The 71,709-nt window shown below is 39.4% G+C and overlaps 4 protein-coding genes, 1 long non-coding RNA gene and 1 other non-coding gene across 7 annotated transcripts in view; 2 read left to right on the forward strand and 4 right to left on the reverse strand.

Moving 5' to 3' along the window:
* Positions 1–348: 348 nt before the first annotated feature.
* LOC146332013 (proto-oncogene tyrosine-protein kinase Src-like) lies at positions 349–34,228 on the reverse strand. 2 transcript variants are annotated; one of them, XM_084738105.1, is made up of 13 exons: positions 33,787–34,228; positions 22,046–22,327; positions 19,712–19,811; positions 17,811–17,828; positions 14,320–14,418; positions 13,925–14,028; positions 8,949–9,098; positions 8,631–8,786; positions 6,169–6,348; positions 5,891–5,967; positions 5,646–5,799; positions 5,356–5,487; positions 349–4,436 (listed from the first exon to the last, which is right to left on the reverse strand). In XM_084738105.1, exons 2-13 carry the CDS (start codon positions 22,317–22,319, stop codon positions 4,228–4,230), a joined length of 1,653 nt encoding a protein of 550 aa, XP_084594231.1. In that variant the 5' UTR covers positions 22,320–22,327; positions 33,787–34,228; the 3' UTR covers positions 349–4,227. The 2 variants fall into 2 exon arrangements, with proteins under 2 accessions (XP_084594231.1, XP_084594239.1); XM_084738113.1 differs by lacking the exon at positions 17,811–17,828 and having other exon boundaries at positions 33,787–34,226.
* On the forward strand, positions 30,627–52,347 carry LOC146332014 (uncharacterized). The gene is made up of 3 exons (XR_014771963.1): positions 30,627–30,814; positions 48,482–48,577; positions 52,214–52,347. It is a non-coding gene; the product is annotated as an uncharacterized LOC146332014 (long non-coding RNA).
* manbal (mannosidase beta like) lies at positions 36,339–40,787 on the reverse strand. The gene is made up of 3 exons (XM_084745449.1): positions 40,625–40,787; positions 39,574–39,761; positions 36,339–36,816 (listed from the first exon to the last, which is right to left on the reverse strand). The coding sequence occupies exons 2-3, from the start codon at positions 39,721–39,723 to the stop codon at positions 36,706–36,708; spliced, it is 261 nt and encodes an 86-aa protein (XP_084601575.1). The 5' UTR covers positions 39,724–39,761; positions 40,625–40,787; the 3' UTR covers positions 36,339–36,705.
* On the reverse strand, positions 41,998–60,635 carry nfatc2b (nuclear factor of activated T cells 2b). Its single transcript, XM_084738093.1, has 10 exons — positions 60,315–60,635; positions 57,007–57,982; positions 55,940–56,111; positions 53,990–54,192; positions 52,725–52,897; positions 52,197–52,337; positions 48,456–48,511; positions 48,026–48,158; positions 45,951–46,577; positions 41,998–42,562 (listed from the first exon to the last, which is right to left on the reverse strand). The coding sequence occupies exons 1-10, from the start codon at positions 60,433–60,435 to the stop codon at positions 42,516–42,518; spliced, it is 2,649 nt and encodes an 882-aa protein (XP_084594219.1). The 5' UTR covers positions 60,436–60,635; the 3' UTR covers positions 41,998–42,515.
* A 2,247-nt stretch (positions 60,636–62,882) lies between these two features.
* On the forward strand, positions 62,883–62,955 carry trnat-ugu (transfer RNA threonine (anticodon UGU)). The gene has a single exon. It is a non-coding gene; the product is annotated as a tRNA-Thr (tRNA).
* A 3,932-nt stretch (positions 62,956–66,887) lies between these two features.
* cyp24a1 (cytochrome P450, family 24, subfamily A, polypeptide 1) overlaps positions 66,888–71,709 on the reverse strand; it is a 9,665-nt gene continuing 4,843 nt past the window's right edge. The window contains exons 8-12 of the mRNA XM_084738131.1: positions 70,960–71,126; positions 69,525–69,603; positions 68,971–69,168; positions 68,737–68,848; positions 66,888–67,358 (exon numbers count right to left, since the gene is read on the reverse strand). Of these exons, the coding sequence (XP_084594257.1) occupies positions 68,738–68,848; positions 68,971–69,168; positions 69,525–69,603; positions 70,960–71,126 (555 nt within the window). The 3' untranslated portion in view covers positions 66,888–67,358; position 68,737. The remainder of the gene's footprint in view (positions 67,359–68,736; positions 68,849–68,970; positions 69,169–69,524; positions 69,604–70,959; positions 71,127–71,709) is intronic.

Raw genomic sequence — 71,709 nt, forward strand, 5'->3', positions numbered from 1 at the left:
ATTTGCACTTGATTTGAAACTTCTTTCAACACTTCTATTTTAACTGCTTCTTCAGCTTATTTCAAGTTTTTATTCTGACTGTCTGACTTCAACTGAAGCAATTTTTCAAATGCAAATTTTCAGCAGTGAGAACATAAATTTCCTTTTCTGTGAAATTCTCACTACTTTGCCTAAATGTCACAGAAAAACTGATGACCTTCACATCACATGCTCAGTTTTACTCACTTCTCTAAACATTCGGCTTGTGGTGCAACACGCTCATCACTTTATTATTAAGAAGTTACTCACCACGCCCGAGTGGCATGATGTTTCCAGGTCTAAGGACAGCACACACACCAGCACACACTCTTATCAAAACACATTTGAAATATAATTTATTGCACATTTAAAGATCAACATAAAGTGGCACGATACCCATTTCAATCCTGTTACATCGGAAACAAAAAGACAAAAGAAGAAGTCCTTTACAAAATGCTCACACCTTCTGTTTATGATCGTTTCTTTTCGACTTTAGAACAAAATGGCCATGAAGTTGCAGGAATGCCAGACCGAAACTGCATAGATTCATAAAAAAAATAAAACATAAAAAAATGACCCGAGACACAGAAAATCCAATCAGACCTTGGCGTTACTCATCCTCGTCATGAGCCCATCAACTTCCACATTGTCCCAGTGACTTACAGGCGGTTCAGTGCGTCAGAACAAACAGGGTATTTCCCAATCTAAAAGAGGAAAGCACTGATAATATGTTCTCGGAAATACATATATATATATAGATATTTCAAGCCCAATTTAAAATTGTCATTTGCAGATATGATTTTATATTCAGTCCAATATTAAAAAAAAAAAAAAAACATTCCTTAAGCCCCATTTTTTACAGTAGCATCTTATTGTTAAAACATTTTGGGAGCAGGCGTGCGTCACTGTAAAAACCTCAACATGGAAGAGCAATAAAAGAAAAACTACACAAAAACAAATTACATGATAGTCACAGTCATTTGTTTAAGATACTATTTACATCTTTGACCTCATTTTTCATTTCATATCACAACCCAATCTCACTTTTCATTGCGGTTTCAGAATTGTCCACATTATTGATTAAGTTAGCCACCAGGATTCATCATCATCATCATGGTTTTAGTGGGCACGGACCATCTCTCTTTAATGGCTGCATGGCTCATATTTTGATTACTGGTTTAATAGTATTAGCTGGCAACAATCTCTAACTTTATACCTACTGTTGCTGCATCGACTAAACTAAACCACTGTGAAATGTGTGACACTCAACATAAATACCTGCCATTTGAAAGTGGCTTACATGATACAAAAACCAACTCTAGAGAGCTACAGTATGTACAGTATGACAGCAGTGGGTATTAAGATATTAAAAAAAATTAATTATATGTTGATGGCACAAATGTTCAGAAGTCTTGTTAATGATCCACTCGCCTCACCTGAACCTTGAGTAAAGTAAACATACACGTGTTTGATGTACAGTACAGTATAAATACAAACCCAGCCAATGGTCAAGAGAAGAACGGCACAAAAGCATGCTAACTGGTTTTTAAAATCAACTCTCATAGTCATAAACACAGTTTTATTAGAGTTACCTGATCAGAGTTTTACAGTTTCATTAGGGCCACCTGGTTGCATATTTTTATGGACACAACAGCGGTGAAGTGAATGAATCCTTCAGTAAACAGTGACAGCTTTATCTGTCCTGTTTACTCACCAACATTAGGCTCGCTGGGGGAAATGGTGCAGTTTTATTGGAACTTGTTAAGTGAACAGTTTAATGAGATACCTTGGATTTTTTTTAAGTGGGGTTGCTTGAGGTACCTTTCGATAGTCAGTGTATTCCCTACAAGTAGATGGTGTTCGACATGCCCCCAGTTTGGAGAAGCAGCAGAGGAGCACCAGCACAGAAGCTAAACAGTGTTTGCTGTGGATACAGTCGACAGCAAAACATATTTTAGCCAATTAAAAAAAAAAGTGTACTCTGTTTGGAATATTTTCACTGCCTTACATTGCCATCAAACAGCCTTTTCAGACGTGTATCCACTGATATAAGCCAAACATAACTTTTTCTCAATCAACCAGAATCCATTTGAAAAAAATATTAATTTTACCTCGCAGGACACAGGAGTTGCTAGTCTACCACTGCCTTTATATGTTACTCTGTCCGTGTAATTATGTGACTTTGGGGAGTCCAAACTAACCATTTAAATCACCAAAGTCACACAATAACACAAAGAATCTAACAGATGGAGGCAGCAGGAGCCCAGCAACTCCAGTGTCCTGCGAGGTAAAACGCCTATTTTCACCTATGGAGTTTGGTTGGTTTGAAGAGAGTGATATTTGGCTTATGTAACAGTTTCCCTGTAGAAAGAGGCTGTCTGATGGCAAATCAAAGCAGCAAAAATATTGTAAATGTAGTGTATATCTACCTAATTTTTTTTTTTAATTATCATTTATTTTTGTTTTTTTGTTTGGGTATTTTCTTGGTACTGTTATACATTATTGTTCATGTTTTGTTTTTGTGTTAATGGGAAGTATCTGGGAAAGTGTGGTGTGGAAAGATGTAATATTGTTTGTTATTCTTATTTGTACTGATAAAAGAAAACTAATAAACAGTGTTTACAAAAAAACTTGTGTAGACTTTAACTGATATTGGATCTTTTTGTGTGTGTGGCTAAAACATTTTCCTGCCGACTCTGTCAACAGCTGTTCATCACTTCACTTCTTTCACCGGTACTCCTGTCCACTTCTCCAAACTGGTGCTGTGCTGACCATCATCTGCTGTAGGTGAAACACCCACTACGGATAAGTACCTCATACACCCCCACTTCAAATACTCCCAACTATCCCTTTAAGAACTAAAAACCCCGAGCAATCACCCCCTTGATAATAAAACAGTATATACATGGACAGCAATAAAGAAATGTGATTTGTTCGGCACACAACAACGTGGGGTTTTCACATCTTGAGCTGAGTTGGATATTAAACAGTAATATGATTAGTTTGTTAGCCATATCAGCCTCTTAGTAGGTCACATAAATGTCTGATGACCCCGTTTATGCCTCTGAGGAAATGAGCTGATAAACTGCTAAAACTGCTCTTTAGTGCCACCATAACTGCGCTGATTATTTTCAATGTAACTTTCCAGTTAAACATCAAGGTCAGTCAAAACAACAAGCGATCAAACATTACCTGCATCAAAATCAGTTTTAATTAATCATCGAGGTTGGATCCAGCGTGAAGAAACACAGGAGGATTAAACAGGAGAGAAAGGCCTCAATTTTTATTCAGTTTACCTAATTTTCAGTTACAGAACCTGCCTGTTGAGTACGTTTACCCTGGCACTACCGTGATAGTGGTTCTAACAACCTTGCCTATTGATAATCACAGAAAAAATAAAAGAAAAATCGGGAGCCTCCGTCCACCACTCAACAAAATCTCAAACCACAGGACGCAGATTGTCCGAGTAAACATAAATAAAGATGCAAAGTAGAGTTCCAGAGCTGAGTTATTTGGAGACACTTTGAAGAAGCAGCACTTGAGAAAACTGGAGAGAGATACTGAAAGTCAGACAGAAATAGAGGAAGAAGAGGCAGAAGGGACATGAAGAAGAGACAGACTTTCCTTTGGCACCTGAGCCACAGTGGCAGTGCTCTTCTGTGGGCGGAGAAGGTACCAGACGAGGGTAAAAGAGACAACGACAGAAGAGGGAAAGAGGGAGGCTAAACAGCTCATGTCTGATTGAAATATCCTCCCTTGACCTTCTCTCTTCCACGGGAGCTTTGTTCTTTTCCCCTCTCGCTCCGCTCTGTCTCTAGATCCTGATTCGGTTCCTCCCACAGCAGTCGCACCTCTCAAAAACCCACAAAGTGTAGTCCCCCCAAATCCAATCAGAGCCAGAGTCCGTCCAGCAGGAGTTCTCCTTCACAGTCTGGAACCTCGCTTCTGCAGGAAAACCTTTAGTGTGAAACAGTGAGTGCTTGCAGAAAGGAGGTTCTCCAGGTTCTTCTGTAGCAGTTTATTTATGGCACATGATGGGACCTCTGCAGGTTTCTGTCTCGGTTCTGCTTCCACAGAAGAATCTCAAGTTCCTCCCAGGTTGAGTTTCACAGGCTCAGATCCTCCCGCAGGTGCTCCTCTGAGGTCGGTTAGTGCAGATCGTTCTATGTCGAGGTTCTCCCCCCCTTAGGTTCGGTTCAGTGTGTGGTTCTATAGGTTCTCCCCAGGCTGATACTGGGGTTCTGTGGAGGTGAAGTAGTCCTCTAGGAAGCCCTGCAGGTACTCAAACGTCGGCCTCTCCTCTGGGTCCTTCCTCCAGCAGGAGAGCATGAGCTCGTGCAGTGAGCTGGGACACTCGGCCGGGCATGGCATCCTGTAGCCGCGCTCCACCTGGTCGAGCACCTCACGGTTAACCATACCTACCGAGACAAACAGGAAGTTAGATTTAAGAGAGATTCTTTAAACGCTTCAATCAGTAGAGACTGAGCACAATCTCCCAGCTTTGATGCTTAAACTGGGTGGAAACAATTCGAGAGCTTAAAACAAAAAACAAATAACCCTCAGAATTTTGATAAAGTAAATCTGATGGATGATGTGATCTTTTTGCAGAGCATAAACATCAAAAATATTTGTTGTGGAAATCAGTGCATGATGTTTAACGTGTATATTTCTTTTTTGTTGATATATGTATATATGACAAACTTAAAAATAAATAAAATAAATATGTTGATTATGCTGATAAAAAGGGTGATGGTGCCACAGTTTCTCTGGAGCCAGCATTTTTATTTATTTATCTTTTTCACTTTTGGACATGAAAATCTTCAAGAGGTGTGTGTGTGTTTGATACCTTTAGGAATATTTCTGCAGTACAAAAAGATAAGAGAGGTGTCAAATTTCTGATCCAGAATCCCTGAGACTAAATGGTCAACTCCTTTGTATTCATACATTCTTCTCCATCATTAATCCATTCTATAGTTTTATTATTGATAGGGCTGCAACTACTATTATCGATTATCCATTATCTTCATACTTTCTTAATTTGCTTTCTTTTTAGGTGGTCAGAAAAAGTCAGTGGAAAATGCCCAAGATTATGTCCTAAAATAGCTTGTATTGTCTGTCCAACAGTCCAAAACTCAAATATGTTGATACATTAAAATGGCAAACAAACCTTTGTCAGGGATGCTGGAAGGCGCCAGAGTTTGTTTAAAGGTCATTATGACCATGGAGTGAGAATAAAGGTATTTTAATTGTTTTGAGTGTTTTGGAGGGTTTTTTTTGTGATTTTTGGATGCGGTTGAAAAGGCCTGTGTGAGTTTGGTTGGTTGGTGGAGTCTTTACCTGGATAGGGAACTCTGCCTTTGGTTGCCAGCTCTGTGAGCAGCACACCAAAGGACCACACATCTGATTTGATGGTGAAACGACCGTACAGAGCTGCCTCCGGTGCCGTCCACTTGATTGGGAACTTTGCTCCTATGGAACCAAACAGTTAGGAGTGAGTAAAATTCAAACATATTTCTTCAAATCTATACTTATCTGTGTAGCTCCTTTTAAAATTACAGCACCAACATCATAATAAAAATGAAAATAATTACAATAAACTGTAGTGAAAAGACGAAGTGTGGACTCACCCTGTCTCGCAGTATACTCGTTGTCTTCGATGAGTCTTGCCAAACCGAAGTCGGCCACTTTACACACCAGGCTGTCTCCCACCAGGATATTGGCAGCTCGCAGATCTCTGTGGACGTAGTTCATCCTCTCCACGTAGGCCATGCCTGCAGCAATCTGGAGGAAGTGACGCAGAGAGGACAGGGATTATATAATAAATACAAATATAGTTTAGCTTTAAGTGTGCCTGAACTGTAAGTAATTTTACCTGAGCGGCCATGTCTACGAGCTGAGGCAGACGAAGCATCTTTCCTGCTTCCCCTTTCAGGAAGTCCAGTAAGCTACCTGTGAGTGCAGGGTGAGAAGAGTTTAGGATTGTAGATAATGAATCAAATCAATTGTCCATTATATGTTTGAACTTTAGAGCATAAGTCATTTATAGGTCACTATTATTACTCTGTGCAACAGGAGCATTAAAGTCCCTACCAAAAAAGAACTGAAGTTTGATGTCCAGAACTTCTTACAGTCTGTAATATCCCGTATTACCTTGGCTCATATATTCTGTCACGATGTAGATGGGTTCCTCAGATACGACAGCATACAGCTGGACAAGCTTCTCGTGCCTCAGCTTCTTCATGACCTGTGCTTCCTGAAGAAAGGCCTCTGGAGACATGGTGCCAGGCTTCAAGGTCTTAATGGCTACCCGTGTTGTACCGTTCCATGTACCTGCAACAACAATATTGTATTACTGCTCTTCATGACGTGATTTAAATAAAGAAATAGTTTGACATTTTGGGAAATATGCTTATCTGTTTTCTTGCCAAGAGCAAGATGAAAAGATCAGTGCCACTCATATCTGTCCGTTCATACAATTAGCAGCAGGTTATAACATGTCCTAACTGGATGTGAGGGTCCCACTGTCGTGTCATGCCTGATGCTCTCTGTCCACATTGGATTTGTTAAATATGTTCTTCTGTTACATCATGTAATAGAACCATGTACCTATCAGCTGTGCGCTTAAGATCAGACTAAAGACAAAGGGACTCATGGTAAAGATGGGTGAGTACACCCCATCTTCCTAACATAAAACAGATGTTTTATATTGTGATATTTAGAAGATTCTGTACTGAAAACTGCAAACACAACCAACAGCATGTAAAAGACATATTAAAGAGCACAGCTGTCAAAGCTCATGCTACATCCTTACTGGAGGTGATGCGAACAAGTGGGTGAGCGAATAGCTGACTGCTTCAGCATTCTTAAATCAGGACGTGCTAACCTGATCTATGTGTCAACAAAAAATCTGAGCGATGTGTCGCTTGTTTGAAAAATTTCTGCCTTGGCTCTCGGCGAAATTTCACACACCTCCAACCTTTTTTATCTAGTTAAAATCAATGTGACATCTTTGATGTTGCTGTTTCCCCTGATCTAAGCAGTCGAAAGGGAGGACAAGAGACTAATTAACAAGTTTGAGAAGAAGTGACACCTTTTATGTGATCCACAGCAGCCTTTTTATAGAAATATCCTTAAAAAGGACGGGGTTTGGAAGGAAAAAAGGGAACTTTTGCAAGTTGGTAAACTGTCTTCCAACTATATAACAAGGCTGATTTAAAAAAAATTTCGTTAGCTATGAATAAATAACCCAGACACCTAATTTACTCTGCAGAGGGAGGAATCTCAAAGGTGCTGCTGTGACATCGCTTGTATATGTGAACAGTTGTTCACTTGCTTCACTTCTAGTTAGGAAGGGGTGTTACTCATTATCAACTGCAGCAAACCAGCTGAGTTTGTTTGTAAAAGGGACTAGAACTATTTTTTGTCATGACAACGGTAACATCTTGGTTCATCTTTCGATTTTGATTGCAACACTTTCACCAAAAAATCTGGGAATTCTTTAATTTCATTTTATTTCATTTTGACTTGCAGGTTTGGTTTGTGTGGGGTGGTTCTTCGCCTCCACATCTTGCCTTCAAACTGTTTAACACACATCTACTCGTTGATTATCCCTTAAGACAGATTCTTGTAGTTAAATGAGGACGTATTATATATATGTAACTCTTCATTTCATCTTTGTGAATCAACTGTTTTACAGCCCTTTTATCACAAGTGACAGGAACATGGAGAAACGGGGTGTGACAAGGTTCAAAAGCACAAACCATGCACCCAGCTGGGACATTCCAACAGAAAACAATGCAATCAAACTGATTTTGTTGCTGCCGCTCCTTTGCATCCTTTCAGTTAGGGATTGATGTCACCTTAGCTTAGCATAAAGATGGGGGAAACAGCTATCCTGACTCTGTCCCATCATCCAGATCCACTTACCAGCAAATCTAAGATCACTCATTAACTCATTATCACTCATTTGTTTATTCTGTACAAAAAGTGAAGAGTAAAAATGAAAGTTTGTTGCTCTGCGGGGGGGTTATGTGCCAGACGTGGCTCTGAGTGGTTGTCGCACTGAGTAGTTGCTAAGCAACCAGCAGAGATTCCAGGGAGTTACTACGGCAGGCAAAGAAATAGTCCAGCACATATCCCTCCAAAGTGTTGTTTTAACACTTTGTTTTTTGTGCTGAATAAACTAATTAGATATAATGTGTTAATTAGTGCGCTTAGAGGTGCTGGTATGTGGATTTTGTGCCTGATGGACAGAGCTAAGCTAGCCGTTTCCCTCTATTTTAAGCATTTGTGCCAGTGTAAGCGTCTGCTGATTGTAGCCTTACATCTACTGGACAGACATCAGACTGGTATCAATCCTCTCATCTAATTCTCTCCCAGGGACCGAATAAGTCTCTCAAAATGTCAGTCTATTCCTTTAATAAAAAATCCCAGCTCTAACAGCTTTTACCAGGATTCACCTCATCACTGTACTTCAAGAAAAGAGCAGCTGATCCTCATATACTGCATATTTTTAATGTATAACCTGTCTATCTGCCAGGATGTGAGAGCAAATCAATCCATTCCGATAAAAGGGTGTGTGTGTGTGTGTGTGTGTGTGTGTCATTTCTTACCCATCCAGACCTCTCCAAAGCAGCCCTGGCCCAGTTTAAGGTCGAGGCGGAGTGACTCTCGGGGAATCTCCCAGGCGTCCCTGGCCAGTCCCTGGGTCTGAGGTTTGGCCACGGGACACACGTCTGTGAGAGCGTGGCACAGCCCATCAGAGTGCTCTGAAAGAGGGAAGAGTAGTGAGAGTGAAAGGGCAGATAGAGGGCAGCAGTGTTGTTAGAAAAGGGTTAACTATCACAGCTACTCTGTGTGTGTGTGTTTGCGTGCATGCGTGCGTGCGTGTGTGTGTGTGCGTGTGTGTGTGTGTGTGTGAGAGCACTCACTGCGGTAGTGGAAGACTAGCTGCTGTAGGCTGGTGAACTGGGTGCGGGAGGTGATGTAGAAACCTCCGCTATCCAGCTTCCTGATCTTGTAATGTTTAACATTCAGGCCTTTGGTGTTATCATAATCCAGCACTGACAGGCAATATGCCCCTGTGAACAAGACAAAACAACAGACAGAGACAGGTTAGAACAACAAAACCAGGCAGATCTGGGCCTGTGTGACAGCTGCTCTGTGGAGTTTCCTAGCAGCTGTGCTGGGCAAGTCCCTGTTGGCCCCCTGAAGGGCCCTGGAAATTCAACTAAGCCTTTCTGTCCTTGACCACAGCCCACTACTAAGTAAATCTGAACTTATTGAGTAAAACATTATTTATTGGCTTGTTTGGTGGAGACACATTTCAGAAAACTACATCGCAAACCATTAAAACAGCAGATTATCAGAGCAAAAATAATCAAACGGGAATCAATCTTTTAAAAATGTGTTTAACGTAGTGATTCGACAGGCTGAGCAGACTTGGTGAACCTCACCTCCACAGGGGAGGTTGTTCCTCAGTGAAAGGAAAATGAAAAATCAATCCTCTTTGATCTGGAGGTTTGCTGACTGATGTTCACTGTTCTTCCTCCGTCAGAGAGAAATTCTAGAGCCGTAAAGACACACTTCCCAAAGATTTTATCCACACACTGACTGAACTGACAGCGGATTCACCCAAAGTATCTGATCATCACTGTGCTATTCCAGCAGCTTGACCGCTGACCTGTTAACAACCCATACTGAACCACAGATACAGATACTACAGCCTGAAGTAAATGATTTCTAAATTATTTATTAAAACCACACTACTGATTCAATACAGCAGTGAGCCCCAAGAGGCCGTAGTTTACAGGGACTTCAGAACAGCGAAGCGGCGTTGTTAGAGAGTTCCTGCGATTGCCACTGTTGTTGTTTGTCCAAATTGGATGGAGATAAAAGGATGAAAGGAGACCAGCTGACTGGTGAATCATTGATGTGATGGTTAAGCCCTGCATATAAGCCAACATAACTGCTGAAACCACAGGCTTAACTCCATTTTGGTACGTGTTTTAAAATCAATAGTCAGATTTTCTCGGCACAGCAGGTCTGAAAACTGTGAACAGCTCGACTCAGCTTTATTTATATAGCACCTTTCATACAAACACGCAGCCCAGAGTGCTTCACATAGCAAAGTTTAAAAATGAACACACAGGAAACAAATAAAAACAAGCAAAGAATAATAATAATAGAAAGGAATAAAATTACAACAATTAAACAATAAAATGAATCAATAAGACAAGATAATAACATTACTCCCAATTAACAATTAAAACCTAAATTAAAAATACGAGTCTTTACTTTCCTCTTCAAAACCAGACCTAGAGGTGTCAATCATAAAATAACCACGATATGCCATCAAGGAAAGGAAACATGCTAAATCCAACTAAGAGTGTGCTCCAACTCCAAAACAGTGGGCTTTTATTTTCAGGATAATGGGCTTAACTTCACATCGACAGACAACTGACAGTTATAAACAGCTTGTCAACTTACAGTGTAGGACTTGTTATTGTCTAATACCAGTGTTGTGCTCCTGCAGTGTTCCTGCAGTGTTCCTGCAGTGTTCCTGCAGCCTGGCTGAGCTTCCCTGAGTCCAGGGAGGAGAGAGCAGGGAGGAACAACTCGCTTCAAGCATGGATGGTATATTAAACAGGATTTCAACTTCTTTAATATACAGTCTATGGCTCCAACTCTATTTGGACTGCAGTGATCATTTTTGGATGTGCAATTTACCCTTCGTTATGCCTTGCCTTCTTAGTCACTCTTGCTACGCCTGTTAAGCTGTGCCATTTTAGCACTGTATCCATATATGACATGTGTACGTCTTAGATAGTTACTCATCGACTGTGTACATGATTTAACATTAATGCTAAAAGACTGAGGCAAAAGCTAGCGTTCACCCCAGCAAACACTGATTGGATGGTGGAATACGACACGTGTATCGTAACTATAGACAACAAAAACACACTCATCAATGTGGGAAAAGGAAGTGAAGAGACTAGATTACTGCAGTGGACCCTGAAACAGTCACCCAGTCAGGCCTGTCAGGGCATATAACCAAAGCCCACACAGTGAATTCACAACAAAATGTGACAATTTGAAACAATTTGTTCGGAGCAGTGCTACTGATGTAATTTGGCCACAAGTGTGTGTTTATTGAGGATTTTACAGCAGCCTTGAACTAACGAGCAGAACCATCTGTGTTATAATACAAAATTGAGCACGTTTTATAGAATTCTTTTCACTTGTCTGAGTGAGATCAGGGGTACGAACACCTCTAATAAAAGCTGAGATGATTGTTTTCAGGAATCTGAAGTGGGTTACGACTTGTGTGCTTCTAGCCTTTTACAAATGATCAGATGTATCATGAACAGCCTGACATGATTCATGTAACATACGAGCGGCATGTTTCGGCTCCTGTGTGTCACACTATGAACCTCTCATTTGACATGTAATACAGGACGCACCCAGAGGCGAACACACGTCCTGCCAGGGCTCCTCCTACCCTCCCTGATCCATCCCCTTTCCTACAAGTCTCCCCCTTTTGCTGTTCTTCCCCCTCTTCATGCCTCTCCTTCCCTCTCTCAGTGTGTGTCTATGAGTGTGTATGTTGGAAGAACAGAGACTTATAGCCAGGGGGAAATCCAGCACCCTCCTAGGCTGACCTAGTTCTGGCAGAGTGATTCACCCCTATCCATTCACAAGCCCCGATCAACTCCACTGTGCTCTTTTCCTCTTTCATTCTCCCCACTTCCACCAAAACAACCCCCTAAAGAGCCCACCAACGTCACTGGGACTTCATCCGACAGCAGAGTTTCAGAAAACGATGCTGAACTTTGCCACAAACCCAGAGATCCAGATATAGAGCCACAGGCCTGTAAGAAAGTTAACAAATGACTTAATTACGAGGTTCTACCTCTTTCAAATTGAGTCCCTGAAGATCCACTTAATTCAAAGTAAGATCACACTTGCTGTGCCGAGTAAACTCCAGGGACACAGAGAAAGTGTCATCCTTTTTTCACACATTTTAAATACCCTGCGAAAAGCTCTGGTTTTATCAAATGTGTTTTCTAGTCAGGACTTTGTCGGATAAGGCATGAATTTTCTCACACCGTGGTGCGGCGTCAGAAAACACAACGCAGAGGCTGTGTCTGATGTTAGGGTACAATCTTTAGTCATTTTAAAACTTATGTTTGAAATGTGTTTGCAGCCATTTTGCAGGACAATGTAATGCTGCAATTCTCAGCTTCTTCTCATTATATTTTAATTAGTGCTGTCAATCAATAGATAAATATTTAATCGCGATTAATCGCACATTAATCACACATTTTTTATTGGCTCAAAATGTACCATAAAGGGATATTTTTCAAGTGTTCAAAATACAATTCAAATGTAACTTTATTAAATAAAATACATTAACCAAAACCAATGACAAAGATTGACCAGAAACCCTCAAAGGCACTCCATTCGGCATTATAAAAAAAGTCAAATAATAACATGACAAACCCAAGTCCATAAGGGACAGATGAGCATACTGACCTGCTCAATTTAACATTAAAGCCAAAACACACTAAAAGCATCTATAGAAAAGTCAATTGAAGCTTCTATGGAACTGAAGGCAACAGATTAAAAATTCAAACACCACAGAACCAGCAGTATTTCAGGAAAAGATCACACACTTTCTCCCTCTCTCTCTGCTGTGGGTCAGAAAATCAAGGGATTCAAGGGTATATTAAATTCAGGCATATTCCTAACCCTGAAAACAGAGCGGATAAAATGAAACATTTTCCAAATTTTCAAGACTTTACACAAACCTGGTGGTTAATCTGTCAATCTGTTGAAATGGCATAAAGTAGTGAAAGTTTCTAATAAAATGTCTCTGAGGCCAAGGCTGAGACAAAACTGCTTATTTTGTCTGACTAAATATCTAAACTAAACTAATCTAATATAGACTAGTCTTGTCCAGGAAATAGACTAGATTAGACTAATACAAATCAGAGAAAAACCAAGATACATTTATACTGAACCAGTGAGTTTTTGCACTGGTTCTGTGGAGGTGACTAATTGCAGATTAATTTTGTGTTGACTCCCTGATAACTCAATAAAATGTTTCAGCTGTACATGCAGGCAGAATTCAACAGAAAACCAACTCAAGAATGACTCATTTGGTTCATAGTTAGAATACTGGTATTTCAGAGTCGTGGCTGGGGCCATAGATTCTTATTTGCACAAACCTCAACCAGATAAAGGACCACATTGTCCTCATGCAGAAACATTTTTGTATTCTTATCTTAGTTTCTCTTATTTTTTTTTCTGTGCAAAGGGCTTGTATGAGTGTGCCACGTTAGATTCAGCAAATGTGTAAATTTAGAATTATATTAAAATGCTGAAAAATTGCACATGACTTTTACAACGGTGTGGACCGCTCATAAATTGTGTTTGTATTTAAGAGAAAAATTCAAAACACGAGAAAACTGATAAACGTGACGAGTTCTCCTAAATCACTCGTCCAAACCACTTAAGAACAAGTCTGTTTATACAAATGGTTCTTGCATGAAGCCCAATGAGTCAGACAGACGAGACGAGACTAACATATTTAACTAAACAACCCCTTGGCTCCTACACACTCTCTGATGCTGGAGGAGTGCGATGGTGGGTGGCAACATGGGGGATGCATTTTGGTCATTTTGCTCCCCTCAAGTCACCTACTGCATGCAGGCCTCAAGGCTTATAATGACAATAATCAAAATAATAATGTCATAGTAAAATTAAATAAATCTGCACAAAAATTTTAAGTTTTGTACAGACTGTACAAAACTTCTCAAAATGGCCTTTAGAGACCCAGATGTGATCTGTTATTATAAACAGACTCAGAGGATGGCGGGTGTGATGCAGACGTCTGCTCTCTCACCTTTAGTGGTCTCGCTCTCCCTCACCAGGAAGGTTCCTCGTCTGTTCTGCAGGTTCAAAAGGAGCCGCTCTGAGTCACGTCGAGTGATCTTCCCAAAATACCACCTGCCAAAGTGGGCCACAGAGAATGAGATCAGTAAGAAGCTACTACTGAGCGTCTGGAGCAGGCAGGCAGGAATACTGTTTGACTGGAAATATAGAAGACAGTACTGTACGGTATATGGGAAAATATTCTCTCTATACTCTTTTCTTGTAGATGCAGATGCAGATGCAGATGTACTGTAGCAGACAGAATAAAGCTACATTCAGGCTTTGAAGACTAAGAAAAAAAAAATGCCTGAAATTTCTGTGGGGAAAAATAAACTGCAAGAGTGATACAAGGAGAGGATAATGTACTCTTCTGCTTGGATGGAGTCGGACGGAGCCACATAGTTGCTGGGGATATAACCACTCTCTCCGGTCGTCAGGGAGCGAGCGAGCCACCAGTCCCCTTCTCTGTGACAGAGAGAGAGAGAGAAAGAGAAAGAGACGGAGAGAGAGAGCAAGAGAGAGGGAGCAAAAGAATCAGCCATGAACAGAAAACTGACCGAGGCAACCACAAGATTTCTGTGTTTAATGATGTGTTAGCTCATTCCCACTTAGGAGATGTTATATGTGATGGAGGAGGAACACTTCAAGAATAAGAATGGTGTTGGTCTGTATATTTCTTGTTGTCAAGAAATCCAACAATTTGACTTCTCCATCCAGTCTGAACTCTCTGTCAAGAGGCCACTGATTCCTACCGTCATGAATATGAAGTATGATTTCTCTAAAAGGCTGAATGATTTCAGCTGGGCAGTGTAGTTTCCAGTAAACAGATGTATATTATGCATTCTGTAGGGACTATTTTCAGCTGTGGATTAATACACTTTGTACTTTCAACCACAGACATTTATACGTAGCTGCACTGGCCTTTCAATCATATGTCAACATTGCCACTTTACTGCACCACGCAAGACTGACCTGTAAATTTTAGGCTATTTCATTTTAAATTGCTTTTTGGAAGCCATGGACATAGTGTTCTCTGTGGCATCATGGGTAACTTGCACATCTGTGAAGATCCCATTAATGCTGAAAGGTACAAACAGGTTTTGGAGCAACATATGCTGCCATCCCAATGTCTTTTTCAGGGACATCCCTGCTTATTTGAGCAAGACAATGCCAAGACATATTCCACACATATAACGTGCAGAACAGCATGGCTTTGTAGTAAAAGTGAAAATAGGTCGAAAAGTATTTTCAAACAATTAAATTATGTTTTTATTTACATTTTACAAAGCGTCCCAGCTTTTTTGGAATTTGGGGTTTGTACACGTAAACAGGAGAAATGTGTTTTTTCGGGATTTAAAGCTTTATAACATTTACATTTCTCAACCACTTTCAAAGAGCTGTTTTTACATTCAACAGTTCATGGTCTATGTAGAGTTAGAAAGTTAGAGAAAAATGTTTTATTCATGCCATTGTCCTACTAAGATGTAATATAACATGACTCATTGAAATCTGTTGACAAATGTAAATGTTAAAAGTGCTTTTAATCCAGAAAAACGGCAGCTCCCCCATTTACGTGTATTTGTTCACAGGCCAGTCTTGTCTGATTCAATACAGCAGCGACGTTGATGTATCACAGCAACGGGCCAAAGCTGTAAATGCAGCGATACATCATGGTGGTGATGCCCACTGAGGCCTTCTTAGTTTTAAGGGTGTAAAAACCTTATATATAAAAGTAAGTTTATAAGTAGACCTATACCTCAGCATTTCATTCATGTCTGTGAAGACAACTGAATCTTTTTTTTCTTTTTAAACATTATGATATTATTATTTAAGAGATAAATTTCTTGCAGAAATCTGACAGGATAAGGACACAGTGAAGAGTCTTTACAGTCTATTTAACAGCCTCATCCTGCATTAGAAAATGGCACCATTAAAACAACTAGAGCTAATATAGCAATGGTCAAACATCAGAGAGAAGAATTTGTCAAAAAAGAAGCCCGTTAAGTATGCATGATTGTTAATAAAAAAAAAAAAACACAGTACAGACAGAACTTCATAAAAAGTTCCCAAAATATCAGAAAAGCTCATCTCTGATGTAATATTCACAGGAAATAATCTACTCAAAATTCATCCAGATCACTTGTTTTGCATAAACTTCTGTTCACATCATGAGCTTCAGTTACTACATTCACTATTTTGGTTCATTGTGCGGTTTATGTTGTTCTGTACTGTTCATCATCATTCTGCATCAAATATAATATGAAATATCTAGAAACTGCATAAAATATGCCATTTACTTAGAGGTCTTGAGTTTGCTCAATGATAGAAGTCCCATAAGGAAAAAAGTTGGGAATCACTGGTTCAAGCAAAGTGTTTTGGGGATTTATTTAATAAACTACAGAGCTCATGTTCATCATAATAAAGAACTTATCAACCAGAGCAACAGAGCGACTCATTTATTTATTTTTAATAGTTATGGCACAGAGGAATAAGCTAAATCAGTTTTTGGCTACACAGACAAAACTTGTTAGTTGGATAATTTTATTGTCAAGTTTGGTCTTTTCACAGCATTTGCTGCCACTTAGAAATATATAAAACATTACCAGTTATTCATTAAATACTACAGTATCTGCAACACAGTATGCCTCAGATTATGTCTTAATAAGTAAATTTAATTCTGATACAAGGTGAAACTTCCATATTTGTGGAAGTGTTTGACTGATGACCTATAATGTTCTTTACAAAGCAAAGAAGGAACCTATGGACTGTGGTTTAAAAAATACACATCCCACACCTACAGAGAGTGATGTAAAGAAAAATACATCGTTAAGAGAGAAAATACAGCAAAAGAGACAGAAACAGACAACCTTTTGTTCCACGTGTAGTCCCTTAGTTTACATTTAGATCTTTAAAAGGGATAGTTTAGAGTACTTGATGTGGCGGTCAGCACACTCCCAGTTTGGAGAAGCAACAGGAGTACCAGTGTAGGAAGTGATGTACTGCTGTTAACAGGGTCATCAGCAAAACTTATTTTAACCACAAAGAAAAAAAAATCAGTTAAAGGGTACACTATATTGAGAACATAGATGCTGTCAGACAGCCCTTTTGAACAGGAGACCGCCGTTATAAAAGCCAAATATCACTCTCTCCAAAGCTACGACACTCCATTGGCAAAATCACTGACCTATTGTACTTCGCAGAACACGGAAGCTACTGGTCTAACGCTGCTTTGATTGGTTAGTTTATTTGTGTTGTTGTGTGTGTTATTTGGTGTGAAGGGTTACTTCAGATTCACAGAAGTCACACAACAACATAAATAAAGTGACAGACCAACAACTCATGTGCTCTGTGAAGGAAAATGGAGTCTGGTGGCTTTGGAGAGAGTTATACTTGTACAATGACTCATATAACGGCAAGGTAAAGCTGTGAAAATGTGCAAAATATAGTGTATACTTAAAATGATATTGATTTTTTTTTTTTAGGTAGGCATTTTTAGGTGGCTAATATGTCTTATTGCTGACACTGTCCACAGCTGTACATCGCTCTGCTCCCTACTTCTCTCCTTCTCCAAACTGGGAGCGTGCCAACTGTCATCTACAGCAGGTAATACACTGTCTATGGATAAATACTTAACATAACCTCACTTCAAATCATCTGAACTATCCCTTTAACTGTTGGTCTATATCCAGACACGTACAATATGTGGGCTACCGAGCTCTAATCCACTCTATATCTCTAATATTTACTAATTCTTTTGCAGTTAAGGCTACGAGCTTGATCAGACAAATCCGAGCAGCAGCAAGGGGACTGTGAACAAAAGGTTGTGTGAGATTTTTATTGCATTGAGTATTACTGACCTGAAGCTGTACTTTTTCCTAGGAGAAACCATGAAGCATGAGAAAGAAAGAGAGGGGGAGAGATAACAGACACAGCAGACACATCAAAACACAGCGAGGAGACACAGCAAGGCAAGCAGCACAGCACAGACAGATAGCAGAGGAGCCCAATATGCTGTGGGACTACACAGCAGGGTTGATTCAGGATGCAGTGTTTTCTTTTTAAGTTGTAGAGTTCTACTTTCTATTGCACTGCAGTTTGTAATATTTTTAAGAACTCTACGGTAGAGGATTGTGGAAATATTGCCCATTTACAATCCATAAACGATCAGATCTTTGTATCATGTGGGATTTCACAGATACAACTTTTAATTCAGTGTTTGCTTATGTTTATAAAAATAAACCTCCTGAATACTGTTTTGTGATGTAGATATCTGAGTTATTTCTTTGTGCAATATTAATTAAGCGTGAATTAATTATAGTTGTCAGCCCCACTCTGTAGTGCCAGACTATAGATAAAGAACAGCAGACCAGACTTATGGCAGGAAGTTATGGAAAAAGCTCATAGGAAAAGAAAAAAAAACAAAAAACATTGTTCTGATTTTAAACACCTGCTGGGGAATTATGCTCCAGATGCTTTTGCTTGGAAACAACAGCCTTTAAAGACACATATCCATTTTAACTTCCTACTATTGAAATCATTACAGAGGTGGGACCAATTCATTGTTTTGCAAGTTGCAAGTAAGTCTCAAGTCTTTGCACTTAAAGTCTTTAGTCAAGTTCCAGGTCCCCAACTTTAAATTTCAGTTTTAAGTCATAATTTAACAGTGAATTTTCACTGATTTCCAAAGTTATTTGGCTGTTACACTAATGTTAGCAAAGCATCAGTTTCTTAACAGTAACTTTTTCATTTTCCAAAATTAAATTTTAATGAAGAAATTCAGATTCTGGAGCTCAGTCATGAGAAGTTAGTCTTTATGGGTCTCTCCTGCAACTTGAATGGATGCTGCCAGATTAGTTCAAATAAAGTGGATCTCGGGAATTAAACCTACATTTATGTGGTGTCAGCACTTTTGGAAAAAATGAGTCCAGAAGAAAGAAAAACTCGGAAAGTTGGGGAAAATTTTGGTGCAGGATTTGCCCTGTTGTTATCCATTTAAGTCTTACATGCATTCAATCACCTGCCAAGTGTCTTTTTTTTTTGAAAGCACCTGCCCACTTCCAAATGACTTCCCAGATGGCTCTGTGTAACAAACCGTCTGGCTTGTCAGGTTAACAACAAGTCAGATAAAACAACATTTTAGTGGTTTATGGGAATGCACTGAAGCGGCGTCCATGTTGTTTCCACATTACAACCTAAAAGCTGATTAACACGTTGAAGTCAGAAGAACCGAGTTCTCAACTCTGGAAAGAGGCCCGTTAGAGGAGCACATGAATGCAGCATTAGAGTCAACTTTCAAGTCCAAGTGAAGCCATGATTTTGATTTTGTCAAGTCGAGTCCAGTCTAAAGTCACATTTTGTCTCGAGTCTGACTCTCTTCCTTCTATCTAAACCACACCACGTCACAGAAAGACTTGAACATGTGCTGATGTCCGACAGGAAAACACATTTTTTAAACGTGTTATCAGGAATGTGAGTGTAGCTCTTGCCGTGACAGACTCTCTGTGAAGTGTCTTAAAGATGATGATGATTCCCCAAGAGGAACAGAATGCATTACTAAAGTGCCGCTCTGCTCCGTTTTAGTCAACAGATGGAGAGGATCAGACTCTGCTGTCTGCATCGCTCCACAGTTACCAGCTCCGACTGAGTTCATTCACATAGACGTGCTCATAAATCACATGTGCGTCTACAAATCTGTTCATTTAGGTTTTTGTGAAGCATCAGAGAGAGGAGGAAGAGGCAGATGACTGTTGATTCTTACGTGTTGTTGACAATCTGCAGCCTGTCGCCTTTCCTAAAGGTCAGATCAGACGCTGTCCGTGACTCATAGTCATACAGAGCCACAAATGTAGTGACACCTCCTGCAAGACACCACACACACACACACACACACACACAGAAATATGCATTTAGGGAACAATGTAATTAAAGACAATGGTACTTCCTTTAACGCCTTCTCATATCCACTTCCATAATCTAACTTCAATAACGCAGGCACAGCCCTTGATGATAATTTGCTCTCTTCACTGTCAAGCCATAAATCTTAAAGTTATTTTGCCTCTGCTCCATATCTGTATGAAACAATTCACTGTGCCCTAATGAGAAATATTGACATTCTGGCTGCTTGTGACCGATCGTCCATGAAGGACAAAGCCATCATACCGATGGCTTTCTATTTTCTGTGTAGCTCTCTACGCCTTCTTTTTAATGAACCTGTGATCTAAACCTGGGAACTCTCCAGCCAATCATTGATCGGCTCATTAGATGCACAGGAGGAGGTGGCCAGCAGATACACCAGCAGCCCTCCGCTCTCTGGATGGAGCAACATTAGCCTAACCATCTGGCCAGTCTAGACACATTACAGCTTAATGTCAAGTAAAATCTGGACAGTGTGACACAACGGGCTTCAAAGTCAAAGAGAAATAGGTTTTAAGTGTGTTTGGCAGCTGATGGTGGGAAAAATAAACTGTTTTTCTGTTAGGAAAGAAATATTTTTCTGTGACTCACTACGAAACAGTTTTTAGACACTCATTTTTCTTCTCAGGACTTTTTTGATCTCAAACTAAAAGGAAGTCTGTGGGCTGACTCAGATAGGTCAAACCAGATCTTATTAAATCTGTTTTCTTTTCACAGTTCTGCTCAGCTTCACCAGTTAATTCACACTAAAAATTAGCATCTCTTTTTTGTTCGAACATTTTGTGCATTTTCGGGTCCTTATGCAAGCAAGATTACTTTGGCTCTACTGTTTCACTTCCATTTAAAGCAATAGCTCGATATTTTGGGGAAAAAAAACATTTATTTGCCCGCTTCATTTTTTTACTGTCAGGAATGCATTTTTGGCATGGAAATATAAAGATATTCCACCAACACAAATGTTCAAGAAGGTTGCAACATTGCAATGCTTGCCGTCAGCCAAGTGGCTTTCTGCATCAAAAGACATCATTGTAAAGCCCCTGAGGAAGATTGAGATTTAGGGGTGTATAAGTAAAATTTGACTTGATATGTTCATTATTTTGGCTAATAAGCTAGCAAATTGGCTTAGCCTATTTGTTAAAGATTCTTTCGGGGGGTTTTGCCTTTGTTGTGATATTGACAGCTTAAGATATGACAGGAGAGGGAGTAGAGAGAGAGTTCGAGAATCGAACCAGGAGCTGCTGCAGAGGACCGACAGCCCCAATACATGGTGCGCACGCCCCACCAGCCAAGCTATAGGGGCGCCCGGCTTAGCCTATTTGTTGACATATATCACTAATTAGTCACAAATTAATCAATCAAAATTTTTTTCAACACATGATTCACATTACATTCTTTGGATATCTGTGGTGTGGATAAACTGCTCTATGTGACCTAGTGAGAACACTAAAGGGATCTCTCCAGTGAGGCCATTCCCAAAAGCAAGCGTTAACTAAATTCAGAGTGGCCCAGACAAATGGATCCAGCAGGACAATTCTGAAGTATTCCAAAAAGTAATCCAAAGTATTTACAATATGTTACTTGAGTAATCTAATGAAAATCATATTGAACCTAGAGATATGAGAGTAATACCAATCTTCTCATCTAAGTCTCAACAAAAAAGCAAATGTATTTTCCTTCAATTCCCTTATTTTATTCTGCTTTAGGGAACAAAATTAAAATTAGTTTACTTTTTAACTGAACCATTTCCTCTAATCATAATATTCTGCAATATTTCCACACCAATAGAGCTATAACAAGTAGTCAACCAAAACAAAATGTCAAAGGGTCACAGGTGGGAGTCGAACCCACGGCTGCTACAGAGGACTCACAGCTACGTGGTCACCAAACTACCAACTAGTCTCATTACGGATTACTGGTTTAGTCATTTTTAAAGCGACATTGTAAAACATTTGCTGGTATGAGCTTCTGAAATGAAAACAATGGGTTTTGGACTGTTGGTTGGACAGAAGAAACAACTGGAAGATGGGCTGTGGGACACTGTGTGCACTTTTCGCAAATTTTGACATTTTATAGAGTAAATGATTAATTGATTAATTTTGAAAAGAATTGACAGATGAATCAATAATGAAAATAATCATTATTTGCATCCTAATTACCACTGTCACACAGCCTTGCCTACCTGACAGAGGTCCTCTCTGAGGCGAGGTGATGGTGCCGGTGTGGTCCACCCCTCCAAAGAGAGCCAGCTCAGGAGTGTTTGTCGGGGCGTGCTGATGCTGCCCTTGATGCCCCCGCCTCCCTGTCCCGACGGCAGGACTCCTGTTCGGGGTTTGGGTCTGCTGAGCGGGGCCCAGGTGGTGGAAGTGCCCGCTGTCGGAGCCTGTGCCGATGGTGCCGTCCAGGCTCATGGAGCGCTGGCCCGGCTCCTTGGGCTTGCTCTTGCCCGCCCCCATGTGCAGACCTGGGAAAAGAGCCAATGATGAGTAAGGATGCAGCACTTCTAAGTCCCACAAGAGATTTCTGGGTTGTCATCTTGTTGAATGCCAAACAGGACTGAAAGGACTAATCAGTTGGACCATTTTCACTGGCAGTTTGACATGAAATAATTGGGTAAACAAAACCAATGATACTAATTCAAGTTCTTTTCCATTCAGGTCAAACAAAGTCAGGGTGCTGCTAACGTACTTACTGGAAAGGCTCTGCTACTTTAAATGTAACAGGACCTCAGCTAGGTCCATTGGCATGACTGTGTTTACCCTGCAATTTTGTATCAATATGGTTGCTGTCCATTGACAGAGAAGTAAATGTTTTTATATTTGATTAATTCATTGTCTGTCAATTAACTGACTGTCTTTTTTCCCCAAGGAAAAAACATGCATCATTGTCTGGTTTCAGCTTGTCCAATGTGAGTATTTGCTGTTTTTCCTGGTTTTATATACCACTATAAATTAGATAACGTGGACTGTTGGTTGGACAAAACAAGACATTTAACCCAATGAAGATTAATCCCGCACAGGCGGCCTGGTACTGGCCATGGGAGATCATTGTTCGGCATGATTCTGTTTAAATCAATCCAAAATAAAGACATCAATATATTTGCTGTGTTTATTTAGTAAAATTTTATGGAAAAAAAAGTCACACTTTCAAAACTATTATCAATTATTATGGTTTACTGACCAGCAGAACCTTTTAGCTTAAGGTGAACAGATTTTAGGGATATGAGGCAATTGAGTTCAAAGGGTTAAAGATGTCAAGGTTGGACTTTGGGAAACTGGGACAAGCATTTACAGCTAGATTCCGCTGTCATATAAAACTCAGGTCTACTTTGATCCTGGCAGCAGTAACAGGCTTTAGAAGGGGCCATGTGGATGTCAGTCTATTAAATATGATAATATCTAAATCAAGTCTTATCCCCACTCAACCTGCTCAGTGAGGAAACATGATGCCATTTCATAGGAAAATTAGAAATAAGAAGCTTATTTATAAGACAGTGTTCACACATTTAATAAACACTGTCTGTGTGACTGGGCTCAAATTAGGTAAGAAGTCTACGTAACTCCTGTCTTAATCCGTCCTGACAGGAGATGAAAGCTGTTCATTCAGGAACAGGAACTGACCCTGTTTCAGTTTCTATTCATTCACCTTTCTCAAACAAAAATTCCTCTTAGTGAGGAGTGTGTGTGTGTGTGTGTGTGTGCTGTGAGCGTCACACTCATTTTTGCTCTCCTAATCCACCACAGAATATCCTTGGAGCTGCTCCAGGTTCAGTTAGAACCGTTTAGCATGCAAATACTCCGCGAACAGGACACCTTGAAACAGTCAACACACACACGTTCAAGGTCATTTCTATCTGTTGATTCAATCTGTTCTGAATCAATACATATCTACAAGGAAAACAAAGCTTCAAACAAAGGAACAGTGGGCTGTAATGAGACCCGGTGCTAATATAGAAACAGTTTCACCTCCAACAAGTAATTATACTGACACTGCTTCTCCTTTCCATCCTGATGCCCAGTACATCTATTATTCACTCCCTCCAGGATTTCACAGGCATTTTTGGGGGATTGCTGCAGTCTAAAATGCACAATTTACAGCAACTTTTCAAACAGATTGTGTATAGTGAACAATTGTGACAGCACCATTGATATAATAAAAAATATAATACAAGAAACACTGAGTTGAATGGGGTCTAAAATACATCTTTTCACAGCAGTTTTTCTGCAATGTTTTAGGTGTTCTTTGCAGTGAAATTGCAAGAGCAAGTAAAAGTTGCACAAATACTGTTGCGATTAAAAAAAAAAAATTGTTTAAGTCATTAAAAATCAAAGGCAACTTGTTCCAAGGAGAATAAAACCAGTTGCACAGAGTACTGATAAATGTTAATGACAATGAAAAACTTTGCATTCTTTTCAGTACTTGTGAGATAATAAAGAAAATATAAAAAATAATACATAATAAAACATTGAGTGGATTGCATCCTAGCATGCTTGATCTCATGTCAACTTTTCAAAAAATGTATGATGCATGGCAGAGTTTTAAGGCATCTTTTGCTATAAAACTGCAGGAGAAAATTAAAATTGCATGAAAAAGTTGCCATTTATCTGTTTGCGATAGTTTTAGTCTCCCAAGATCAAGCTGCCTTTGATTTTTATGACTGAGTGCACAGAGCATTGATAAATGTCAACAACAATGACAAACTGTTCTTTCGAGGTACCCTGCCCTCTGCCTCCATTTCCTTCCTTTTTTTTCCCCTTGTTTTGCTGTGCTGAGAATGTTGGTATTTGACATGCTGGTGTGTTTACGAACAGCTCAGATAATTCCTACTGATTCTACCTGTTAAATTTTGTAATTTAATAATAAAAAAAATAATAATAATGATAAGATAAATAACTAAACATTTAGTCGCTTCATTCAAGATGTACATGAAGGACGTTTACGCAGGGGATTACCATGATTAGTGGAACTCATGGGAAGCAATTATGATTGGTCAAATTTACAGAAAAGCTGCAGTGATTGGACAAAATTGTAAGGTCATGCAGAATTTGCAGGAATTGGCTGAATTTGCGTTAATTGTTGCAATCCCAGCATTGCAACTTCCTGGAGGGACTAATTATTGGCCTGATAAATGCAACCAGATCTCAGTGTTATCAAGAGCGCAGACAAAGACAAACATGCTCAGACAGTCAAGTGCACCCACAGAAAGTTGGAGTGCAGTGTTCACACACACACACACACACCGAGTCCGATCCACCCCTCGAGTCATTGCAGAGTGACTCACTGTGAGACTGGCTATTTCAGGCCAGCTGAAACAGAGACAGTCATACACACATGAAACAGCCTTGTTCCTTTGTGAATAGAGGCACTCTCAGTTCCAGACAGAGTCTATGAAGCAGTGTGTGTGTAGGTGTGTGTATGTGTGTGTGTGTGTTTATGTGCATAAGCAGCTGTTCCTTGGTCTCTGGGAAACAAGGCTCTATCACACACTAACACCCAGTCACAGTTGCGTTGTCTCACATCCTTTTTTTTCCAAACACATGCGTGTGTTTCCAGGATACTTGTGTGAGTGTGATAGACAGGACAGAGAGGGTTATTAACAGACAAGGAGGAAGGAACTGCCAGTGGCTGTAAAAAGAACGCGTAGGTGGTTGTTGTATACTGCATGGACAGCTGAGGCTTAGTGGGTGTCTTAAGTGTAATGTGCGAGCATAACATAATTACACAGGTATGGGAATTTTCTGAGATATGGAGCGATCCCACTGTGGAGCTGTGTGGGTGTGTAAAGCTGCCTGAATGTGCACGAGCGCGAGTGATTTCGAGCACACACACGTACAATCATGCAAGCTTTGATTCATCTCCTGCCAGGATGTAATCTGTCGCACTGGGGGGGTTAACGTATCCCATGGTGCAACACTGAGTCACACAGAGATGGGCCCATGGGCCTGCGGGAAAGGTGGACAGGACTGTGTGAACTGTGTGAAAAGTAAGCCGCTCAGTGACCGTTTAGTCTGGATATCAGGAATGGACTCTACCAGCTCACTGAGGATCAGAGCCACTCCGATGTTTAAAGGACAAAACGGAAGCAAAATGGGCAGACAGGATCACGACGGAGGCACTTATGCAACAGATATATTTAGCAGTCCAGATAGTCAATATATGCAAAAAAGCAAATACTTCACGAGCTTGAATCCACGCACAGACTGCTGTGAAATTATCATCTTGAAAGAGCCAGTGCTGCTTAAAAACTGGTGATGTGTCTGTTAGGATGGAAGCATCAAACTGCAAAAACTTCAGTAAGAAGTCAGCTTTTGTATATTGTAAACCATGTGTAGAACAAGAACATGTGAAGGTCAACACACTTCATGTATTGTAGTAAGGATTCCTTCTTAAAACTAAAAATGTTCTTAGATTAGTCTTAAAATAATTTCTGACTGTGTGCTGACATTCAATTCATTCAATCATTCAAGACACTGCACATAAAAAAAAAAACCCTTGCAGGTTCTAAGAAGCCCATCTGTAACTTTTGCACCTGTGACCTCAATTAACTTGAAATTGACAGTACGTGCCTTGTAATGAGATTGCAGGAGACTGAGGCCAGGCAACATGTATTATTCATGGATTAAATAGTGGGCTGACAAACAAAAACAAACACATAGCGTGAGCAAATTATTTCTCACACTCACACCTTTAATTGATAAGTGCTAGGGCTGGGACAATACACTTATCTCACACTCCGATACTATCATGATACTTGTATGCCGATTCAATATTACAGTTTATTGTGATTTTTCGCATTTTTTTAATAGTAGACTGTGTGAAAAAATTGAATCATACACTCCTGGAGACTGCATACCATGACTGTTATTTCTGAAAACAATGCATGTCACCTCAGTCTTTCGAGTTTTATTTTAGCGGCATCGTTATACTGCATAAAAAGTAGTACATAAAATAGTGCTACATTCAACTGTCCCTACTCATAAAGCTAGTGCCATAAAATATAATAAAGTGGCCAAAATGAGTGTAAGTTTGAGCTTTGACCCTTTCAGGTTGCTGTAGGTTAATTAGTATACAGAATATAGAACTTGGACCCAGCTAATATCTTCCTCATGGACAATTCAGTGGGGTAAGTACCTGGCAGAGTGGGACATTTTAACCCTGATCCACTGGTTGAAGGAAAGTCAAGTCGATTTCGAAAGCTGACTAATCATCAGCTGTAAGCGCACACTGATAAGGGGAGGTGTAATGATCCTTGACCAGCACTGCAAACATCCCAACACAGTGACGTCCTCTGAGAGTCACTTTCTCCTGGTTCTCTGCAGGACGCTGCAAACACCATTGTACCCTTGAAAGCCTCAGAGCCTGCGTATGTAAACACGAGAGCTAGTGCTGTAAGCTGAGCCCGACGCCTTTTCCTAATATGGTGTCGGAGTGCCCTAATATCAAGAAGTGCTGGCATGTGACTACTTACAACATTATGACATTAAATGGAGGAGCCAATGTGATGGAATGAAGACAAAAAATACAGGACAAAAAAAAGTATTAACAGATAGAAAATCAAACAGATAATCTTACCAAAGATCGAAAAAAAATGGAAAAAATTGTAAGTAGTGGGAGACGTGGAGGGATTTCAGTGCCTTGTGAGCTTTTCCATTCAACAGGAGCACAGAGGAATGTGGGAGAACCAGACTGCAATGCTCTGCTACGACTGCCAGCGACTGCAACAAGAACAGGCACCTGAGCAGTGGGAGGGCAGGATGGGAGGAAGGAAGCAAGGAGGGAGATGGGGTGGTGGTGGTGGGGTAACAAAGACGCTCTTTTTTCACATTTTCCCTGGACATAAATCAAAATCTTATTGCTTTGCCCCTAGTTAAGGATCATTATCATTTTTAATATTAATCCCATTTGACTGTATTGATGCATATGTGCATGTTAAAAATGCTCTGTTCTGATTTGATTGACTTTCCTTTAATTTAAAGCAGTATGAGCTGAATTTCTGGTATAAAACGTGCTGTATAAATAGAATTATGTAACATTTGATTTAATAATGTCAGATAAGGGACAACAAATGCACATGCATGCTGACTGTGTGAATAAAGTTGTGCTTGGTTGTGTTGTGGGAGAGGAGATTTGAAGGATTAGATACGATTCAGTGCAAATAGAGGCTTCGTTCAAAGGCTGCTCTCTGAGTGGCATTTACCTCAGAACCACGATGGACTTCAAGAGCACTTCAATTTCCGCAGTACATTCATCACTAAGCTGTGTTGTTCTCACAGCCTCTTAGTGTTGACTGAGTCTCACAAAATCTATAAAACTTCTCTCTGTACATGAGGTGAATAATATTGGGTGTTAGAGGGAAATACTGCGGGGAAAGGAGGAGAAAGTAAAGGACAAGAGCTCAGATGCCTGAAAGGAATTTTTGTTAATAAAGCAGACAAGTCCAAACACTTGTCGGGTGCTGAAACGACTGCATCACGTCAGCGTTGACACAGTGTTTTCGTTATGTGTCATTTGTGCACATGCTCAAATCTGCCTTGGAAAACAGCAGAATTTGATGTTGTCATTTCAAATCTGACCCTCGATTAAAGGATAGCTTCATATTATTTTCATGTCTGTATTCAGGCCACATGCATATGCCTATATGCAAATGAAAACAGTTTTTCAATGCTGTAGGTAGTCTTTCTGTCCATACTGGTTGTTAAGAGATTGCCTTTTGATGTGATTCCAATTGGGTCAAAATCCACAGTCCTCTTTCTTCTTTGGTCCGGACTGAAATCTCTCAGCCTCTACTGGATGGACTGACAAACATTCATGTTCTCATGGAGTCTAATCACTCTGGTGTTCCCCTGCCTTTTAATCTACTGCCATCATTAATTCAAACTTTTAACTTTAGCAAATACCTGCAAAACTAGTAACACTGCCATCAGCTTCAGCTGTGCTTTATATTTACTACTAACTAGCAAAGGCTAAACACCAAAATGTAGACAGTGTTACTGTGAGAAGTTTTGCATGTTGATGGTAGCATTCAACTGAAAGCAGTGTGTATGATTTAGTGGCACCTAGTGGTGACTGCAAACTTGTCTCACCCTCCCCTTCCAAGCAACTAGGAGAAACTACAGTGGCCAAGAAACTCGCATAAAAGCACAAAAGGCTGCATCCAGAGCCAGTGTTTGGTTTGTCTGTTCTGGGTTACTGGGGAAACATGGTAATGCAACATGGCAGCCTCTGTGTAAGATGACCCACGCCCTCTGTAGATACAAATGGCTCATTCTTAGGTAACAAAAAACACAACAATTCTTATTTTCAATTTATTAGACACTCTCATTGAGCTGCTAGGATGACTGTAGACTCTTAGTCCCTCTTTTTCCTTACTGTCCCTCCACTAAGGCTTAAAAGGAACCATTGTTCAGGGAAACAATGAGGGAATTTGGTGCTAAAAAGACTAACTGGAAGATACCCATCTGATTAGACTAACTCAGACTACTGAAGAATGCATTTTGTACAGAATAAGAACAGTGAATTTTGTCCTTCAGATTGGAATGGAAGCTCTGCACATGTGCAGAGTTGCAACAATTAATTGATTATGCATCATCTATTAATTTCACTGTCAACTACCAGCTTTTTTAATGTGAATATTTGCTAGTTTCTTTATCCCTTTATGACAGTAAACTGAATATCTTTGGGTTATGGACAAAACAAGACATTTGAGGACGTCATCTTGGACTTTGGGAAACATTGATCAACATTTTTTCACCATTTTCTAACATTTTACAGACCAAACAACAAATCAGTTACTTGAGAAAATGACTGACAGATTAACTGACAATAAAATTAAACATTAGCTGCAGCCCTAAACATGTGACAAGTGAAAATTCCCCACTTTTTATGTGGATGTCAAATCAGTATTTATGGTAAATATGGTTAACTGAAGCAATAAATTCCTCAGTGCGTGCTATATTGACCAAGAAAGCGTTCAACATCAACACTGACTGAACATCCACATTAAAGTGGTGAATTTTCCTTTTAAAAATTTTTTGAAAACATATGAACCTGTCCTTTAAATCCGTGATAATCTACAGTCGATATTGTGCAACTTACATTTGAGGACAATGTTTGGGTGCTAAAAACTAACTATGACTTTGCATTGGTCCAAACTGCACAGAGGACGTAACTCTTTCTCACATTTACTGTCTAATCAGCATTTGTAATCCTCCATCTGAAGCTGAGCACACAAGCTGTACATTTCTGGTCAGGCACATAAGCACATTTGGCCATGACAAACCTCACTGAGTCACAACAGACGGTAACAGTTGCCACTGTGCTGCAGAGAGTGAAGGAGCTCGAGCCAATGTTTCAGTCGAATGGGAAAATTACAGTTTGCCCTGGGGAGGACAGGCATGGGTGGGGGGGGCAATGATGGTTCCTCAAGATCAAAACGAGAGGAAATGTGCATATTAGCGTCACTGTCGTTACCCTCCTATATGCTGGACGAGAACATGAAACAGCGCAGTCTACATACATGTATAATACACAGATCATCTATATTTAGCCTGTGTTATAGAGGGAGCGGGCAGTTTAGTTACAGAAGGCCAAAGACAAGACAATGCAAGCACTTAACTAACAATTTCAGTACTGTGGAGGCCTCCATCAGTTATTCTCTGCTATCTTTTCCCCAAATCTTCTGCTGATCTCGCTCACTTGACAAAGTCTGAGCCTGTGTCTAGCCGCATCTCCCCTCTTCCTCAGTGACAAACGCATAGAGGAAAGGCGAGAACAACGGGAGGACTATGGCACTCAGCTGATAAAACCCACTTCCGTTTTCTGTCCATCTTTAACTGGTGGCTCTGGCTACAAGGGATCCAGGCAATGATGAATAACTGCTACAGCATGACTGGTTCTGCAAAGAAGAGCTAAAGGTGGGGAAGCACGACGTGAAGGCTGTTTCATTTCAGAGGTGTCACAATCTTAGCAAATTATTGACTGAACTTTTATTGTTGGTGGTCTGTAATCTGTATCTCATTTAAAGATGATCTCTCTTAATAATTTCCAGGATATTAAAATAAATGAACTAATATTTGTTCTCTATTAGGGCTGATGACGTTCTCAAATGTCTTGTTTTATCCACAACTCAAAGAAATTCAGTTTACTGTCGCCAAAGAAAAAAGAAAATATTCACATTTAAGAAACTGAAATCAGAGAATTTTGACATTTTTTAATTAAAAAATTACTCAAAATGACTTTTAAGTACGAGCGGGTTCTCGCTCGCGACCCGTTCGGGGCTTGCCTCCCCGTCTCACCGGATAAGTGATAAATAATCGATAAATTGTTGCAGCTCCAAAATAAATGTTCTCTCTAACAATGATTTCATAACATGATTGATCAAACTAATAATAATTTTCATAAACTATCAGTTGACCGTTTTCTTCATTAATCCATTCATTGTTTGGTCCATAAAATGCCATAAATCAGTGAAAAATGTTGATCGCCAAGGTGACGTTTTAAATTCAATCAAACAATTCAAAGTGCAGAACAGAAGTCTGACAAACCAACAGTAAGACAGAACAAGTGAAGACCGTCAGAATTAAATACAAACTTTAGATGAAATGGATATGAGAAAAAAAGAATTAACTGTTGACAGTAAAAGAAAGAAATTAGTCAATTAAATAGTAATTTTCATTAGAATGGCAACATTTTCTGGTCGTCTTTGTTTCTGTGACAGTAACTCTGGATTTTAAATAGTTTACCAGACAAAGCAAAATATTTGAGGATGTTATCTTGGGATTTCTGAATATTTTTCAATATCTGCTCACAATTCATAAACTAGAGCAGCCACTAATGATTATTTTCATTGTTGATTTCATTTGTTGATTATTTTTTCAATGAACTGATTAGTTGTTGGGTCTATAAAATGTCAGAAAATGGTTAAAAAAAAAAAATGTCCAAGATGATGTCATCAAATGGATTTTTTTTCTTAAAGAATGACTCAAAACAATAACTTAGTTACCAAAATAGTTAGTGATTAATTTTTTGATGACTAATCGATTCTCATTCGCAATTACTATTTTCATGATTGATTAGTCTGTTGATTATTTTCTTAATTAATTGTTTAATTTTTTGGTCCATAAAATGTCAGAAAATAGTGAACAATGTCCATCACTGTTTCCCAAATCCCAGAATGGTGTAATCAGATGTCCATAACCCAAAGACATTCAGTTTACTGTCATAAGGGTGTAAATAAACTAGAAAATATTCACTTTTAAGAAGCTGGAATCAAAGAATTTTGAAGAATATTTTTTTCTTAAAGAATGACTCAAAATGATAAACCAATTACCAGAATAGTGTGTGACTAATTTAACAGCTGACAACTACTTCATCCTCTCTTGAATTATGTAAATATTACTTCTTGTCATATGTTCTGACACAAAAGGGAAAACAAAAGCTTGTATGACCTTTTAAGCCAACTAAAGCTAAGACAATTAGACAATCAATTAGCCAATCAACAGACAAATAATCAGCAACAATTTCAATACACAGGTTTTTCACACTATTTTTCAACATCTTCTCATATTTCATAGACTAGGAATGCAACTAATGGTAATTTTCATTGTCAATTTATCATCCCAAAGCCCTAGATGACGTCCTCAAATGTCTTGTTTAGCCCACAACCCAAAGACATTCAGTTTACTGTCATAAGGGAGTTAAGAAACCAGAAAATATTCACATTAAAGACACTGAAATCAGAGAATTTAGATTTTTTTTCCCCTTTAAAAAATTACTCAAATGGGTTAATCGATTATCAAAATAGTTGGCGATTAATTTAATAATCAATTAATTATTGCACTTCTATCATTGTCCAAATGCTTAATTGAGAAAATACTGGGCAGATTAAATGATAATAGAAATAATCTTTACACAAATGTCTTTTTTTAAACTGCGTCTGAAAGGGAACATCATGTATTTTGATCCACTGTGTGTGCTCCCAGCTTGTAGACTCATTCAACAATCCAACCACATAGTATCTCATGCTATGCTAGTCTCATGTTTCTCATATGAGGTTAGCATATTACTGCATCCTTTGAGGGTGTCCAGTGTTAAAAACCCAATGTTGAGATCTCCCATGATTCATGCGTTTCATTTTTAGCAAACCTGAATCCACTGCCTCATGGAAATTAGCTGGAACTTGTCCAAAGCCCAAAACCAACTGTAAATAGATTAACCACATAATTAAAATTCTATTTCCACGGGATTAAACACCAGTTGTCAGCAAAGCTGCTTTCAAAGAAACAAGGGGTGGGGTAGTAGCTGCCTACAGGAGTAGCAGCTGTCAAGATGATAACGTCTTTGCTATGGGAGGGAATGGGGGAAAAAAAAAACAACAAAACAAAAAAACAACATCAACAACAGTCCGTGTTTGCCAAACTGATTAGGCACGTATACAGGGATTTGTGAATGGGAACAGGGATAAAAGGCGACAATGCTGCTGTTGCTGTCGTACAGCGCATATGCGGCCTGATGAATCAAAACAGGTGCTGTTACAGCTCCATTTTGAATTTCGATGGATTGTTGGCTCTTATTTTCTGTGCGCAGTCGATTTTCTGCGTGTTTACAGCGGGATTTTGGAGTCGTGAGGGAGTCGGGAATGTGACTCTTGCACATACGGTGCGCATTTTGTGTGTAGGGTGTAGTAAATCGTCAACAACGGAGCCCTGGCACAGACTGAGTGGCACTGACCAAATGTGCGAGCACCGCTGACTGAATGGCCTGTGCAACAATGAAATACAAGTCAGTGTGAGAGGGGGGATCGTACGCTGTGTGTAAAACATCAGTATGGGGAAATAAGCAGCCACAATACAAAAGCTATGAATGTGATGCAGAAATAAATCGCATTTTCTCCCGTTTAAAAGCCACAAGCCCTAATTAACTCACCTTTGACGCGTCTTGAGATTCAGCCCAAAAATCAGAGACGCGCAGCGAGGAACCGTGTTAAATCCTTATGGCTGTCCTCATTAGAGAAATAATGGAAGCGGATGGCCAGTTGCTGTGGAAACCTCGGACCGGCCACGAATCCCATTTAGCGAATTTCGGCAGAATCGCAGAAAGGGGAGGTCATGACGGGGACTGCCTTCAGGAGCAGAGGGCACAGCTGCCGGGGGGCGGCTGCGGTGGGCCGGACAAACACCACGGCTACGGTGAAGTAGCCCGTTCAGCTGGGGAGAGTCGACGGCGCGGCAAATTCATGCGAGGAAGCAGCAGGAGTGGTGTGGTGTGGAGAAGACATGCCTCGTAGGGGGGAAGGCACGGGATAGTGCATCACTGACGAAACACGAGAGCGCAAATATGATGAGTCTGGATTTTACGCTTTTTACGTAGCAACGCTGGAATCCAGCGCATTCACGTCGTGTTGCGTAAGTCGACGCCGTAGTAGCTAGTCGAATTCACCGAGGCGTTGGCAGACACGACAGCACCCCCGTTTAGCTTTTCTAAAAAAAACATTTGGAGTCACGATTGAAAGGCTTTTTTTGTGATAAAAGTAGTAACAACAGCACGACACAAGAGATCGGCGCATAAATATCTCCTGTCATCCACAGTTAGCTTCTTGGCTGGTTAGAAGAATCGGTTGCTAAGCGACACACACTTCCCTGTTATGAACGGTAACTTTAGTTTGGCGGATTAATAACAAAATCTATCCGTTATGCGGCCACACAGGTGTTCTGTAATTAGGGATTTTTCTTTAACGTCTGAGCCAGTCAGCTGCGGATTGGATACTTTTTTGAAACAGTTTAAAACAAGTTGTTTTGTGTGTGTGTGTGTGTTAGCCTGCTTCAAATAATCTGTAGTACCATATGATATGAAAACTGTTCAGGAAATACTAAGTAATATTAAAATGCAACAATGCACATTTATCGACATAGGAATTTATGTAACAAAACTGATCACGTTCGCTAAAATGCAGCTGAGAGGATTGTTTAAGGGCCATTTCACCCTCAAATCAAAATATTTTCCATCTTATCCGACGTGCAATTTATTTGCCTAGACTGTTTTGGTTTTAGTTGCCGAGTTTTGGAGATATGCCACAGAGGTGTTTACCTTCTTTCCAATGACTATGGCACTCGGTTTGTGGTGTTCAAAGCCCCCGAAAAAATACATTTAAATAATCAAACACCAGTGCCTCTTTCCAGAAATCACGACCCAGTTGTTCAAGATGATCCACAGACCTTGTTCGCGAGCAGTTTCATGTAGGAGCTACTTTCCTTCTACTCCAGAAAGTAGTTCCGGCAAAGTTTATCGTAGAAAGGATAACTGGAAAGGCACGGAATAGTCACTGATGAAAATGTGATCGGTCTGGGTTTCACGCCATTTACGCAGCTACGACGTAGTCAAGCAAATTCACGTTGTGTTGCCTTAGTCTACACCGTAGAAACAGCGACACAACGCAAAAGTTCAGTACACATCCACAGTTAGCTTCGTGCTGGCGAGCAGAATCGGTTGCTAAGCGACACTCTTGCACTTACGAACGGTAACCTTGCCGCACAGGTGATCTCTTATCAGGGTTTTCAACGGTTTCAAACGTGTGTCAGCCAAACACAACTGATGAGACCAAGATGAAATATAATAAAACATAGAAGCTGATAACACAACATAGTTTAGGAAATACTATGTATTACTTGAAAGTGCTCAAATCAGTTTATATATCTATCTATCTATCTATCTATCTATCTATCTATCTATCTATCTATCTCTATATGTATATATATATATATATATATATATATATATATATATATATATATATATATATATATATATATATATATATATATATATATATATATATACATATACATATATAGGCCTATATTGGTAACAAAATCTAATGTTTTCTTTGTTCAGCCTTTATTATAACCTGTATACTTTATACTAGAGCCTGACCTAGACTGGGTTTTTATTTACCCCCATACAGATGCATTGGTCCATTTCAGTTTTTAACATATACAAATATGGTCAATAAGGGTTCCTCAAAGTTGGTTATAAAATGAAAATGTGACCATATTTGCTTTAATATTCCCTTACACTTTTCTTCTAACCACTGAGTATGGTAGATCTCAAGTGTCATGGAAAAAGTAACACAGCATTTCATTAAATAATAGCTAAAATAAATGTTTTATAATGTATTATGCCTATTTTTTAATGTACAGTAAGACATTAATTAAATGCTTTATTACCATTTCTGTGACCACTGTGCTTCTCCATAAATGTGAGTATCATCAATGGTGTATGAATAACATGTAAAAGAGAAAAAATATTTATTAACCTTAGCCTACCTGCAGTGAAACTGGTTATTGTGGTTGCACAAAACTGTAGCTTTACAAGGGAGCCATGATGTATTCTGCCACACAAGTTAAGCAGGACAGGACAAGATCTCATTCTGACTCATTTAAATTAAATTTAAATTGAGCAATGAATATTAACAATTATGGTGAATGACAATGTATTTATTTGTTTGTAGTCCAAAAACCAATTCTTTCAATCATATTCAATTATAAAAAACAAAACAAAATGTGCAGCTGTATAAACAATCAGCAAACACCCAACAACTTGCTCTTACTCTGCACTATCTGTAATATTGTGATGAATGTGGATAGGACACACAGTTCAAGGTCACTGTGAAGCGTCTTAAATTCAATGCACATAATTTCTACTGTAGTTATATGATGGTAGTGTTTCATACATCTGTAGTAATAACTATACTGGAAAGTTGCCAATACTGACTCGCTGATGAATACCCACACACACATTCACACAAGCAGGTAACACTCACGCACATGCACAAACACACAGCACTATCTATCGCTTCTTTTTGCTCTCTTTCTTTGGTTTCTGTCGAATCTGAGGTGCTGGTCCTTTAGGTTTCTTCATCTGTTCAGTGGCCTTGCCATCAGCGGACTCGTTCTCCTCCTGTAGAGCAAACACAGGAAGCATTAAACACCCTGTCATTTCAAAACAGATCCACTGAGTCTTTTCAAACAAGGTGTAAAAACATGACTGCTAAGCATAATTAGATAAGTGCCTTTTTGAAGATGTATTTGGTTAATGATTTTGCTGTCTGACACTCACAAGTGAAGCATTTGCCAAAGTATTCAATTCCAAGTATGGTCTACTTGCCAACAACGTGAACCTGGAAATGAGCACCCCAAAGTTCAGTGTTAGAAATGTATGGTATGGGTCCCAAGCATTTAGAAACTGGCGAATGCTAACTTGCATGTGTTGGTAATTTGCACAATTAGCATAATTAGCACTGTATACTTTTTGAGGACATTATTGCACTATAGTCATATTATTCTAGTTTGGTACTGAGTGTGGGCTGTGAATTATTATATACATGTTCTGCATCATGAATAATCCATCCTACAATTTTTAATCAAGATGAAGTTATTTTAAATATTTCAATAAGTTCTATGAGCAATGCAACTGACTCAGCGTCCCCTGAAAACCCTTCTAAACTGACTACCACCACTGGGAGACATTTTGAAATTTGAAAATGTCATAAATGGATTCAGCATCCTCAATAAACTCCAAACTACTCCAATATTGTTCAAATAGACCAAGCAATTGCCAAAATATTGCCCATATATTTGATTATGCCATTTAATGCTATGCTGATTGTGCCAAGTTAGTATGTAGCAGTTTCATAATGCTGGGGACCCACAGTACTGTGCTGTACATGTCTAACATAAAACTCTGGGGTACTCAACATTTCCAGGTTCACAGTAGGGCTCTTTTGGCTGGCAGATAGACTAATAGTGATAATAAGTCATATACATTTTGGTAGTGCAGTTTTTTAATCATGCCAGACTGCTCAGACTCTGTGTAAATTTATCTTAATTAAATCCCAGAGTTTTGGAGCACAAATATACACACACGTGCACGCACACACACACACACACACACACACATACCAAACAAAAGAAACTCAGATGTGTTTCAACACTTTCCCTCTGTCAGCACTGTTTCTGTGGGTGTAATCTTTCCTATAATGACAGCAGGCTGCTGTGAAGGATGAAATGGCGACATACTGTGGAGAGTAATCAGTGCATCTGATGACAACGTCTGAAAATAGAATAATTAGACAGTGGATTTAATTGCTCTTGTCTATGAATAATCTCTCCTGACAGTTGTTAGTATGGAGAGTGTGAGAGTAGCCCTTAGTGGCTCCGTCTTCATGGACATTCAAATATAAGATATCCTGCACTACTCTTGCTAATTGATGTCCGGTTTCTCTGTATTTTACAAAGACTGAACGGTAACATTCTGCAACATTTCTTTTTACATGGTGGTCTTATTGCAGCATCTGTAAAGCTGTCAAACAACATGGAAAGAATTGAGATATTAATTAAACCATTTTCCTAGTTATTCTGTTATCTGTTGTTATTCTGTTATCAGCAGGTGCACCGCACTACAAATATTTGTCAGTTTGATACAGATGTAACCACCATAGAGTGTACTGTGCTGCATCTCTTCTGCAGTTAGTGAAAAAAATTCAGTCTTTCGGTGACATTGATTGCATGTGAAACACATAAGCTTTCTGGCATGGTTTAAAGTGGCAAACTGTATTACATGAAGCCAGTATATGTATAAGACACCAGTCATTCCTACTTACAAAGGAACTAGCAGCCTAATAAGTGAACTTGGCTGTATGGTGTCATCGCACAGTTGTAAAGGACCAGTGTGTAGGACTTAGGGCCATCGAATGGTGAGCTTGCAGATTCCAACCAATTACCCACACCCTCCCCTTTCATGGCAGGCCAGAAAACTTGCAAAAAATGTGAAAGGCTGTATCTAGGTCCAGTGTTTGGTTTGTCCATGGTGGGCTATGGTAGAAGCATGGCAGTGCAACATGGCGGCCTCCATGGAAGAGTACCCGCTCCTTCTGTAGATATAAATGACTCAACCAAAGGTAAGGAAAACACAACAATTCTTATTATAGTAATGCACTGGTTCCCACACTTATTCTGACTTGACCCCCTTCAGAAGCTGAATAAAGCCCCAACCCCAACTAAAACCCCTCGGGTGGGCTCATCTCCCCTAGCTTGGGAACCACTCTACTAATGAAAACATACTTGTGAATATTATATTACATTCAGCCATTTTCTGCCAATAGATCCCTGTAAATACAACACACCAGACCTTTAAGAGCTGTCCCCTCTTCTTGAGCCAGATATATTCCACTCCTAGTTGGAGTGACACTGAAATAGTCTAAATTAGGTCAGTGAGCCAAGACACAAGTCTGCTGCTCTGGAAAAATTGGAAAAAGGAATTTATTACTCATCAGGTACTTTGTGAGAAACACCTGGAAAATTTTAGATCCTTTCCCATTTTTAGTGAAAAACTGCCTAGCTGCATACAAAATGTTTTTTTTTTCTGTTATGTTGAATTACAACTCAAACTCATGTTGCCATGTTGAAAAATAATAATGCTATCAGTCAAATTCAAAGCTAGTTTATTGTGTGTTTTGTCTCTTTTTTGTCAAATGAATTACACTTAAAATATGAGTGTAGGGATAATTCTGACCGTTTGTCTCTGTGACACCTAACCTACACTCTAGCCCCTACAGCATGGGACACTCTGTTAGAGGTTGTGAAAAACACTATTTGACAGGTAAGAGCAGACTTTTACACAAGACTTGTTCCTTGTCTTCGCTTGGTGTCTACCTACATGTTCATGTCCCTTGGATGTGGGGAAGATGACAGCCAGGATGCAGATGAGCTGGAAGATGGCACCCAGAAACAGCCCATAGCGCAACAGGCTCTCCAGAAAGGTGGGCTCAGGGACCTCTGGAGGGGACAGGTCCAGGTCTGCAGACATGATCCTGCTGCTTGGTCTGTTATTCTTCAGTGGCCAATCTGTTCAAACGACAGGATGACGGTTATGGTTATGGGGCGTCATTGAGAGGGTGTAATGTGGTCCCAGACTCTGTAGAAAATATCCTCACTAACATTAGAAACAGTTAACTTATAACATAAGTCTATATTGGAACGTCATTCAAACTTTATCACAGACTCATGGTCAAGATCACAGAAATATATAAATATTATTAATGCCTTACACAGGAACAACTACACCAATGTCTCCACATCCAAGATTGGTACTGTGTGGTGCTAAACCTGTTGTTGCTGCTAAATACCACAATCTTCTGTTATTTGATTTGTAATGAAAAGCCCAGGATATTTTACCCCATTAAAGACACCGAGATTGTTATCAGTGAATCTGAAATGAGTAAATATTTATCAGATTTATACTCTTTAGTTTTACAGATACACTCTTGCTGGCACTGAATTTGATATCGTGTTCCACACCAAACACAAAAAATATACTGAGAACTGAGGACCAAAAGTCATTTTATAGTGTATCTGGTTCACAAGGGCAGTACCAATCATGCACCCAGCATTACTGACTTTCATTTTCTTGGACAGAACATCAATAGATTAAAAAGAATTGTAGCCTTAATTCAGGGGCTGAGACACTAATGCCCCAGTTTACTTGCATGCCAGTAAGCCAGGGACATACATAAAACAATGCGTTCTGCTCTCATATAATCGTGCGGATAAAAACATTTATTTTGCAGTTTTGTTGAGAACGGACCCAGATGGGACACATTTACAGCACACGAATCAATTACAACGTAGCAAAGCAGTGCGGCTACATTTGTCAATGCATAAATGTGAGCTAGCTGTATGCATGAAAACAATAAATGAAGAGATCTTACCAGAGGCAGGGAAATTTCACTCTTCTTCGTCGTGAAAGAAATGTACACATCAAAGTCAGGGCAAAAAAAACTGAAACGCTATAAAACACTATCAAGAAAAAAAATGACAAATTAGCTTACAAAGGAAGAAAAAAGACACCCTATTATCGGAAGTGACGTAGACACGTATATCCGTTTCCGATCTGCAAAACTCTCGCGAGATTTGTATTCGATACATCTTCATTGTGCCCGTTGTCCGAAATGATTATGTTTAATAATGTGACAATGCTGTAAATTAAGTTCTGGTTAGGTTTGTGGCCAGAAAACCCTGGGTAAGAATTAAGGAAAGATCGTGTTTTGGGTTAATGTGATCACTCTCGCGAGATCTTTCGCTGGTCTGGGGTTCCCTGGTTGGTTTGAAAATGGCGCCTCCCAGTGTTTGTGTTGAACATCGAACAAGGATTGGAAAAAAAAAACTGTATTGGGAAAAGTATCCTTGAAAGGGCTTCTGACCTATGGAAAGGCGTTTTAATCAAAATTAAATACATAAATAAAAATGGCTATGAAATAAATAAATAAATATGGCTATGAAATGAATAATTAAATAAACATGTTACACGGCGCTGTGTTGCTGTGTTGGCCTAATAAAACATATAGCACCATCAGCTGGACGATTGCAAGAGGTACAAGATACAGATCTGTACTCAACCCCAAGACGTTTGTGATTGGTTTAACAATAGATTAAGCATAAATCAAAATACCAAAACAAAATAAATAAATAGAAATAATAAACAGAGAAAAAGTTATAATAATAAAAAGCAAATAAATTAAATTTACTAGAGAAAATATTATGGCATTTTTAAATGCTATAAAACTACAAGCTGCTTGAAAAAAAAATGAACATGTAAGTATATGTGTATAAAAACTAGCCCTAATCAAAATATGACAAAGTATGACATTCTTTGGATCCAACCACTTGTGTGTTCATTATTAGCATGTAATAGTGAATACCATCCAATGCACAATTTTTTAAGGGGAAATTTTTTTATTTTAATAAAAGTTTTGTTTTATTTTGTAGCTGCTATATGGACTTGGAACTCAGCACTGATAAAATAGTAAATTATTTTAAAAATATATAAAATGATATACTTGAATATATTGAATGTAAAAAATATGCAAATGTCTTGGGGGACAAATAATATAGCTTTAAAAAGTTTCCATCATAATAGCTGAGAAAAGATCTAAGTAAAAGCTTTTAAAAAAAATATAAGAAGAAGATCTAAGGAAAAAAAAGACATGATTTTTTATTGTGCTTTTAAAGAAGACACTGTTTTGTCAGACCTTACTGCATGTGGTAGAGACTTTCAGAGAGTACCGCCTTACAAGCACATTGATTAATATAAACAGAATTTATTTAATATAAAATATTTCATACATGCTTACAAAGAGCAATTGTACAAATATATATGAACAGACAGAAATCAAACAGGTTAAAATAAAGACATAATAGATACACAGTTTAAGGTGTGACACATGTTCTACTAAGGATAAAAAGCATGGCAATATTTAAAGCAAACAAAGAACTTTGCTTTGCTTGTTTTTTTTAATGTGAAATGAATGCGTTTGGCAGACGATTATTTCCCAGTGAACACCACCCCTTCCTTACTCTGCAGAAACACGATGTAATCTTGAAAGTCAACATAAGCTCATAGTGGATCTGATTCTATTGTTTGCATTAAAGGTCTGCCACCAATCCGGTTTAAATTGGTTTTATTGCAAGTCTTACACAAGTACAAGCTTCCTCTGTAACAATCAGTATTTTATATTTATATTTCCTGAAGTCCAAATATTATTCTTACTGCTTTTTAGCTTGAAGTCTGATGGACATCAGGGCTGCTGCAGGTCTCCAGGATCACTCTCCATTGTGGCCTTTCAGGTCTCTTCTTATGATGTCATTCACTGGAAAACATAACAAAGCAAATTTTAATCTTCACAACTACACTGTAATAAAGGCAAGATGCTTATTTTATGTACTGTAATATTTTTAGGAAGACATCTTGTATTCTTGCCGTTTAGCTTTACATTTAAAGCCCCTTTGTGGGGACTTTTAAAATTCTGATGGCATTTGTGGAAAGAAAAGAGACAATTTTTAGTCACAACTGGTGTTGTTTTCACCTTAATTGAAGGACAAACCGCGACAAAGCATAAGAAAATAAACAAATTCAAAAATAAATCATTATATATGTACAGAAACAAATGATAAATAAAAACATTTGGTTTGAAAAGGGCAGTATTTTTACATTTATTTATTTATGCATGGTTATGTGATTTTTGCCCTTCACCTCATTCATGCTCATGTTAGTTTTTGCTTTACTTTTATTTAAATAAGAAGAGAGAAGTCCAAAGTAGTCTTCTGGCATAAAGGTTAAAAAGTCTTCAATCAGACGACTATTTCATGGTGAAATTCTAAAAACACAGATAATGTTTGTCTTATACATGTAAAAAATAATCTATGTGTAGGTTTCTTTAGCTAATTTTTGTGTTCCTAACAAAAAGCACCTGCATAACACTTCTGTGCGCTCCATACCTTTTCTTTTCTAAAGCTACTTGTTTGATTTGTTAGAGAGATTCTGCTGTCGACAAGTGTTTTGCTTTTAGTACTACACTTTAACAGAGAGTTAACAGGAAAAAGATGACAGGAAATGATGAGTGAGAGAGATAGGGGAGTATGACAAAGGTTGCCAAAGCCACCAAGGAGTCCCTAGAAACACATTCATACATAAACCAGTCTAATGATGACTTGCAATCTCTGCAGCGATGACATTAAGTGCTGCAATTACATTTAAGTCCACTAGATGTCTCTGTTTTATCTATAACAGATTTATGTGCAAAGGTGCGTGGGCTGATCAATTACTTGTTGCACATGAATCTGTTGACCGAAAGAATAAAAATGTTATCAATATTAAATATAACCTGAAGAAAAATGAACTAATAGAAATAATAGTAAAAGAAGTAGTATATACTAGTTAATTTTCTGCTGATGCTCTGTCGGATTGCTCAGTTGCCTAAACTTTCACTGTTGTCCCCGTCTTTACCTCTGTATCTGAGACCAGAACAGGGGACACTGCTGCTTTTTTTAACGACAGGTGTGTCAGCGTAGTAAATTTCCTGTTCCTGTTCTCCATCACAGAGGTGTAAACAGAAACTTCACACCACAACCGACGAGATCAGAGCACATCACGTATTCCCTCACTTCATGTTGGTGTTGCTTCCTTCTCCTCCATCTTCTCAAACACATCAGAAATCATAAGTTAAAGTTTGGTTTGGTTGATTTCAAATGAGACAGTCACGTTCGCAAAGCCTCTGCAAGTGTGCGTTTGCGTATGCGTGTGAGACAGAGAGTGAGAACGAAAGCAATAGGAAAGTGGATAGAAAGGCCCAGCAGACAACCACAAGGCAGGATCTGCAAGCGCACAGTTGCAACGTGCGTGTGTGCATGTGCAGACCAGACCACAATTACCCATCCCCCAGGCTACAACACATCACTTCAAAGTTAAAGTTTGCACTTTTTTGTTGGTATTCCCCCATACAGTATCTTCTGTTCAATTTCAGTGATTTGTTGGTTTGCTTTTTTTAGGTGGCTAAAATACTCAAGGAGGTGTACATAGGCAACTGGACTTGCAGGAGGTTCTTGAAAAAATGCTAAACGACTAAAATACAATTTGCTGCTGACCCTTTTCACAGTAGTACCTTGCTTAGCTTCTGCAGTTCTCCTGCTGTTTCTCAAAACTGGGGGCGTGTTCGCCAACATTTACTGTAAGTAATACACTGACTATGGATAAGTACCTTTTATAACCCCACTTCAAATATGTAATCAATGTGATTACTGTTAAATAGGAACAACGTCACACTTTTTATCAGTTCCTCCTTAAAGGCATTTGTAGAGTTGCGTTTGTTTGTACAAAAGATATAAAGATTGAGGCCACACGATACGATAAAAGAAAGTCATACTGTGATCATTTTGACATAAATTGCGATATGCAATATGAGTAGTGGGAATGATCATTTTTGCATCACAATTTTCATTTTTACTGATAAAAAAATATTAAAATCATGATGATGTGATGTTTGTTGGGGTCAAACAAACATTTGAATGTTTTGTTTCATCTATAGAACAAATATTTTAGATAAGACCGTCCCTGCAGCATTACAATACTTCATTATGATGCTGTTTTCTCACACATTTTTCATTTTTCAAAAAAATGCAATTTAGTTCTTGTTCTGCAATCTGCATATTGTACTTGGCCATACTGGGATTTTTTTTAAATAATATTTTACTGGAGGGAATATTCTTTGTACAAAAGTTTACAAATCCCCCCCCCCCCCCCCCCCCCCCCCCACTCAACCCTCATGCGCTGCCAACGCACAGAGGCTTAAAGTTAAATAATAATGAATAAGACACAAAATACAACTCCAAACTGGATATATTCTGTTATCTTTGTGTCCAGCTTAGGGACATCGACTGCAAAATACTATGTACATACAAGTTGACTATTAAATATCCTGTAACACAGTAAGGTGATAACACCTTTTAACGACTGAGGAAAGAAACAACAGAGTAGAGTTTATACACACGAGTAGAAATCTATCAGAATGAAAGCATATTAATAACACGCGTGGTCTTAATCATGGGGAAGAACTGCAAGTCAATCAAAATAAGACAAGAGGGACTGCCGGGTTGTCTAAAATTTCTGGGCCGATCCACGGATTACAAATTAAATTTTTTCTAGTTTAAGAAAATTCATCATATCCTCTAACGGGGTGATGATCGGGACTTCCAAAGGAGTAAAATACTTCTGCGAGCAAGAAGTGAAGTAAAAGAAATAATGTGAAACTGCCTCGATGTGAAATTGTCAGGGAAGTCAGAAACTCCAAAAATAGCTATCCCTACCCCCGGCAGGATCTTCACCCCAGCAGCCTCAGAAATTATTTTAAAAAATGAAGACCAGAAGTTTTATCATTTTGGGCTTGACCACAACATGTGTGTTAGGTCAGCTGGAGATTGTGCACAGCCGTCACATCTGTCGTCTTTAAATTGAACGAGGCTCAAACGGGCACACGAGGAAGAAGAACTGACACGTGCAGCTACTCTCTCCTACCAGTCATTATTAAACTCTGTACCCAGCTCTTTCTCCCAGTCACATTTACATATTGTGATTCTGATAATATTGTGGTTAATTGTGCAGCCCTTGTTAAGATCTCTGCACTCTCTCCGCACTAAATAGGCCTTCTTGTCACATCGTTGATGACCTCTTTAGAAAAACAATACAGAGCAGTCACCACTCACCATCCTCCAGGTAAGCATAGCGGAGGTTCTCTTGTTTGACCGTGACCCTCTCTGGAGCTTGTTCCTCGTGGTTTCCTCTTCCAGAGGCGATCTGGGTCAGACGCTGGCCGCCCGACTCCGCTCGGCCTGCAGCCTTCCCTTGAGCTTGAACGTGGACGTATCTTGAAGGTGGTGACTTTCCCAGAGGCAGCGCTGTCTGCACAAAACCCTGATGTCTTGCCATCAAACAGGCCTCAAATGAATCACCAACCTGAGGGCTCTCTCCCAGTTTGCCCACGGGGGCAGGATGTGAAGCCATCGGGGAACCACCTAGGAGGGCAGTACCACAGTTGCTGTAATGCTGGTTTGCAGTGTGGTACAGCATGGGGCTGTTGATCAGAGCGCCGGCTCTGGACTGATAGTAGACTGGTTGGTCATCCAGTGGATCAGGAGGTAGCATGTGGCCTCGGGGGTCTACAGTGGTTAGATGGTACAGTGATGGAGAAATATTCAAAGCTTGAAGGTTGCTGTCCTGCTCCAGGTGATGGTAGAGTGACTTCATTGACAGGCCAGACAGAGACTGAGTCTGAGGGTCTGTGAAGCCATATGTATTCAGCTGGTAGTCATCCAGTGGCTCTGCTTTGATAGCTAGAATACAAAAGGAAGGATTATTTGACCATGGAAGATAAGAAAGATCAATTTATGTTTGTAATTAGCTCACTGACAAGAGCACAGGTACGGAAACAAGAGTCACACTAGCCTCTCTTCCAGTTACTCTTTCTACTTCTGCTCCACTACATCCACTTTTCACTACATTTATCTGACAGCTTTGGTTATTAGCTATTTCACAAATTAAGGTTCCAATAAACAAAACACATGAAATATTCATGTACACCTAAAACAACTGACAAAAATCTATCTCATGTGACTCATGTTCATGGGCGAGGCGATAGCAAAGTCTTATTCATATGTTTAGTCACGTTCACCAACTCTGTCCCTCACACACTGTTACCTTAAATAATTACAGATTTCTCTGTGTTTAAGGATTGTTGGAAACATTTAGGATGATGTAAAGTACACAACTCAACAAAATATATAATATGTTAAGTGTTTAAGGACATTTCAATGTGGAAAGGTCGAATATTATAGCTTTAAGTAAAAGAGCTGAGTACTTCTTCCATCTCTATGGAAACCAAAGTACTGGGAAATCTGGTACCCTGGTGATCATGATTGTTTGTACAAAACATCATGATAATCCGTCCAATAGTCGTTGAGATATTTTAGTCGGAACCAAATTTGTGGAGCCACCAACACACATACCGACATCCCTCGTGCCACGCTGCCATACGGATAAAAAAAAATATGTCACTCAGTCCTGAGATCTTGCTGTGATTCTTCAACCTACTTCGTCTATTTCTACTTCAGCTAGCGATGCTCTTTGTTTCATACAATGCTTATCAACATGAGCGAAAGTGTGTCTGTCTTTCAGTTGTGAGTATTACACGTGGGTGGAGAGCATTAGTGAAAACAACAGCAGAGTGACAGAATTTTTTTTTTTCCCTTTCAGAGAAAGTGAGAGTTGCCCCTTTATGCTGAAACCTGTATTGTGGCCGCAGTTCACCGCTAAATGCTATTGGCTGATTGCTTTACTTTGCATGAGACGGATTTCTTGTAAAACTGTACAACAGAGGCAGCCCTTGTAGCTAGTAGCTTCTTCGTGTCGTCATACTGTGTAGCAGTTCGATCTAATCTGATCGTAGTGTTGCTATTTCCTGTATTCTTTAAGTTCGACTTAATCAAGGGATACGTGACTTAGTGCACATTTAAACTACATGATAACTTGTTTAATGTTTGGTTTATTTTTGTCTTCATTAATAGGTCATCAATGTAAAAGAAAAGGTCCAAATGCAGGTTAAGTTTGCTGCCTCAAGTCTTTCACTGTGAGGTTTATCTTGATGGTCATGATATCAAAGTCAGCCCTGACGTTCCCTGCTGACCCCTGGGTGGGAACTGCTGACCTTTCAGTCACCTTCCCATTTCTCAAACATTCGAGACTCCTTGACCCTGTAATGACAGAACAGAGATGGTATACGCACCTATCACAGGGGTGTAGATGAAGTGCTGAGGCTGACTGCGTTTCTTCTTCCCGTTGATGACATAGAAGTTGACTTTGGCGGGGTGAGAGATGGCCCGGTCTCGATACGGAGGGACCTCGACAAACAGCATGTTCTAGACGGGGATTGCAACACAACAGAAACGATATCTGATTAAAATGGTGTGCTGAAACAGAGAGGCGTAGGCCGCCCCGTCTCTCTCTCGCTTGTGTGTTTCAGATCAGTATGAAAAAATAAAACTCTTTAATACGGAGCAGCATGTTGAGCTAAGCAGCAAAGTGTGGTCAGTGGTTTTATGTCTTGCTTTCTGATTAGTGCGACCCAAAATGTACTGGAAAACATCATTGGTTATGTAAAATTGTGCTTCTGTCTTTGTGCGTGTGTCAGTACAGATAAGTGGGCGTGAACTCACAGCTTGTGTTTTGTCTCTGTCCACAGTGGCCTCCATCTCCCAGATCTGCTGTCCATCTGAAAGCAGAGACAATACAGAGTAAAGACACTGAACAGGGGAAGTCATTGTTTTGCAAGTCACAAGTAAGTCTCGAGTCGCAAGTCAAGTCCTAAGTCCTAAACTTTTAGTTTTGTACACACAACACGCTGTTCTCTGTGCAACTTCTAATGTTGAACAAAGCTGGAAGTTTTGCTTTCTGCAATTTTTGTTGACCACTGAATAGTTTTTACACACAGTGAAATTATTTGCGGTATATTTTTTTCCAACTGGAGCTCAGTAACGTAACATTGGTTCTTAATGGTTCCTGCCACATGATTGGATGGTGCTGGATCTAAGGAATTGCTGTGCCTGCAACTTGGTAGGAATGAATAGTATTAACATTAAGTGATTGAATGGATGAATGAAGGGAAATTGACTGATTTGACTGTAATTCCAGCTTCCTAAATGTGAATATTTTCTTTACTCCTTTATGACAGTAAACTGAATATTTTTAAGTTGTGGACAAAACAAGACATTTCTGGAAGTAATTTGGGGATTTGGGACACACTGACCGACATTTCATCATTTTCTGACATTTTATAGACAACTAATCAATTTAAGGACAAAATAATCAACATTAATCGACTATAAAAATAATTGTTACTTGCAGCCCTGCTTTGAAAGCTCACATAAAATGAGGTGCCAGATTCTGCCCTCCGGCCTTAAGTTCAACGCATGTGTTGTAAGTCATGTGTTTAAAGTGCGAGTGAGTCACTGGTGTTAAAAGTCAAAGTTGAGTTGCCAGTCTTTTTTTCATTTTGTCAGGTTAAATCCAGAGTCATCAGATTTGTGCCTCAAATCTGACTGAAAGTCCACACCTGTGGTTTGACATTTTTAACACACTCATTTGCTTTCTTGATGAGATTAAATAAGATTGAAACCACTCTCATGTCTGTACAAACTTAGCTTAGCATAAAAAAAGCTGTACACAAGGGGGAAATCTAGCCTGACTCACATAAAAAAAGGGGGAAAAATTACAAGTTGTGGTTTTACTAAGGGTGATACAGTATGCTGAACTATTTCTGGGCTTTAGCGGTGCTGGTAAGCAGATTTTGTTACCTTTGGCAGGCTGTTACCCCCTGTTTCCTGTGTTTATGCTACTCTAAGTTAAGTGGCTGTATTATATTTGTCAGACAGCCATCTAATTCTCTGGAAGAAAGTATGTTTGATTGGGTGAAAAAGATGAATTTAGATTAAATCTGATGAAGAATCATTTATTTAAATTACAATACTGAGTGTGAACACTGTTTTTTTACAGAGGCAGTGGAAACAAGTTACTCTTTTATGTCTGGTTAAGTGTTTCATTCCCACCTCAGTTTTTACCTGCTGTTGCTGTTTTCTACCCACGCTTTGAAAAAAATAACACACACAAAGCCTCTGCTCTGGGTCTCAATCTTTATCAGTCTGCCTAACCACATCCTGTTGCATAAAACCCCACGCCAAGCAACAGGGAGGTTTTAACATGCAGTCAACTGTACCCATCCCGCTCTCATGTAACCCACCAATCTTGTGTGGGCAGAAGGAGCCGTAACGGGGTGAGAAATTTCCATGTAGAAATAAATAAAAGTTGTCACCTCCAGTAAAACAGTAGAAGTCTAAACTAATGGCTCGTTCTGTCAGAGGTAAAAGTGGGGGCTGAAGGAAGATGTGCGTCACTGAAAGTTGATGTTGCCCGGGCGATATGCAAATAATCTGAAAATACAAATACTACATGAGTAGGAGGACTCGCTCGAGCAGGATATTAGGAGGCCACAGAGGTGTCTGTGTTGCACAAATATGAGTCTATTTTAATCATAGAAACTTGTTTGGGGGCCAAATATACACACATAACAATCACAGGTCAACAAAACTCACACATCACCAGTTTTCATAGACATACAGTATAATATATTAAAGGAATAGTTCAACATTTTGGGAAATAGGCTTATGTGCTTAACTTAAATGAGAAGACTATGAATTTGTGTTCATATGGTAAATATTCAACTGCCACCAGGGTGATTTGAAGTGTGTGCTTAAGCGAAAAAGCTTGGCCCAATTTAACTTCAACTTCCACTTGAGGCTTAAGCCGTTCCACTAAGACAAGTTAGCCTGGTCGAGTCAATGCTAACTCAAGCCAGGCTAAAACAAGCTTGCACTGTGGGCGTGCACAGAAAACACAAGCTGCCCAGAGCAGCTGATTGTCGAAAAGAGGACAAGATGTCACAAAAAGAGGAGAAAATGAGAGCTTGTTTTCTTCTCAGCTGCAGAACAAACTCTGAAGATCAAACTATACCAAGAATATAAAGGGTTCATCATGAAAACAGGCCAATACTACCACAATTAACAACCTGAAAAGGGTATCTTGGTAAGATACCGCAAACACAAAAATGGGATTATGATGCACTGTGCCTCGCCCCTTTAGTTCACTTGGTAGAGCGTCCGCCTCGTGTACTGAGGCCTTAACAGCCGAATGTATTCAATGCCAGCTTGAGGCCGAACTACATGTCGCCTTCTCTCTCTCATTCCTCTTTTTCCTGTCTTCAGCTGTACGATGTAGCAAAAAAGGCAAAAAGCCACAACAATCATTTTTGAAAAGACATACAAGCCTACTTATTGTGTTCTTTGTATTTGTTAATAAATGTCTAACATGCTTCAGGACATGAGTCAGTAACTCTTTAAAATGTTGTCTTATTCATAGGATGTTCATTTGCTCATTGGCACTGGAAATCAGAAAGTGGACATGAAGCAGAAAAATGTAAAAATTATAAGTTGAAGTAGGAAATAAACAAACTGGAGAAATTTAAACACAGCATAAGGACACGGTTTGGACTTTGGACATACTGTGAATGTGTTTTGTCTTCACAGCTTGAACAAATGAGTGAATAAATAAATAAAATCTTAAAAACCTTTTTCTTAAATTAAAAATTATGCGCTTTTAAATACACAGGTTCACTCTGTGTCCAACAACCTGTTGGCCTTTGAAGATAGTAAAAGTTAGCCAGTCTTTTCCTTTATCCACACTGGCAGTATAACCTGCAGGAGCTTAGCTTAACCTATAGACAGGATACAGGGGGAAACAGCTGGTCTGGCTCTGTGAACGTAATAAAATCCACCAGTCAGCACCTCTATTATACATAAGACTCCCTATAAAACCACAACATGTCATTTTTACACTTTGTTCATGTTCATTTGTTCATTGTTTTGCAAATGTTTGTTCACTTTGGAGCTTTAGGAGACTTGGAATATGCCAGACGAGCAGCATGGAGGCATTTTTCCAGTTTGAAGACTGGGCACTATTCATTTTAGTTAGTTAGTTAGTTGGGGAGATTCTGATGCTGTTTCCCTCTGAAACTCCAGTAGTAATTTGTGGACCAAAAAATAAGACCAGACCTTAAATCAGCATGAGGCTGAGAAGATAATGACTTGAATTAAAATATGCTGAAAAGCTGAAAAGTTCTCATTGAATTTTTGCCCACTGACGCCAATGATAAACTGCCTACAACAGCTTTAATGCTGCAAGAAAGCAAATAAGCACATTTCCTAAGATGTCAACCTATTTAAACTATTTAAGTTCAATGTCACTATATGCTGTGGGGCTCAACTTTAGTACAGCACAGTTTATTAAATCATCTAATTAGATATATTGAGAGAGTTAAAATAACAATTAAAATGTCCCTTCCTCACCTTGTGTCTTCTCTGAGAATATCACTTTGGAGTCGGATGTGAAGTTCTGTCCAGTCAGGACCATTTGTTGACCGCCAAGTACTGAGCAGCGTTCCAGGTCCTGCCTCACAACTACAGGAAGCTCCTGAGCCGAGCGCTGGGCTGAGGAAACAGGAAGACACGACTATATGAAAGACCACATAGAGGTGAAAAAAAAAAAAAGTGGATGTTCTTTAACTTAAAATTTTTGATGATTAAAATCTAGAATTGCAATATCGACTACTATAGCGAGAGTGAAAATTATGTGATAATTTTGAAAGTAGGATGTTTGCTAAAATTAATCACCACAGGTGCAGCAATAGCAGCAAAACACCTGAGTGTACTGAATGAGTCAAAGGTTTTAATGCTTCGGAATTAGAATTTTCATCTATAAAAAGAAGATATCTGTACACTTTTAAGACTTTTAAGACACATACATACACATTTAGTAATAAAATTAACTATGAAGGGAAGCAAAATTCAGTTTATGAGGAATTAAACACTCCTTACAGCATTCGATGGGTTCAGAGGCAGCTTGAAGGGACACGAGCTGGCCTCCAGGTTGAGGAATGTGGACACGAAACACCAAACGCACACGTGTGTTTTTTCGTCCGATGTCCGTCTCGCCGTTCCTCAGTTCGATGTCGGCATTTCTCAGCTTCAGAATTCCTACACAGTCAATCCTGTGAAAAATGACAAACACCAGATAACATAAAAAGTTCTGAAATTAGGTCAAAGTTATCTGTTGGAAAGTTTTTCGTCCAAGTCTACTGTTTCAGTTCACACAACAATCACAGTGAAGTAAGCTGATCTGTGTCTGTTTCAATTTCAATTAGTCATAACCTCGACATTATGATCAAAAATTACTTTATTTGCTACTGTTTTCTATTTTGTGATTCATTCTATGTTAAGTTCATCAAGGCTGCTGTAAACACCCAGTATCGGGTAGGTCTTTCTTGGAAAAACTCTCTGGCACACAGGAAATGATGCATTTTATGTTTCCATCTGCGACAACAGCATGTTGTTAGGAGCAAAAATGACAAAAATCTTGTAGCCAGCATGAGCAGCAATAGCCAACAAACGTAAGGACGGAAAAAAAGAAAGAAAAACTCAAACTTTATCAGTAGAAAATCCAAATAAAACACTAGTGGAAACTCAGGTTAGTGTATCTCTGTAGGTGTATCTTAGGGCGATAAAGTCTGCTTAAAGGGATAGTTCACATTATTTAACATTGTTGTAAGAGGAACCTATCCATGGCCAGTATATTATCACCACTTTACCTTGCCAGCCAATCAAACAGCCTTTTCTGACATGAAACTGCAGTTACAAAAGCGAAATTTCGCTCTCTGCAAACCAAACTCCACAGGCGAAATGAGTAATTTTACCTCTCAGAACACAGGCGTTGCTGGTATATCACTGCCTCAATCAGTTAGTTTGTCTGTGTCATTGTGTGACCTTGCTGGTCACGATAGTTCAGATGCACCAGAATCACAAATAACAAACAACCTAACCAATCCAGGCAGCGGTAGACCAATATTTCCTGTGTTATCTGAGGTAAAACATTACTGATTTCGCCTATTAGGTTTGGTTGGTTTGGAGACAGTGATATTTTGCTTACATAATGATGGTTTCCTGTCAGAAAAGGCTGTCTGTTGGTAAAGTAAAGACGTGAAAATATTCTTAAATGCCTTAATAAGCACAAGGCCATTTATTCAGAGCATTTGTGATTAATGTGAAACTCTTTTTGATGGACATGGATCCCACAGTCTACTCACACCACTCTCATGTGGTTCTTCGGCTCCAGAGGGATCTCCAACACTTTGGTCCCGTTCATCATCCTCTCCATGCTGGGCGTGGTGACAGTTTTCCCCGTGATGCGGTGGACCTGGTAGAAAGCGTGGGGTTTCAGGAGCCTCTCGTCGGCCGTTCCTATGAAGACCTGCAGCCCCAGTGGAGCTGTGCCTTGGTACCCACGGAGCTAATGAGAAACAAAGGCCATTAAATGCATGAGTCACACTAAATTAAAGGAACAATGGAACCATTAATGTCCATGGCTGCAGAGAACAAATTTACACCTCACGTCAAATCTCTTTTCCCTGTGGGGGAGTGATTTTACAGGTCACAAGCATAGCATAGCAAGAACACTGCTTTGCATAGTCCGTTTGTGCAACAGTGCCTGAAAAACCAACAGTAAGACCTCATTCAGAGCAGAGCAGCAAAAAAACAGATCATACACGAATACTCGTATGATGTATTATTTTACCTGGGGTGTATAACAGTAACATATACTTTTTTTCCCCCCTATTTGTTATTACAGAAGCAAATCCTAACTTGCTTTAGAGTCCTACTTCATCCTATCCAGTGGTGAGAGTAACACATTAGAGTATTTGAAATATTGTTTTGGTAACAAGCAACATAATATGTTGGTTTTGCAATTCAAGTACTACATTATTTGGTTACTCATACAAATACAAATAGCCAGTCTGTTACTGGTACAATTTTACCGAATTTCATCACTCTAAGAAGTACCACCTGTCACGGCAAAGACTCCAAGGGTGACTTTTTTTCACAGCCTACAGTCGGAGTATCTCAAGTCGGGTCTTGATATGGATATATACAAAAATTACCCATGGTCAAATCTGTCAACGCAAAATGGTTTTCATTTTGGGTAATGCAAAAGTACTCTAACAAGTTACTTCTAAGAGTAACTTTCCCCAATGCTGATCCTTTCTTATTTATGGTTAAGAAATTTTAATAAAAAAAAAAATATCAATCAAACATCGCTTATCAATTTTTATGTCCGCTACCTAGCAACCAACTTAATTTTTCTCATCTCATTGAGCTAAGCACATTTGTAATTGTTGTTTTAATAATTAACACATACTGAAACATACTGTACACTGAACTGTACCAATAATTGAGCAAAAACAACAACAGGAACTTAACTTCAAGACAGATAAGCTGGAGTAACATCTGTAGAAAAATCCAAAGATGTTCTTTTTGGGAAATTTACACCAACTCAGAAGATAAAAAAAAGAGAGCGGGCTAAGATTGTAGATACAGTCTCTGCTTTATCCTGCATCCTTTGTGTCAAAACAATAAAAGAGCAGCCATATAGATTAAACAAGTTAGCCAACGCCACTTTTAGCTTCTTGCCTCTACATTAGATACTGTTAGCTAACATTACTATTAGCTATCTTAGGTAGTTAGCAGGTGAGCTACTTATACAGATGGAAAGGTGAATGTCAGGATAGCTTAATGAGTATCCTAAAGTTTATTAGTTTATTTAAGATTTTCGGAGGTTAGGATGCTTGCGTAATACGCTTTTTCTATCTAAAATTAAGATAAAACATTGACTTAGGAACTGTTCATCTGTAATGGTTATTTCTTCGCTCCATCATGTCCTAATCTCAGTTACTATGGTTACCAAACAGCTAAGATGTGTATTTTTTAGCACTCTGAAACAGTGCATGTCCTACTCATTTGTCCTTGTGGGAGTAGTAAAGTGAGGTTCTTTCATTTCATTCATTTGCATGGCTGTTGGCTTTACATAAACTCAGCATAATCCAGGAAATACCATCCTATATTGGCAACTACAACTGCTACTACTACATTTCTCTTTTACAAGACTGGCAGTGGAAGTGAAGTATCTTTCTTACTTGCTTTTCCTTCTTTTCACACCCCACACCCTCAAGGCATGAAACAAACCAAAAAAAAAAAAGCACCTGAACTTCCGGATGCCCTCCGTTAGATGTCTTAACAGCTCCTCTGCTGCCCTCGGTCTCATAGTGAGCTCTGTGGTGAGATCTGGGCTGCTGCTGGATAACAAGCTCGTACTGACCGGACTGGCTGGACAACGGCCACTCTAAAGACGGAAGTGGAGCCACAGAGAGACCGCTGGAGAAAAGACAGAGAGCAAAACAATTCAGGGGAACAAATTCAATTAAATCGTGCCCCTCATTTGTGCTTACATTTGAGCTTATTAGAAAGAGAAGTCGAGAGACCTCGCTTGAAAATATGAACGGTTGTCAAATTAATATTTTTTTTTATTGTGTCACAAATTATAAATATGATGTTTGTTAATTTAAATACAAATTTTACAACTCAAGTAACTCCTGGCTGGTGGTCATGGTTTGGGTTTTCGTGTTACCATTTCCTGTTTTATTTGTAGTTGTCTTCCTTCTCTGTCACTTCCGGTCTTTGCCTGTTTTCCCGCCCTTTTGAGTTCTGACTGAGTTCCACTTGCCCCTGATCAAGTGTATTTAGCCTTGTGTCTGTTCCCTCTTCAGCTTCCAGTTTGTCTCATCTGTTTGTCAAGATTGTTCTTGTTTCCCAGTGGGTTTTTCCTTTGTGTTCTTTCCCCTTTTTGGATTATTGCTTTTTTTGGGAATTGTTTGCCTTTCTGGAACTGTTCGGTAAGTTTCTGTTCGTTGACTTTTGTTATTAAATCTTTTAAACCAATTTGTGACACTGGTCCTTTTATGAGCAAGGAAGCAAAAGGACAAACAAAACCTAACGCTCATGTGACTGCATCCTAGTATGAACACACACACATTGTGCTTTTGGAGAGAAAAAGTCATGACGTCACTTGAGTGATTTCTGGCTGTGTAGTCATTCTAATTACGTATCTTGACTTGTAAAATTATCTTTCAAACTGACAAACAAGAGTAGTTCATGACACAATTCAAACAGGAACAAAAAATTATTTGTCTCTTGCCATTAAATACCGTTCATATTTTTTCCGAAGTTAGGACTGACTTTGCCTCTCTAAAATAAAGTGCAGACAACCCACCTGAATGCTCCTTGGTGGACTGGATGAGGAGGAGGAGCCCACATAGCTGGGAGCATATAGATGGTTTCAGGCTTGACTTCAGCTCCCAAAGTTGCCCTGCCCATCCTCTCCTGCTCGATGGCCCAGTCATACCCCTCTGCATACACGCAGTCCTGTCTTTGTGCATCTCGCACCACAGCAGACGGGACTCTGGGCAGGCCGGAGGTGAGGCTGCTCAGCACCTCCTCCAGGCCTGAGGAGGAAGTCTGGACTTGAGGTTGGAACTCAGCTTGAGCCTGGTACTGGTGGAGGTAGTACGACGCCTGCTGTTCCTGGGGTGAGGGGATGGGGCTGGGACTCCGAGAGCGCTGCTTGACAGGAGTGCCTCCTTGACAGGCCTGGTCATAGGAGCGCTTTCCGTGTGGCGAGGCAGAGCGGGAGCGCTGGTGGGGGATTGATGAGGCGGCGCGTTGATGCTGAGGCACGAGATAGGTCTCGTCTGTGACGCTGTTGCGAGGCGAGGCTCCTGGAGAAGAGTGGGCAGAAGACGTGTGGATGCCCTGGAGGACCGGGCAGAGGTCCAAGGCAGACAAACCCACTCCACAGCCTTCCCTGGAAGGAGAGACGCACGGTGAATGCACAGGGGAGTATGCCTCTGCAGGCCACCCGGTGGAGGAGTTACTGCTGGCAGGGCTCACACACTCCCTGTAGTTCCCAAGAGCTTTAGAACCAGGGCTCGGCTCCAGGGTCTGAGAGCTGAGAGAGTCGACAGACGGAGTGATCTCAATCCTGGGGCTGGGAGCAGGAATGGTCCCAGGTCTTGATGCTAGCCCCAGGGAGTCAAGCACTGCCCCTGACAGGTGTTCTGTGCTGGGGCTGTGAGAGGGGAGATCCTGAGTGGAGGCTGACTGGTTGGAGGTGGAGATGTAGGCAGTGTGATGGTCGACCACCAGCAGAGGAGGCTGGCTGCCGTTCTGAAGAAGGGCACCTGAGTCATCTGTCAATAACCAAAGTAAGGATTAATTAATTTGTGTGCACAAGTCCAAAACATCTAACTAGTTGACTATGACTACTACATTTGATAAGTGTGAACCAACCGTGAGGGTTGGGCCAATGGATGATACCATGGTCTATCTGATGGCTGACAGTCACTGACCACTGAGCCCTCTACCATTGTAACATCTCGATTTAAAAGCCCTCTGTATTGTTCATTGCAGTGTTTCACTGTGGACATCATCACACGACAATTTGTTAGACATAAACCAACCCGTCACCCATTGGTTCGTGAACTACCGAGTAACCTATTCAAGTTTGGCTTTGCAGGGGTCATTTTTTTGCAACCAGAGCATTCACAGTATCAACAAGAGTGTGAAGCTAGTGAATGATGCTTGGTTTTGGCTTGCCCATTCAGTGGGAAATAATGCTGGTCTGCCTTGTTGTGCACTAGATAAAGATATTGGTCTAGTTTGACAGTTTAATCTGGAGTTTAAAGTGGAGAGACACTTCAGGCCTTAAACAGTAATAAATGAAAACAAAAATTATTCATTTCCATATAATGTTTTTGTTAAATCCCGAATTTAGCCACTGGGCAAAAGAGCTACATGCAGCTGGAGGTTGCTGACCCCTGTGCTGAATAGACTCACTGAAAATGACCTGTATAGAGGACGACTTAAAAGACGACTTAAAACTATTGATTGAGACCATAAACTCGTTAGAAAACAGTTTAATAAATCAAGTGAGGAGTTGGGTAATTTTGCCATAAAGCTAAATACAATCTTACTTCTTTTTGCAACCAACGGTGTTGCCCCCTGCTGACCGTTAGACCGAATGCAGGTTTATGCCACTTGCACAGTGGCTTCACTTTTCAGACTTGGAAGCTCCATAAACTTATACCACTGTCTGTTAAAAAAAATTGAATCTATAAACATCCAAACATTATCAATTTTAATTTCTAACTAAACTCTAACGGTTTAATTGAACACTGGAGGCTCCAAGTTTCCACATCACACTTGTGAAAGTCACATACCGGACCACTGATTGTCTCCAAAACAGTTATAATGTGTTGTGAAACTCCTCAACAACCAAGAGGATGTGGTCCATCGACACCAAAACCTCAAACCACAAGAACAGTTTCTTCCCGCCTTCAGCTGAGGACCCCCACAGACTCTCATCCGGCCCCATGGACACTACACGTTATTCAGAGTGACAGACTGTCCCCGTAAGTATAGTGAAAGCTGTTAGTCTCCGGTGCCAGGGGAGGCGGAGAGATGTTGTGCTGCTGCCAGAAGAGCGCTGACTAAGATTACAGAATTGGAATTAAGTACAAAATAAAAACTTTGTGCGTCTTTCTCTTTTTCCCCCTGATGGTCTGAATAAGTTGCTTTGATTTGTCGATTGTCACTCAATTCATATATGAAACATATTAGCTGTATAAAGAGACACAAAGCTACAGGCATGGACCGAATCAATGAGACATAATTCACTGCACTTAAAAACACTTTCTTTTGCATCTACAAGTGGCACATGTACCTTGTCACGATAGTGAATCTCACTAACAATGACAGACAACAGTGGTTATATTTATTTTTTTGTCCATACCATCCCTTCCCAATTCTACACCCTTGTACACATCTGTCTCAGTGTATTACTTTAATACACCTTTAAAAAATTATCTCTACACCTTGCACATGTTCTTTGTGCTTCATACTATGAACACTCACACATTTCTTGATCAATATTTTCAATTTAAAAATTATTATACAGCTCTATTTATTTTAAAAACATATTGGACGTATTATTTGACATAGCTTTTGCATATAAAATGTATTTTTTATTATTCTTGTCTGTTATGCTCCAAAATACCAGACAGTTTACTTATATCTGAAATCCTTACTTGGAAGTAAACCCGATTCTGATATAATAAACCATCTTGTTCATCCACGTGTAAAATTCAGAAACTTTCCTCCTTCAGCAGAGGAAACTCTGCACATATTGTACATCAGTTAACACAGTGAAGACCAAACAAGAATAAAAAGCACATTTTGAAGAGGAGACTTTGAATTGTCACTTTTTAAAAACCTCTACTTCACTGGAAGTCTAGTTGATTTTCCCCTCTAGAGGAGGATTACAGAGCAGGCTGACATCAGTAGCTGACAGCTGAGTGCTCACCGGTGGAGATCCAAGTGAAAGCAACTTTAATACTGTTAAACACAAACTCAACACAAAGCCACCACGTGTGTGCGCTAAAAAACACATAAGAAAACGCATAACGCAGTTGGTAAGGGCGTGCCGAGTCTCTGCAGAACCAGAAGAACCACAAAAAACCAAACCTTTATCACAGCCGACGGGGAAATCTTCTCCATTATAGAGAAACAGGTCGGAGAAGTCCAGCTCCTCCTGACTGATGTCCTGACCCAGGCCCTCCGTGAGCCCCAAGCCTCCAGAAGTCATCTCTGAAGATTTAAATTCTCTTTAGACGAGTACAACTTTAAAACTAAGTTCGGCTGTGCGCATGAGATAAATTTAAAAAAAGAAAACAGCGACCTTTCTTACTACTAAAGACTCGACAGCTGCTCAAATAAAACCTCCAACAGCGCGACATGAAACAACGAGCAGCGACAGACGCTTCCTGTCACCGCTGATGATGACAAGCTGACAGACCTGTCTCACTCTGCACTGTGTGTGTGTGTGTGTGTGTGTGTGTGTGTGTGTGTGTGTGTGTGTGTGTGTGTGTGTGTGTGCGCACCTCCAAACAGCCCTCATTTCCTCCTGTGTGAGCAAGTACAGGCAAAGTATAGGCCTGTTATGAAACATAAAGCGGGGCAATATACAGCAGCCGGTTCTCTGGTGTTATAATTGTTGTATAATTTGGTACAGGTCATGTTTATAGTTGTATAGGCTTAGATTGTTTTGTTTGTTTATTGGTTTGTTTGTTTCAAGCTTATTTCTGAATTTTCATCAGTACAACTTTGACAATTCACTATACAGGCATAATAGAAATCCCCCACCCACCCTTGATAAATAAATTTATTAAAAAGGTAAAAAATAATATGGATAATTAAGAATAAACTAATAGGTTGTATGGGGTCTCTTTATTGTCTGAGGCACCAACATCCATAGAAACACTCACAAGGGTATGCAGCAAAATGTGACCCCATGACATCTTAGGAGTCTTTTCAGCGTTTTGTTTCCAATGTCCTTAGCTACATCTACTAAAAACTGCTCATCCATTAAAGTTATCAGGACCTAAAACATCAGCTTCACTCAGGAACAGCTGCTATATCAGTGTAAACCCCCTGATAGTATACCTTATATCTTCTCCAGTTTAATAAAAAACGCAGCCTATCTCTCATCCACTGAGAAAATGTTGGAGGGTTACAATCTTTCCACCCGATCAAAATTTGTCGCCTGTCCACCAGCATGCAAAGGACAAAAGGTTTAGTGTTTCTTTCTTCATTTTTTTTTAGCTTTGTAATTAACTGTATTTCTTGACCTGGGTACTGTTAGCTCTTGGGAGAAGCCTTTAAGGCTTTCTGCCAGAATTCCCATCTTGGTGAGGTTTAGAAGGGGACAAAACATAATTAGGGTTAAAAGGAGGTTGCCACCTGTCCTGTATAAGACAGGCTTGTCCCTTATTAAAAAATTAAATGTACTGTCCCTTCCTGAATCGATACAGGACGCAATTTGTCACACACCCTACTTTAATGTATAACACTGCGTTTTCACATACCTGGAATAACATGACAAATAATAAAGCCAAAACTGTTTCATCTGTCACTCAACGTCATTGTTGCCCTGGTTGTGGAAACTCAGACACTTTTTTTCTTTAATACCTGTAAAAAGAGAGAAAATGTCAAAATACAGGTTTGAATGAACAGAGTACACAAGTCCTGTCAGTGGGAAGGAGCACAAGGTAAGCTGTGCAGTTTGTCACATAGTATTTCCTGCTGTAGTATGATGGACGGTCTGACTTGGAGGAAGTACAAGAGCAGCGGTCGAGAGTGAAGTTATTTTGACAGACCGAACATTGTCCCCATTGTCTATGAACCCTGAATGCAACTGATGCAACTGTCCTTTACTCTTATTGACCCTTAATTTCCTTTACATTCATGTTCAGTGTAGCAGAGGATTTTGAAATTGATACATAAAAAGCACAAACTGGTGCATAAAAATGGATTGCAGGAAATAAAATGTCTGACACTCATAATTTTAACCCCCTGCTTCATTTGTGTCCCAACACCTGGCATCGCAGGTTGGTTGAAGGTGGTATCCTTAGTGCAAAACAATGTATTGAATGGGTAATTTTTTAAGTAATACATAAAAACCTGATGATACGGTGTAAAATTAAACAACATATAAGCTATCTTTTAATTTGTGTTTCAACTAAATCTATTTTAAAATGAATATTGCCTTTAAAACATAACTTAAGAAAGTTGTTTGTGCTCACAAAAAATAAAATGATGAAAAAAAAAAAACAAAAATCAAAGGCTTTGCAGCTTTTGACCACTGAGTGGCAATATTGTACAATTCACACTGACACACAAGTTCAGTTGCTGTTTGTTTAGAGTAAAGGATTAGTTCTTATAAAAAAACATTTACCATATTTTTTCTCATACTCTTCTCTTGTAGTTTAATGCCATGTAGAGACAACAGTTATGTTTTTTTAGATCTCTGTCTCTACATCATTAGGTGATGAGCAGTCATCTACAGTACTTTCCACATTGTTATAATACTATAATATATACATCATTAGAAAGTCTTAATCTGTACCTGCAATACATTAAGATAATACTTTATTATTGTCTAATTTTATTACTGAAGTATGTCTCTTATCACTCAGCTATTATCACACTGATACCACAGTTCAGTCTCACACAGGATCACTTCCTACCAGCTCAGGCTCTATAGCTCAGTGGTTAGAGCACTGGTCTTGTAAACCAGGGGTCGTGAGTTCGATCCTCACTAGGGCCTGGCAGAAACTTCTTTAAGGTTTCACTTCTGTATTCAGTACAATTTCAAAGAGTGAAGTCATGCTGCAACTCTTTGCAATTGTCGCGAGATAGATTCAGACTTAAAGCAAAGTCAAAATACAAGCAATAAAGTCTGATGCTTTATGATCCACAAACCTTCCTGAAAACAGCTCTCATGAGGACAAAATAGTTCTAGTAAAAATACACTGATATTACCGCATGAGTATTAGTTTTGTTAAAAGGACATTTGAAAAATGACTAATGGTCGCAGGTTGAAAGATGTTGAGATTAGCTTCAAAAGTGAAAGTGTTTTCACCAACTACCTGAATATGTCAATTGAATGTTCACATTTATATCATGTTTCACAGCGATTTGCAATACTGATGGTTTCCTCTCAACAATATGCAAATAATAACAATAATATTAATGATAATTATAATGATAAATACCTTCACACTAATCAGAATCGTTTGCCTTTCAACACACAACTGAACAAATTATTAAAATCATTAAAATCATTTGTGTGACATGTTGATCTTGTGGTTGAAAAGATAGCGAAAAGTAATAACCACAAAATAAAATGTCCAAAAGATAAAAGCCTGCTTAATTAATCTAAATCATCTCTGTAAAAATCTCTTCCTCCTTCTTTTTAACTGGCTAATGTAATATTGACTGTAACTTCGACTGCGAAAATGCAAAGACAGGCTCACTTCATCTGATATCAAGGAGAGTCTGACCTGGTGGCAACCATGAAGAATAATTATAAGGAAATAGCCAATCTTGGTTTTGTTTGCTAATGGAGGTCATATAGAGGCATCAGTATTAAATTGAGATGGTTTCATAAGTTAAAAACTTGTTGTGGTTTAACCTGAGTTGCAGCAGACAAAAGTATTTGCCAAGTGACAATGCGGTGTAACTATTTGCATGACTACACCACTAGATGTAGGCAAAATATGTTGTTATTTGGTTGAACTGGCCCTTTAAAAGAAATAAAAATCTGCAGATATTCCAACAAATTTTGGTGGAAATATAGATCTACAGTTCTCGTGTACCACTGACGTAAACATGACAATAAAACATGAAAAACTTTCCTCCTGGCAGCTGAAGCCTCTTGGACTGGAGGCATTTTCACCTCTTCTGACTGGTTCATGCATTGATGTCACCTGAGGTCACATGTGAGTCTTTAGAGCACATGGCCATCATGTGAGAGTAAACAGAGTCACATGAATCAAGGTGTGAATTGGTGTGAAACTGAAAGGGGTTGTCAGGACAACAAAATGTGAGAAGCTGGCAAGTGATGTCTTTGATCTCTTCAAGCCCCTTTCAAGCCATTAGTCCTGCCTGTCCAAATATGAACACTGCTGTCCTCAGAGGAACATCACTTGTCCTTAAGACTGTGACAGACTGAGCAGTGGTGAAGAAATACTGAGATCCTTTACTCAACGGGACAGTTTGGGTTACATGAAGTACTTATCCATAGTCAGTGTATTGCCTGTGGAAGATGGGGTCAGCATACACCAAATCTGGTGAACCAGCAGGAGCATCGCCATCGGAAGCCAAATAACGTACGGCTGTGGACCGGTTAGTAACTTACGTGTTTTGCAACTACAATCTACAATTTAGCTTTTATCCAAAGCGACATACGTCTGAGAGCTGATACAACACAAGCAAGGATCTAGTCAGGAGGGACCAACAACCATGTTTGAACCCAGAGAAATAATTTCATTTCCTTTCATGTTTATTTGATTGGGACAGATACAATATATAGAGACAACTGCACAGCAATTATACAATGCAAAGCATCGAAGCATTTTTAGTTGTTGCCAATGTCCGTCTCAAGAAGGGTCTTTAAAATAACAAACATGAAATCTGTAATTTATTCAAGGTAATTGTGGTTTTCCTAAGAGACATTTCTATAACTTGCGGGAAACCAAGGGATATATCAGATGTGTCTGACTCACACATCAGATAGATTTTCAGCAAAGGTGGTTGTTTAACAATGAATATAAAGACTTCCATGATCCTACGTTCTATGTAAAAAAAAGTTCCAGTTTGCAGGATTTAGTGGCATCCAGCAATAAACTTGCAGATTGCAAACACTTCACTTCACCCTCCTCTCCACACGTGCAGAAGAAACTACTGTGGCCATGAAACTCACATTCGAAGGTAAGAAAATAAGAATCTTTAATTCAGGTCAGTATACGTTAATATTATGTCCCTTTTCTGTCATATCCTGCCAATAAATCCCTTTAAATCTTACACACTGGACCGTTAAATTACATGAATAGCCAAAGAGCGAATGCTGAAAATTGTTTCCTGTCTTATGTTAATTAGGTTAGTTACACATTTCATTCCAAATATAGTAACATGACGCATAAGCTGCTCACCTCATAACTCGCTTTCTTAACATAAGTAACCCCATAAACATCAGGATACAGTAACAGTAGACAATGATATTGTGTAACATGATTTTCAGATTGTAGGATTAGGTCAGCATGGTAAAATATACCCTGATTACCAACCAATAGATTAGGTAATAGATTAAATAAAGTGGAAATACAAACTGAGATTGAATTTATCCTCCATGGTTCCATGTATAAGGCTGTATGTGGGGCTCTATAGCTCAGTGGTTACAGTACTGGCCTTGTAAATTGGGGGTTGTGAGTTTGATTCTCTCTACAGTCTTCACTTCACTTTGTGTTTGTGCAATCATGTGCATATTATGTCTCATCAATGTGTATTTCATATCCTCTCTGTAGCACTTCCTGTGTCCTTCCTTCTCTTCTCTCTGAAACGTGTGAGGTCTGTATGCACCAGCGCAGCGTTTCTTTCCACATGCATTGAGTCAGTGTGCACAAAAGCACTAGTGTCTCCACTGCCATAACTACAAACTTTGATTTCAAAAATAAAATTATCTAAATATCCTCCTGCTTCTCTTTAACGGGCCAACATACTACTCTCTGTAACGGCGCCTGGGAAAACAAAAACACAAGCTCTTCCACTCTGGATGATATAAATCATTTTAACTGGTTTCAAGGAGAATCTGACCCGCTGGCGGACACCAAAGGGATAATTTGGATTTTTTTTTAAAGTGGGGTTATTTGAGGTACTGTCTGTGTTTCATCTACATTACAACACGCCCCAGTTTTAAGAAACAGTTAAAACTCATTGTAGTACGTTTAAAATATGAAAAATAAAAGATCATTACTGGGTAGCAGATTGGTCAGAATGTTTTGTATATCATCTGATTGTTGCTACTGGTGCATTAGTGGAGCAATGATTTAATGGTTTAGCCGACTGATGTCAAGCAATTTTTTGTAAACTGTTGGGTAATCAGCAATAAGAATGTATTATGTTCTCTATTATGATTATATGTTATATATAAAGTAGTATTTTCCTACCACAGTGTTTCTACCTATCACACCAAAATAAGTTGCAGGTTGCAGATTCAGTTTATCACCTGCAGTCGTGGTTCCCAATCTGGGGATCGGGACTAGAGGCTGACAGTTTTTTGGGAATCCCGATGGATTTCCTGTAGGCTGCCTGTGGGATGGGAGGAAAACAAGTCGACAAGAGTAGGCAGGAGCGGGAATCATAGTAACAGTTGGTGAGTTGTTGTTTTTTAATCTATAAACATGTGTGTCATGATGTGTGTGGACTGTGATTTGAAGGGAACGTGATGTGTTATTCTACCAGGATGGGGATGGGACCGGATTTATTTTTTATTATTATCATTATTATTATTATTATTGTAACTTTGCATGGATATGGTAGAATGAATCGAATCCACTGTGGGGCTAAATTATAAATAAAGCAGAGCTTGTATAATAATGAAAAGATAAACATACATACACACTTGGTTAATAAAACTTAGCTTTTAGCTCTGTTCCTCAAGCTGTTAAGAAGTCTTTCTTTGAAAAATATACACAGGCACAATTTGAATACATTTATTAATGTATTTATTTCAGTGAATAAAATATGTCTCTACACAAAACAATGTACAATATTACAATATTATAATTGCACTTATATACACAATGAAAAATAAACATTTATGTGACCTATATATATATATGTATAAGTTATTAAACAAGGAAAAGCAAAAGGTAATATTTTGACATTTACATACACATGTCTGAGGTGAGGACATTACATCAAAATTTGAGGACAGCTGCCTTGGTCCAACATTCAATTTACATAACAACTGGTATTTTGGTCAGTCATTAACAGTCATAAGTTTTAAACAGTTTTAAATAAGTCTGAGGTATTTATGGCGTGATTAATTATTTCTGTGTTTTTTCTATTTACAGAGCAGCAATACAGGGAGTCACTGGACCATCGGGTACCATGGCAACAGAGGTATCATCTTTCTGTCACTACGTCCAGAAGAGTTGAATATGGAGCCTGAGAGATCAGGGGAGGAAGAAATAATTCATTAGTGTGAATGCCACAGTCGTCATGTCCTTTTGAAGTTACAGTGAATGAGAAAGTTGAATTAAATCAAATTTCACAACAACAATAAAGAGCAGACTTTGCTCATTGACACAACTCTCATGTCTGTATGTAAATATGAAGCTAGAGCTAAAAGGCTGTTAGCTTAGCTTAGCATAAAGACCTGGAAATAGGGAGGAACAGCTGTCCTGTCTCTCTCCAATAATTAACACGTTAGCAAGTTAGTTAATGTTAGCAAAACTCTAGCTAACTAGTCTATTATCCATTAATTGTTAGCCAGCAAGCTAGCTAAATATTAATGGTAGCTAGCTAGCTAGCTAGATGTAGTTAGTGTTTTGTGAACATTTGCTATCAGATGTAATTATCTAGCTCATGATTGATTTAGATAAGACAGCTAGTTAGCTAGTGTATTGCTAACATTAGCTAATTTAAGATATGACTATACAGTAGTAGTGGAAAGTTTGGCATTGGAATTGCAGATTGATACTGGAGACATCAAAGCTATGAAAAATGGAATTATATAGAATTATGTAGTTAAAACAAGGCAAATATGTTTTGCTTTTTATGAATCTGAAATCTAAAAAAAAAACCTGGCATATTGTCTTCTGCACTGCCAATCAAATATTTGATGACATTGTTGTCAACCTATGGTTTTCTCCTACACATCTGTCAAAATACAAGTGTGCCAACTTTCTTTTGCTCTTTGATATTTTAGATTCCTTGAAGTAGCCACGTTTTGCTTTGATGACAGCTTTGCGCCCTGTTGATATATGTTGAACCATTTCATATAAAAAATAAAGACAAGATAATGAGAAGTGTTGTTTTTCTTTTCAACCTAGACACAGGAAAGGAGAGAGCTGAGTGAAGTTCTGCTGGGAACCAAGCATGTTCAACTGTTGTTGGAGCACAGAGTGAAAAGATGTGGGACTTAGGAAAGGTCAATTTAACTTCCTTTTATGTACCAGACTTTTTTGGTTGTAACCAGTCACTTCCTGGAGTCTTAGCTGGTTGCCTAATAAATCCTCAGAGCAAAGAAAAAGTTTGCAAGTTTGCATTTTGCTTTTGTGCTGATAAAACAAGTGAGATATATATCAAGCTATATATGAGCTTTAGAGGTGCTGGTAGGAGGATTTTATTACCATTTGGCAGAGCCAGGCTGGCAATTCCCCCGTTTTCAGTCTTTGTGCTAAGCTAAGCTAACTTATTTATTTAACAGACAGACATGAGAGTGGTATCAATCTTGTCATCTCATCTGCAAGAAAGGAATAAAAATGCCCCACATTGTCAAACATTTATTTTGAGTAAGCAAAAATCCAAGTTTTCTTCTCACCTCATCTCCGGATGAAGGCAACAGGCAGTTCTCTGTTGGGAACCAGAAGTCCTGAATGGATCACGTCGAGCGGTTCGTTATCTGTTGCCACGATCTCGTAGTCTCTGACCAACTGTAAGAAAGATGTGATCAGTCAATTAAAGCCTGAGGAGAGTCATGTGACAGAAACATCAGAAAGAATCTTTGGGTGCTCTGATATTTTATGAATCCCAGTTTTAACCCACCCACACTTACCCAGCACATGGCCAGCTGCAGCTGCAGCTCTGCCAGCCGTCGGCCGATGCACATCCTCTTTCCGATGCCAAAGGGAACGTGGGCAAAGGGGTTGATGGTGCCATTCTCCCGCAGCCAGCGCTCAGGTTTGAACTGCTTCCCATCGTCGAAGTACTCCTCGTTTGAGCCCAGTGCATGGCTGTTTATCATCAACACTGTCTGTAATTGAATGAAAATAACAATTAAAACTTACGGCTTTTTTTTCCCGGTTTTACAGGTGTCACTTAAAAATCACATGTAGCAGATTTTTCACTCCTTGCTAAAGAGAAATCAATTAAAATTAAGTAGTACAGTAGATTAGAAAGTCCAATATAGGCCTTGTTACTGTAAATCTGATCCTTCCATGCAATTGGCTGAATTGCACATGCTACTGTATTAGTGTTGCTCCATTTAGACTTTGTACAGTATGGAAGCGGGTTTTCCAACACGTTTCACTCAGACAGACAAATGTAAATTAATACAAGAATGTAATCTGCTCATGTCAAGTGTATGGTAACGAGAACTAAGCCACTTACCCCTTTGGGAATGGCATAATCTCCCAACACAGTGTCTTTGTCCAGGGTCCTGCTGGTGAATGGGACTGATGGCGATAACCTGTAAGAATTTGAGAAAAGCGTATGAGAATATGGCCTCAGTGAAGCTATATTGTAGCATGACACACATATCTAAGCTGTTTAACAGGAGCTAAACATACTCCGATGTTGTTCCACAGTGCCAAATGAGGTGAGATATAATCTCCAGTCAGGGGTCGTATACATTCCCTGGCTGATGTGGTTATGGTATTAGCCTTAAATAACATGTTAGACAACTTGTGACTGCACGAGAAGAAGGGAGAAAGTGGACCGTATAAGGGTAAGGAAGTGATTTGAACGTGACCACACGGTGGATTTTAAGCTGGTTGTTGCTAGTCATGCCACCATATCTCATGAAGCTTGTTTTTGAGCCAGTCATGTGTGTGTTTTGCCGCTTAATCCCCGTGGTACTTGGTGATGCAGCCAGTGAGTCTGACTTGAAAGGGCAGGAGTACTGTTTAGATAAATCTAATTTAGTGGTAGATCTTATATCATGTTCTGTACGGCTACGACCATTTAACTTGATCACAGGGCCAGCCGCTGTCGTAAACACTCTTATGTGGTTACTTTCGGACACGATCAATGTGACTTTCTGTGTCGCTCGCTCTTATGAACCACTGAGAGACTGGGCTATTTAAGTGCGATGCACACTCACTGCAGAGTGAGCGAGACAGAAAGGAAATGCTCACAAGGACGAGCACAAGAAAGGCAGCATTCCAATACAGAAATGTCGACGTGATATAAACTTATCTAAATATTCTGAAATATTAACTAAATATTTTGAGTCACAAAGTCATTATTTTGACATACTAACTCAGTATTATTATTACTTTAAGACAGTATTAAAAAAATTTATTACATGAAAATGAAATCATCTTTAATTTCTCCTCCTCCTAATGTTAAAATCGTTGTTTTATTTGATGGCCTGGCATTTAGTCTCTGTGTCCAGCTGAGCAAGTGCTTAAATAAATTGCTCTCTTTAATAACTCCGTGTGCAGCCATGGTAACACGAGATAACTAAAAATCAAATAGCAAGAAAACAGTGTTTGTTGCTGAAAAACAGTAACATTTCAGCCAAAGAATAATAATACATTCCTACATTTCTAGCCAGGTTTATTTATTTATTTATTTATTTTTGCGGTTATGCTCAGTTTAATTCATTGGAAATCAAAAAAGCTAGGTTGCTAACTAACAAGGTGTGTCCAGTGTGTGTGATTTGGGGGTTGCAGTGGGGTTTTTGGGGGGGCAACAAACAAAATGTTGTTAAGCTCCACCGAATTCCCGGCGCCGGCCCTGCTTGATCATGTCCTGGACATATAACAGCTGTAACTGTAGAAGCAGCCGGGAGCTTTCCTCAGCTGACCCTGTTGTACTGTACCTCATAGACTCCTTGAGGCAGGCTTTGAGGTAGGGCATGCTCTTGATGTGCTCTCCACACGGGTCCTGGTCGGGAGCCACCACCTCTCTAATCTCCTCCAGCAGCTTCCTCTGGGCGCCGGGGTTACGTGACAGGTTGAAAATAGCCCACAGCATACTGTTGGCAGTCTGAGAAACGTAAACACGGCGAGAGAAGGAGAGAGGAGATGTCACTTAGTCAGGCAGCTACTCCGAGTGCATTTCTGAGAGGGGTCCTGAAAGGAGCTGAGGAATGTTTGAGGGCTTCCTCAAAGGCTCCTCATTTACATCCACACCACATTCATTTTCCGCTTTGAAGCACTGTAACTGCAGCACCTGTTTGTTTTAGGGGCCGAACAGTTTTTTTCTCTTTCCCTACTCAAAGAAAAATAGGCGAAAGGTAAAACATGTTGTGCTGCAGCTGTGATGTGACAATTTGGCTTTGACATTAAGTTTATTTGGTGAGTTTAGTTGCTGCCCAGTGTTTTTAGATGTTTTAATATGGAAATGTTACATATTATAGCTGTAAGTTTTGGGCTACAGCTAGCAGCTAGTTAGCTTAGCATAGCATGAACACTGGGTAAACAAAGGGGGAACAGATAGTCTGGCTAACATGTTTTATCTATTTTTTTTTCAACTTGTACTTGTACAAAACAAAATTGCTGTTTTACAAGGGTTTATACGTTTGGTTATTTCTTGGCTGGGATGTTAAATCTTACTTGTTTAATCCCTG

Source organism: Lutjanus erythropterus, chromosome 2 (assembly GCF_056507025.1).
Source record: "Lutjanus erythropterus isolate fLutEry1 chromosome 2, fLutEry1.hap2, whole genome shotgun sequence".
Classification (NCBI taxonomy): domain Eukaryota; kingdom Metazoa; phylum Chordata; class Actinopteri; order Lutjaniformes; family Lutjanidae; genus Lutjanus; species Lutjanus erythropterus.

What these genes read in the sequence shown, in the direction of transcription:
- LOC146332013 (XM_084738105.1), bottom strand. Translation starts at nt 22,319, where the DNA reads ATGGGGGCGGGCAAGAGCAAGCCCAAGGAGCCGGGCCAGCGCTCCATG. An exon ending in TCAGAGAGGACCTCTGTCAG is followed by an intron (nt 19,812 to 22,045) that starts GTAGGCAAGGCT and finishes GGTGTCTTGCAG; the next exon opens with GAGGTGTCACTACATTTGTG. An exon ending in CGAGTATACTGCGAGACAGG is followed by an intron (nt 5,488 to 5,645) that starts GTGAGTCCACAC and finishes TTGGTTCCATAG; the next exon opens with GAGCAAAGTTCCCAATCAAG.
- manbal (XM_084745449.1), bottom strand. Translation starts at nt 39,723, where the DNA reads ATGTCTGCAGACCTGGACCTGTCCCCTCCAGAGGTCCCTGAGCCCACC. An exon ending in CATCCAAGGGACATGAACAT is followed by an intron (nt 36,817 to 39,573) that starts GTAGGTAGACAC and finishes TTTGCTCTACAG; the next exon opens with GAGGAGAACGAGTCCGCTGA.
- nfatc2b (XM_084738093.1), bottom strand. Translation starts at nt 60,435, where the DNA reads ATGACTTCTGGAGGCTTGGGGCTCACGGAGGGCCTGGGTCAGGACATC. An exon ending in GTCCACCAAGGAGCATTCAG is followed by an intron (nt 56,112 to 57,006) that starts GTGGGTTGTCTG and finishes TCTTTTCTCCAG; the next exon opens with CGGTCTCTCTGTGGCTCCAC. An exon ending in CATCTACACCCCTGTGATAG is followed by an intron (nt 46,578 to 48,025) that starts GTGCGTATACCA and finishes TTTGTATTCTAG; the next exon opens with CTATCAAAGCAGAGCCACTG.